Source organism: Triticum aestivum, chromosome 1B (genome assembly GCF_018294505.1).
Source record: "Triticum aestivum cultivar Chinese Spring chromosome 1B, IWGSC CS RefSeq v2.1, whole genome shotgun sequence".
In the NCBI taxonomy this organism is placed as follows: domain Eukaryota; kingdom Viridiplantae; phylum Streptophyta; class Magnoliopsida; order Poales; family Poaceae; genus Triticum; species Triticum aestivum.
This window is the reverse complement of record NC_057795.1, coordinates 386,915,773-386,987,861: the sequence shown is the minus strand read 5'-3', so window position 1 is coordinate 386,987,861 and position 72,089 is coordinate 386,915,773. Positions and strand designations below refer to the sequence as shown.

The following is a 72,089-nucleotide window of genomic DNA, read 5'->3' as shown; positions in this document are numbered from 1 at the left end:
GAAACTTCAACCAGATAAGATCGAACCCAAATCGGAGAAATGTGTCTTCATAGGATACCCAAAATAGACTATTGGGTACATCTTCAATCACAAATCTAAAGGCAAGACTTTTGTTGCTAAATTCGGATCCTTTCTAGAGAAGGAGTTTCTCTCGAAAGAAGTGAGTGGGAGGAAAGTAGAACTTGACGAGGTAACTGTACCTGCTCCCTTATTGGAAAATAGTTCATCACAGAAACCGGTTCCTGTGACGACTACACCAATCAGTGAGGAAGCTAATGATATTGATCATGAAACTTCAGATCAAGTTACTACCGAACCTCATAGGTCAACCAGAGTAAGATCTGCACCAGAGTGGTACGGTAATCCTATTCTGGAAGTCATGTTACTTGACCATGGCGAACCTACGAACTATGAGGAAGCGATGATGAGCCCAGATTCCGCAAAATGGCTTGAGGCCATGAAATCTGAGATGGGATCCATGTATGAGAACAAAGTATGGACTTTGGTTGACTTGCCCGATGATCGGTAAGCCATCGAGAATAAATGGATCTTCAAGAAGAAGACTGATGCTGATGGTAATGTAACTGTCTACAAAGCTCGACTTGTTGCGAAAGGTTTTCGACAAGTTCAAGGAGTTGACTACGATGAGACTTTCTCACCCGTAGCGATGCTTAAGTCTGTCCAAATCATGTTAGCAATTGCCGCATTTTATGATTATGAAATATGGCAAATGGATGTCAAAACTGCATTCCTGAATGGATTTCTGGAAGAAGAGTTGTATATGATGCAACCAGAAGGTTTTGTCGATCCAAAAGGTGCTAACAAAGTGTGCAAGCTCCAGCAATCCATTTATGGACTGGTGCAAGCCTCTCGGAGTTGGAATAAACGCTTTGATAGTGTGATCAAAGCATATGGTTTTATACAGACTTTTGGAGAAGCCTATATTTACAAGAAAGTGAGTGGGGGCTCTGTAGCATTTCTGATATTATATGTAGACGGCATATGGTTAATTGGAAATGATATAGAACTTCTGGATAGCATAAAAGGATACTTGAATAAAAGTTTTTCAATGAAAGACCTCGGTGAAGCTGCTTACATATTAGGCATCAAGATCTATAGAGATGGATCAAGACGCTTAATTGGACTTCCACAAAGCACATACCTTGATAAAGTTTTGAAAAAGTTCAAAATGGATCAAGCAAAGAAAGGTTCTTGCCTGTATTACAAGGTGTGAAGTTGAGTCAGACTCAATGCCCGACCACATAAGATGTTAGAGAGAAAATGAAAGATGTTCCCTATGCTTCAGCCATAGGCTCTATCATGTATGCAATGCTGTGTACCAGACCTGATGTATGCTTAGCAATAAGTTTCGCAGGGAGGTACCAAAGTAATCCAGGAGTGGATCACTGGACAGCGGTCAAGAATATCCTGAAATACCTGAAAAGGACTAAGGATATGTTTCTTGTTTTTGGAGGTGACAAAGAGCTAGTCGTGAATGGTTACGTCGATGCAAGCTTTGACACTAATCCGGACGATTCTAAATCGCAAACCGGATACGTGTTTATATTGAACGGTGGAGCTGTCAGTTGGTGCAGTTCTAAACAAAGCATCATGGCGGGATCTACATGCGAAGCGGAGTACATAGCTGCTTCGGAAGCAGCAAATGAAGGAGTCTGGATGAAGGAGTTCATTTCCGGTCTAGGTGTCTGAGGGAGTCCTGGACTAGGGGGTGTCCGGATAGCCAAACTATCACGCCGGACTCCAAGACTACGAAGATACAAGATTGAAGACTTCGTCCCGTGTCCGGATGGGACTTTCCTTGGCGTGGAAGGCAAGCTTGGCGATACGGATATGTAGATCTCCTACCATTGTAACCGACTCTGTGTAACCCTAGCCCTCTCCGGTGTCTATATAAACCGGATGGCTTTAGTCCGTAGGACGAACAACAATCATACCATAGGCTAGCTTCTAGGGTTTAGCCTCCTTGATCTCGTGGTAGATCTACTCTTGTAACACACATCATCAATATTAATCAAGCAGGACGTAGGGATTTACCACCATCAAGAGGGCCTGAACCTGGGTAAAACATCGTGTCCCTTGTCTCCTGTTACCATCCGCCTAGACGCACAGTTCGGGACCCCCTACCCGAGATCCGCCGGTTTTGACACCGACATTGGTGCTTTCATTGAGAGTTCCTCTGTGTCGTCACCGATAGGCTCGATGGCCTCTTCGATCATCAACAACGACGCAGTCCAGGGTGAGACCTTCCTCCCCGGACAGATCTTCGTATTCGGCGGCTTTGCACTGCGGGCCAATTCACTTGGCCATCTGGAGCAGATCGAAAGCTACGCCCCTGGCCGTCAGGTCAGATTTGGAAGTTTGAACTTCACGGCTGACATCCGCGGGGACTTGATCTTCGATGGGTTCGGGCCACAGCCAAGCGCGCCGCACTGTCACGATGGGCATGATTTAGCTCTGCAGCCGGACAGTACCCTGGAGGCCGCACTCGAGTCCGCTCCGATCTTCAATTCGGAGCCGGCTGCGCAGATCGAGGACGGATGGCTAGACACCGCCTCGGGGGCTGCAACCTCTACGGCGATAGAGCCGAACACTGACCTTGTCCCTCATGAAGCTCGTGACTCCGAGGTGCCGGACTCCTTGCCGGACTCCGAACCTCCCGCGCCCCCTCCAATCGAATCCGATTGGGCGCCGGTCATGGAGTTCACCGCAGCGGACATCTTTCAACACTCACCTTTTGGCGACATCTTGAGTTCGCTAAAGTATCTCTCGTTATCAGGAGAACCCTGGCCGGACTGCGGTCAGGACGGTTGGGATGCGGACGACGAAGAAATTCAAAGCCCACCCACCACCCACTTAGTAGCCACTGTCGACGATCTAACCGACATGCTAGACTACGACTCCGAAGACATCGACGGTATGGACGACGATGCCGGAGACGACCAAGAACCAGCGCCTACCGGGCACTGGAAAGCCACCTCATCATATGACATATACATGGTGGATATCCCAAAGGATGGGAATGGCGAAGCAACAGCGGAGGATGACCCCTCCAAGAAACAGCCCAAGCGCCGGCGTCAGCGGCGCCGCTCTAAATCCCGCCACAGCAAGAATGAAGATTCCGGCACCGGAGATAATAACACACCGGACAGTGCCGAAGACAACCCACTCCAGCAAGATTCAGCGCAGGAGGACGGAGACGCCAGCCCTCATGAGAGAGCGGCAGAAGAAGAGGTAGAGGATTATATGCCTCCCTCCGGAGACGAGGCAAGCCTCGACGATGACGAATTCGTCGTGCCTGAGGATCCCGTCGAACAAGAGCGTTTTAAACGCAGGCTTATGGCCACGGCAAACAGCCTCAAGAAAAAGCAGCAACAGCTTAGAGCTGATCAAGATCTGCTAGCCGACAGATGGACTGAAGTCCTCGCGGCCGAAGAGCATGAGCTCGAACGCCCCTCCAAAAGTTACCCTAAACGCAAGCTGCTCCCCCGATTAGAGGAGGAGGCGTATGAACCTGCATCACCAGCAGACAATACGGCTGACCGACCACCCCGTGGTCGCGACAGAGAGGCCCCTAGGCCCTTCACTAGAACCGTACCCCGGCATCGCTCGAAGAGCACAAAGCCACAGGGGAACGCTCCGGACTTGCGAGATATATTGGAGGATAAGGCAAGACAATCAAGATCGATCTATGGATCGCGTGGGCGCCCCATGATACGTGACGACAACCGTCGCGCCGGACACAGTAAGTCCGGCCGGGCCGAACAAAATAGACAAAGCTCTTTCGAGCTCCGTCGTGATATCGCCCAGTACAGAGGCGCCGCACACCCACTATGCTTCACAGACGAAGTAATGGATCATCAAATCCCCGAAGGGTTTAAACCCGTGAACATTGAATCCTACGATGGCACAACAGACCCCGCGGTTTGGATCGAAGACTATCTCCTTCATATCCACATGGCCCGCGGTGATGATCTTCACGCCATCAAATATCTCCCACTCAAACTTAAAGGACCAGCCCGGCATTGGCTTAACAGCTTGCCAGCAGAGTCAATCGGGAGTTGGGAAGACCTGGAAGCCGCATTCCTCGATAACTTCCAAGGCACGTATGTGCGACCACCAGACGCCGATGACCTAAGCCACATAATTCAGCAGCCAGACGAATCGGCCAGACAATTCTGGACACGGTTCTTAACCAAGAAGAACCAAATCGTCGACTGTCCGGATGCAGAGGCCCTAGCGGCCTTCAAGCACAACATCCGCGACGAGTGGCTTGCCCGGCACCTAGGACAGGAAAAGCCGAAATCCATGGCAGCCCTCACATCACTCATGACCCGCTTCTGCGCGGGTGAGGACAGCTGGCTAGCACGCAGCAATAACCTCAGCAAAAATTCTGGCAGTCCGGATTTCAAGGACCGTAATGGCAGGTCGCGTCGCAACAAAAACAAACGCCGCATTAACGGCGATAACAGTGAAGATACGGCAGTCAATGCCGGATTCAGAGGCTCTAAACCCGGTCAGCGGAAAAAGCCATTCAAAAGAACTACTCCGGGTCCGTCCAATTTGGACCGAATACTCGACCGCTCGTGCCAGATACACGGCACCCCCGAAAAGCCAGCCAACCACACCAACAGGGACTGTTGGGTATTCAAGCAGGCAGGCAAGTTAATTGCCGAAAACAATGACAAGGGGCTGCACAGCGATGACGAGGAAGAGACCCGACCGCCGAACAATAGAGGACAGAAGGGTTTCCCCCCACAGGTGCGGACGGTGAACATGATATACGCAACGCACATACCCAAAAGGGAGCGGAAGCGTGCACTCAGGGATGTATACGCGATGGAGCCAGTTGCCCCGAAGTTCAATCCATGGTCCTCCTGCCCGATCACTTTTGACCGAAGGGACCACCCCACCAGCATCCGCCATGGCGGATTCGCCGCATTGGTTCTAGACCCAATCGTCGATGGATTTCACCTCACCAGAGTCCTGATGGACGGCGGCAGCAGCCTGAACCTGCTTTATCAGGACACAGTGCGCAAAATGGGCATAGACCCCTCAAGGATTAAACCTACCAAGACGACCTTTAAAGGCGTCATACCAGGTGTAGAAGCCAATTGTACAGGCTCAGTTACACTGGAAGTGGTCTTCGGATCCCCGGATAACTTCCGAAGCGAGGAGTTAATCTTCGACATAGTTCCGTTCCGCAGCGGCTATCATGCTCTGCTCGGACGTACCGCGTTCGCAAAGTTCAACGCGGTGCCGCACTACGCATACCTCAAGCTCAAGATGCCAGGCCCTCGAGGAGTCATCACGGTCAACGGAAACACTGAACGCTCTCTCCGAACGGAGGAACATACAGCGGCTCTCGCGGCAGAAGTACAGTGCAGCCTCTTAAGGCAATTCTCGAGTCCGGCCGTTAAGCGACCGGACACGGCTAAACGCGCCCGGAGTAACATACAACAAGACCACCTGGCACGTTCCGAGCACGCGTAGCAGTGCGGCCCCAACCCCAGCCCCTGCAAAACGTCAAGACAGGTCCTTCGCGTACACCATTACGCTCTGAAGATACCATGGGCATGGGGAGAGGGGCACGACCACGATAGGCCCAGAATACGGCTTAACCACACCAGGGGCTCTCAAGTGTGTCGTTCTTTTTTTCTTTTCTTTTTATTTTTACCCACAGGACTCCGTTCGTCAGAGGCCCTGTCCGGCAGTAGACCTGCCGAACTCACGATGCAACAGCCAGGGAAGGAGAAAGGCTACAACGAATATCCAGGTGGTCTCCATTACGAGCATTAAATCTGTTTTATGCACCATTCCGCAGCCTACCCCTGGAGGGGGACATGTTTAACAGTCCCATCCCTTGCTTATCGCACCATTTGTATCGTTCTGCACTTACAGCAGTTTTTCTTGAATAAGTAATGCAGCACCTTTTTGCTTCCAATTGCATTTCTCTCTTATACATATGTTCATTTGTGACATGTCGCATCCGTACGTTTTGGTACGGCTAAATACACCAGGGGCTTATGTTTCCCGCATCATGGTGTGATAAGTCCGAACACTTTCACAAGTGCGGCACCCCGAACTTATAGCATTATATGCATCGGCTCCGAATCATGTCTTGGGTCAATAGTTGGGTTTGCCCGGCTCCCATGTTTTGGTACCTTACGTTCCGTTGTATCGGCTAAGGTAGCACTGGGAGAACCACTGCGATTGCGCCCCGGTTGAGCTGGGCGAGCGCCTCAGTGGAGAAAGCTAAAACTGACCGTCATGATGAGGCGAGAGCTGGTCGCTGTTCGAGAGGTTTTTTGCGAGTCCTTAAAGACTTATGCCGCTTAGAGCGAGGAGCCGACTTTGTCCGGCCCAGGCGTGGATAGCGCCCCAAATTCGGCCTTCCGAAGACTAGGGGCTTCGCCGAAATTTAAAATTATAGAATTCTATGGCTAAGTGAGAGTGTTCAAGCATTATAAGTCCGGTTGCCTTGTTCGTTGTGTTGAGCGCCTCCCTAGATGGACCCAAATATGGGAACAAGAGTGCTCAAATTTATCCCGAACACCCCAGCACTCGTGGCATGGGGGCTGAAGCCGACGACTTGCCATCTCTCAGATTTGATAAACAGCCGCACAGAAGGTAATATTTTAAATTAAAATGCGTTGCTTAGCGCAAATGAACTAAGTTTTCAGCGCACAGGATAACAAAATGCGAGTCTACTCAAATATTACATCTTTGGAGCACTCACCCGCAATAGTGCGGGCGCCCTTCAGCACACTCTTATAATACATCTCGGGCGTGCGATGCTCCTTGCCCTGCGGTGGCGGGTCCGTCACGAGCTTCTGGGCATCCATCTTGCCCCAGTGCACCTTTGCGCGGGCAAGGGCCCGACGGGCACCTTCAATACAGGCGGAGTGCTTGATGACTTCAACCCACGGGCACGCATCCACCAGCCGCCGCACCAGGCCGAAGTAGCTCCCAGGCATGGCCTCCTTAGGCCACAGCCGAACTATGAGGCCCTTCATGGCCTGTTCGGCCGCCTTGTGGAGCTCGACCAGCTGCTTCAGCTGGTCGCTAAGGGGCACCGGATGTCCGGCCTCAGCATACTGAGACCAGAAGACCTTCTCCGTCGAGCTCCCCTCCTCGGCCCGGTAGAACGCGGCAGCATCGGACACGCTGCGAGGAAGATCTGCGAACGCTCCTGGAGAGCTCCGAATTCGGGTAAGCAACAGGTAATTAACACTCACATGCTTACTTTGCATGAAAAATGCCTTACCCGCTGCTATTTTCTTCAACGCCTCGATTTCCTGGAGGGCCTTGTAGGCTTCGGCCTTAGCGGCTTTGGCACTCTCAAGAGCCGTTGCAAGCTCAGACTCTCGAGTCTTCGAGTCACGCTCCAGGCTCTCATGTTTTTTCACGAGATCCTGGAGCTCTTGCTGTACCTCCGCCACCCGCGCCTCCTGCTTCTCTCGCTCGGTGCGCTCCGCGGCCGCATTGCGTTCGGCCGCGGCCACCGCCTCTTTCAGGGTCGCCACCTCGTTAGTGGCCCCTGCAATACCCACGTTATCCTTGTCATTCTTTTTGCAACCAAAATCCTTTTCTGTAAGGTACAATTTTAATAAGGTGTTACTCACCTTCCTTGTCCTCGAGCTGCTTCTTGGCACGGCCGAGCTCGTTCTCGGACCGCTCGAGGCTTTCCTTCAAAGTATTGACCTCCGCAGTCAGTGCGGCAGAGGTCAGCAGCGCAGCCTGCAATCCCATATTGACATATTTTTTATGACTCCTGCGTATATCTTCTTAGATCCTCAGTCCGGCTTTTCTTTCCGAACACCGAACCGAGCATCAGGGGCTACTGTCTATGCGGTACTATTTTACATATATCAAAATTCTTACCTCAAAGCCTGTTAGAAGGCTGCTGCAGGCTTCGGTCAGCCCGCTCTTGGCGAGCTGCACCTTCTGAATCACCGCACTCATAACAGTGCGGTGTTCCTCTTCGATGGAGGCGCCATTGAGCGCCTCCAGCAAGCTATCCGGCGCCTCCGGTTGGACGGAGGCTGCCGGTGTCACGGTCTTGCCCTTCTTACGAAGGGGCCGCCCGCCGGACTCCGGAGCCACTATGGGATCCGGAGCCGAGTCCGGTGCAAAGTCCGGGAGGTTGTCCTGCGACACCTCCGGGGCCTCCTCCTCCTGGCGGGTCCCTTCCCGGGATCCCACCTCGGCATCGTCCGTGTCACGGGGGGTGGAGGCGGTCGGAAGAGAATCCATATCCGACGCACCTAAGGACCCGCTCGACGAAGCGGGAAGATCGTCCTTGGGCGGACTGCAGGGTTGTATGCGGCATTAGAAAGACATTGTGTGGCAAAAAAGAAAAACCATGAAGTTATTCGGGAGTCCGGATACTCACGATCTCGCCAGGGGCTTGGCCCTTGGAGGCCAGTCCTCGTCGTCGTCACTGGCGTTGGCAGAGCAGTCCGGGGGAAGAGTTTTTCCCTTCTTGGACCCTTCGGCCTCCCTCGTTGGGGAGGCCTTCCTTTTCTTCTCTCCCCCCACTGGGGGAGAGGCTTTCTTCTTCTCCTCCTCACCTTGGTGAGAGGAGTCGGCCTCGGAGTCGTCATCCGATAGCACCTGAAAACGGGAACTCTTCCGAGTCCCCGTGGCCTTCTTCTTGGCCTTCTTCTCCGGCACCACGTGGGGTGCCGGAGCCAGCAGCCCCGTTAGGCGGGCGTCCGCTGGGTCCTCTGGCAATGGGGCCGGACAGATAGTCCGCTCGGCCTTCGCCAGCCAGCCTGTCAAAGGAAAGGGAGTTTAGATCCCGCATAGAGTCAAACTATGGAAAACAAGCGTCCCGTAAAGGACAAAATCGCTTACCTCGTCAGCCGGACGCTGCGAGCTGAATCCGCGATCTTCGGTAGCGGATGCGGGAGCCTCGGCGCCCTTGAACAGCACCTTCCAGACATCTTCGTACGTAGTGTCGAAGAGCCCGCTCAAAGTCTGGTGCTGCGCCGGATCGAACTCCCACATGTTGAAGCCCCGTCGTTGGCACGGGAGGATCCGGCGGATGAGCATGACCTGGACCATGTTGACAAGCTTGAGCTTCTTGTCCACCAGCTTTTGGACGCAGGCTTGGAGTCCGGTCAGCTCCTCCGAATCACCCCAAGTCCGGCCGCTCTCTTTCCAGGAGGTGAGCCGTGTGGGGATGCCAGATCTGAATTCGGGGGCCGCTGCCCATTCAGGGTCACGCGGCTCGGTGATGTAGAACCACCCCGATTGCCACCCCTTGATGGTTTCCACGAAAGTGCCCTCAAGCCAAGTAACGTTGGACATCCTGCCCACCATGGCGCCTCCGCACTCCGCTTGGCTGCCCTTCACAACCTTCGGCTTGACACTGAAGGTCTTGAGCCACAAGCCGAAGTGGGGCTGGATGCAGAGGAAGGCCTCACACACGACGATAAACGCCGAGATGTTGAGGATGAAATTCGGGGCCAGATCATGGAAATCCAGGCCGTAGTAGAACATGAGCCCCCGGACAAAGGGATGGAGTGGGAAGCCCAGTCCGCGGAGGAAATGGGTAAGAAATACTACCCTCTCATGGGGCCTGGGGGTGGGGATGAGCTCTCCCTCGTCGGGGAGCTGATGCACGATGTTGCTGGACAGATATCCGGCGCTGCGCAGCTTCTGGATGTGCCCCTCCGTAACGGAGGAGGCCATCCACTTGCCTCCCGCTCCGGACATAGTTGGAGGAGGTTGAGGTGAGATGTGCGGACTTGGGCGCTGGAGCTCGAGTTCGCAGAGATGGATAAGCCAAGGAGGAAGAAGGCGCAGGTAAAAGGGTTGGATCTTTATCCCCTTATATGGGCGGACGAAAACATGCGTCCCCACCGGCCTGATAAAACTCGCTTATCCCCCAAGTGCCGCAATCAATGGCGCGGTTGGGTTACCCACGTCCGTATTGATGGAATCCCGAAATAAGGGGAACATGATCTCTGCTTCGACAAGACGTGCCAAGGAAACCGCTTCGCTAAACGCGCTGAGGTGGTACAATAAAAACAATTCGAGTAAAGGCTTGGTAGTGGTGTGACGACACGCCACGAAATACGTCAGCAGATTGAACTTGTGTAAATATTATTCTCTCTACGGTGGTATGTGGAATTATTTTGCAGAGCCGGACACTATCCTGGTGTTCACAATCTTCTATAAATTATTCGGAGGAGGAACCCGCCTTGCAATGCCGAAGACAATATGCGCGCCGGACTCGTCGTCATTGAAGCCTGGTTCAGGGGCTACTGAGGGAGTCCTGGACTAGGGGGTGTCCGGATAGCCGAACTATCATCATCGGCCGGACTCCAAGACTATGAAGATACAAGATTGAAGACTTCGTCCCGTGTCCGGATGGGACTTTCCTTGGCGTGGAAGGCAAGCTTGGCGATACGGATATGTAGATCTCCTACCATTGTAACCGACTCTGTGTAACCCTAGCCCTCTCCGGTGTCTATATAAACCGGATGGCTTTAGTCCGTAGGACGAACAACAATCATACCATAGGCTAGCTTCTAGGGTTTAGCCTCCTTGATCTCGTGGTAGATCTACTCTTGTAACACACATCATCAATATTAATCAAGCAGGACGTAGGGTTTTACCTCCATCAAGAGGGCCGGACCTGGGTAAAACATCGTGTCCCTTGTCTCCTGTTACCATCCGCCTAGACGCACAGTTTGGGACCCCCTACCCGAGATCCGCCGGTTTTGACACCGACAGTGTCATACCTAGTGCATCGGGACCAATGAAGATCTTCTGTGACAATACTGGTGCAATTGCCTTGGCAAAGGAATCCAGATTGCACAAGAGGACCAAGCACATCAAGAGACGCTTCAATTCCATCCGGGACCAAGTCCAGGTGGGAGACATAGAGATTTGCATGATACATACGGATCTGAATGTTGCAGACCCATTGACTAAGCCTCTTCCACGAGCAAAACATGATCAGCACCAAGGCTCCATGGGTGTTAGAATCATTACTGTGTAATCTAGATTATTGACTCTAGTGCAAGTGGGAGACTGAAGGAAATATGCCCTAGAGGTAATAATAAAGTTATTATTTATTTCCTTATATCATGATAAATGTTTATTATTCAAGCTAGAATTGTATTAACCGGAAACATAATACATGTGTGAATACATAGACAAACATAATGTCACTAGTATGCCTCTACTTGACTAGCTCATTAATCAAAGATGGTTATGTTTCCTAACCATAGACATGAGTTGTCATTTGATTAACGGGATCACATCATTAGTAGAATGATGTAATTGACATGACCCATTCCGTTAGCTTAGCACTTGATCATTTAGTATGTTGCTATTGCTTTCTTCATGACTTATACATGTTCCTACAACTATGAGATTATGCAACTCTCGTTTACCGGAGGAACACTTTGTGTGCTACCAAATGTCACAAAATAACTCGGTGATTATAAAGGAGCTCTACAGGTGTCTCCAAAGGTACATGTTGAGTTGGCATATTTCGATATTAGGTTTTGTCATTCCGATTGTCGGAGAGGTATCTCTGGGCCCTCTCGGTAATGCACATTACTATAAGCCTTGCAAGCAATGTAGCTAATGAGTTAGTTATGGGATGATGCATTACATAACAAGTAAAGAGACTTGCCGGTAACGAGATTGAACTAGGTATTGAGATACCGACGATCAAATCTCGGGCAAGTAACATACCGATGACAAAGGAAACAACGTATGTTGTTATGCGGTTTGACCGATAAAGATCTTCGAAGAATATGTAGGAGCCAATACGAGCATCCAGGTTCCGCTATTGGTTATTGACCAGAAACGTGTCTCGGTCATGTATACATAGTTCTCGAACCCGTAGGGTCCGCACGCTTAAGGTTTCGATGACAGTTATATTTTGAGTTTATGAGTTTTGATGTACCAAAGGTTGTTCGGAGTCCCGGATGTTTTTATGGACATGACGAGGAGTCTCGAAATGGTCGAAACATGAAGATTGATATATTGGAAGCCTATATTTGGATATCGGAAGTGTTCCAGGTGAAATCGAGATTTTACCGGAGTACCGAGGGGTTACCGGAACCCCCCGGGGGCTTAATGGGCCATAGTGGGCCTTAGTGGAGAAGAGGAGAGGCGGCCAGGGCTGGGCCGCGCACCCCTCCTCCCCCTAGTCCGAATAGGACAAGGAGAGGAGGGCGGCGCCCCCCCCCCCCTTTCCTTCCTCTCTCTCCCTCCTCTTTCCCCCCTTCTCCAAGTCCAACAAGGAAAGGAGAGAGTCCTACTCCCGGTGGGAGTAGGACTCCCCATGGCGCGCCTCCTCCCTGGCCGGCCGCCCCCTCCCCCCATGATCCTTTATATACTGGGGCAGGGGGGCACCTCTAGACACAACAATTGATCTCTTGATCTCTTAGCCGTGTGCGGTGGCCCCCTCCAGCATAGTCCTCCTTGATAATATTGTAGCGGTGCTTAGGCAAAGCCCTGCGATGGTAGAACATCAAGATCGTCACCATGTCATCGTGCTGACGGAACTCTCCCTCGACACTTGGCTGGATCAGAGTTCGAGGGACATCATCGAGCTGAACGTGTGCTAGAACTCGGAGGTGCCGTAGTTTCGGTGCTTGATCGGTCGAGCCGTGAAGACGTACGACTACATCAACCGCGTTGTGCTAACGCTTCTGCTTTCGGTCTACGAGGGTACATGGACACACTCTCCCCTCTCATTGCTATGCATCACCATGATCTTGCGTGTGCGTAGGAATTTTTTTGAAATTACTACGTTCCCCAACATGGTGTTCATACTTTTTCATTGTACTATCCATGCTAGTTTATTTTTTTTTCTTGCTTTCTTCTTGTGTGTTTGAAAAACCTTGAGAAAAACCAAAAAATTAGTTGTAGCTTTTAGCTAGTTTACTTTCCATGCTTGCAGTAGTAATACTAAAAGAAAACCTAAAAATATTTCTTGTTCTTCTTTTGCTTGTTGGGAGCTTTCCCGTGTAAATAGGTTTATTTTTCTTTGAATTTCTTTTCTTTTCTTTGGGGGTCGAGAGGAAAAGACCACGATGAAAATGTTGAGTGGCTCTCATATGCATTATTGTTGATCTAACCAAGAGCCCATATTACCTTGTCTTCTCCTTTGTATTAAATGCTTGCAGATTCCAGCTTAGTCCAATGCACGTGCACTATTATTATTATCCCCACCGTTCGGTCGTGCAAGTGAAAGGCAATAATGGCGATATATGATGAAATGATTGAGATGGGAGAAGCTGGTATGAACTCGACCTATCTTGTTTTTGTAAATATGATTAGTTCTTTGTTCCTGATTCAGCCTATTATGGATGAAACATGTTTGCAATGACAATTAGATATTATAGTTATTCATGCCATGCTTAATTAGCTAGGAGTTTATAATGGTTTACCTTGCGTGCCAACATGATATTAAAATGGTTGTAATGTGGTATGATAGGGTGGTATCCTCCTTTGAATGATTCGAGTGGCTTGACTTGGCACATGTTCACGCATGTAGTTGAAACAAAATCAACATAGCCTCCACGATATTTATGTTCATGGTGATTTATATCCTACTCATGCTTGCACTCATTGTTGGTTAATCTTAATGCATGTTCATGACTGTTGTTGCTCTCTAGTTGGTCGCTTCCCTGTCTCTTTCTAGCCTTCACTTGTACTAAGCGGGAATACTACTTGTGCATCCACTTCCATAAACCCCAAAGTTATTCCATATGAGTCCACCATACCTTCCTGTTGGGGAACACGGTAATTTCAAAAAAAATCCTACGATCACGCAAGACCTATCTAGGTGATGCATAGAAACGAGAGGGGAGAGTGTGTCCACGTACCCTCGTAGAACGAAAGCGGAAGCGTTTCAATAACGCGGTTGATGTAGTCGAACTTCTTTGCGATCCAGCCGATCAAGTACCAAACGTACGACACCTCCGCTTCAGCACACGTTCATCTCGATGACGTCCCTCGTGCTCTTGATCCAGTTGAGGATGAGGGTGAGTTTCGTCAGCACGACAGCGTGGCGATGGTGATGATGATGCTACCGGCGCAGGGCTTTTCCCAAGCACTACGATGGTATAATCGAGGTGTGTAACTGTGGAGGGGGGCACGGCACACGGTTAAGAGAAACTTGTGTGTTCTAGGGTGCCCCCTGCTACGTATAGAAAGGAGCAAGGGGGAGGCCGGCCAGCCCTAGGGGGCACGCCCAAGAGGAGGAGTCCTACCAGGACTTCCTAGTCCTAGTAGGATTCCACTTCAAGGAAGAGGGGGAAGGAAAGGAGAGGGAGAGGGAGTAGGAAAGGGGGGTGCCGCCCCCCTTCTCTTGTCCAATTCAGACTCCAAGGGGGGCATGCGGCCTGCCCTAGCTTCCCTCATCTCTCTCCACTAAGGCCCATGGTGGCCCATTAGTTCCCCCGGGGGGTTCCGGTAACCCCTCCGACACTCCGGTTTTACCCAAAACTTCCCGAACTCTTCCCGTGTCCGAATAACATGGTCCAATATATCAATCTTTATGTCTCGACCATTTTGAGACTCCTCGTCACGTCTGTGATCTCATTCGGGACTCCGAACAAACTTCGGTCATAAAAAACACATAACTCATGATACATATCATCATCGAACGTTAAGCGTGCGGATCCTACGGATTCGAGAACTATGTATACATGAACGAGACACATCTCCGGTCAATAACCAATAGCGGAACCTGGATGCTCATATTGGCTCCTACATATTCTACGAAGATCTTTATTAGTCAAACCGCATAATAACATACGTTGTTTCCTTCTTCATTGGTATGTTACTTGCCCAAGATTTGATCGTCGGTATCATCATACCTAGTTCAATCTCGTTACCGGCAAGTCTCTTTACTCGTTCCGTAGTACTTCATCCCGCAACTAACTCATTAGTCACAATGCTTGCAAGGCTTATAGTGATGAGCATTACCGAGAGGGCCCAGAGATACCTCTTTCAAACACGGAGTGACAAATCCTAATCTCGATCTATGCCAACCCAACAAACACCTTTGGAGACACCTGTAGAGCATCTTTATAATCACCCATTTACGTTGTGACATTTGATAGCACACAAAGTGTTCCTCCAGTATCCAGGAGTTACATAATCTCATAGTCTGAGGAACATGTATAAGTCATGAAGAAAGCAGTAGCAATGAAACTGTAATGATCATAATGCTAAGCTAACGAATGGGTCATGTCCATCACATCATTCTCCTAATGATGTGATCCCGTTCATCAAATGACAACACGTGTCTATGGTTAGGAAACATAACCATCTTTGATTAACGAGCTAGTCTAGTAGAGGCATACTAGGGACACTTTGTTTTGTCTATGTATTCACACATGTACTAAGTTTCCGGTTAATACAATTCTAGCATGAATAATAAACATTTATCATGAAATAAGGAAATAAATAATAACTTTATTATTGCCTCTAGGGCATATTTCCTTCAGTCTCTCACTTGCACTAGAATCAATAATCTAGATTACAAAGTAATGATTCTAACACCCATGGAGTTTTGGTGTTGATCATGTTTTGCTCGTGGAAGAGGCTTAGTCAACGGTTCTGCAACATTCAGATCTGAATGTGTCTTGCAAATCTCTATGTCCCCCTCTGACACTTGATGATGGATGGAATTGAAGTGTCTCTTGATGTGCTTGGTTCTCTTGTGAAATCTGGATTCCTTTGCCAAGGCAATTACACCAGTATTGTCACAAAAGATTTTCATTGGACCCGATGCACTAGGTATGACACCTAGATCGGATATGAACTCCTTCATCCAGACTCCTTCATTTGCTACTTCCGAAGTAGCTATGTACTCCGCTTCACACGTAGATCCTGCCACGACGCTTTTCTTGGAACTTCACCAACTGACAGCTCCACCATTTAATAAAAATACGTATCCGAGTTGTGACTTAGAGTCATCCGGATCAGTGTCAAAGCTTGCATCGATGTAACCGTTTACGACGAGCTCTTTGTCACCTCCATAAATGAGAAACATATCCTTAGTCCTTTTCAGGTATGTCAGGATGTTCTTGACCGATGTCCAGGGCTCCACTCCGGGATTACTTTGGTACCTCTCTGCTATGCTTATAGCAAGGCACACATCAGGTCTGGTACATAACATTGCATACATGATAGAACCTATGGCTGAAGCATAGGGAATGACTTTCAATTTCTCCCTATCTTCTGAAGTGGTCGAGCATTGAGTCTAACTCAACTTCACACCTTGTAACACAGGCAAGAACCCTTTCTTTGACTGATTCATTTTGAACTTCTTCAAAAATTTATCAAGGTATGTGCTTTGTGAAAGTCCAATTAAGCGTTTTGATCTATCTCTATAGATCTTGATGCCCAATATGTAAGCAGCTTCACCGATGTCTTTCATTGAAAAACTCTTATTCAAGTATCCCTTTATGCTATCCAGAACTTCTATATCATTTCCAATTAACAATATGTCATCCACATATAATATCAGAAATGCTACGGAGCTCCCACTCACTTTCTTGTAAATACATGCTCCTCCAAAAGTCCGTATAAAACCATATGCGTTGATCACACTATCAAAGAATTTATTCCAACTCCGAGAGGCTTGCACTAGTACATATGCACACTTTGTTAGCACCCTTTGGATCGACAAAACCTTATGGTTGCATCATATACAAATCTTTTTCTAGAAATCCATTCAGGAATGCAGTTTTGACATCCATCTGCCAAATTTCATAATCATAAAATGCGGCAATTGCTAACATGATTCGGTCAGACTTAAGCATCACTACGGGTGAGAAAGTCTCATCATAGTCAACTCCTTGAACTTGTCGAAAACCTTTCGCAACAAGTTGAGCTTTGTAGACAGTAACATTACCGTCAACGTCGGTCTTCTTCTTGAAGATCCATATTTTCTATGGCTTGCCGATCATCGGGCAAGTCCACCAAAGTCCACACTTTGTTCTCATACATGGATCCCATCACAGATTTCATGGCTTTGTAGGTTCACCAGGGTATAGTAACATGACTTCCAGAACTGGATTACGGTACCACTCTGGCGTGGATCTCACTCTGGAAGACCTACGAGGTTCGGTAGTAACTTGATCTGAAGTTTCATGATCATCATCATTAGCTTCCTCACTAATTGGTGTAGGAATCACTGGAGCTGATTTCTATGATGAACTACTTTCCAATAAGGGAGAAGGTACAATTACCTCATCAAGTTCTACTTTCCTCCCACTCACTTCTTTTGAGAGAAACTCCTTCTCTAGAAAGGATCCGTTCTTAGCAACAAAGATTTTGCCTTCAGATCTGTGATAGAAGGTGTACCCAACAGTTTCCTTTGGGTATCCTATGAAGACGCACTTCTCCGATTTGGGTTCGAGATTATCAGGTTGAAGCTTTTTCACATAAGCATCGCAGCCCCAAACTTTAAGAAACGACAACTTTGGTTTCTTGCCAAACCATAGTTCATAAGGCATCGTCTCAACGGATTTTGATGGTGCCCTATTTAAAGTGAATGGAGTCGTCTCTAAATCATAACCCCAAAACGATAGTGGTAAATCAGTAAGAGACATCATAGACTGCACCATATCCAATAAAGTACGGTTATGACGTTCGACACACCATTTTGCTGTGGTGTTCCAGGTGGCGTAAGTTGTGAAACTATTCCACATTGTTTCAAATGAAGACCAAAATTGTAACTCAAATATTCTCCTCCACGATCAGATCGTAGAAAATTTATTTTCTTGTTGTGATGATTTTCCACTTCACTATGAAATTCTTTGAACTTTTCAAATGTTCCAGAGTTATGTTTCATTAAGTAGATATAACCATATCTGCTCAAATCATTTGTGAAGGTAAGAAAATAATGATATCCGCCACGAGCCTCAACACTCATTGGACTGCATACATCAGTATGTATTATTTCCAATAAGTCAGTAGCTCATTCCATTTTTCTGGAGAACGGAGTTTTAGTCATCTTGCCCATGAGGCACGGTTCGCAAGCGCCAAGTGATTCATAATCAAGTGATTCCAAAAGTTCATCATCATGGAGTTTCTTCATGCACTTTACACCAATATGACCCAAACAACAGTGCCACAAATAAGTTGCACTATCAATATCAACTTTGCATCTTTTGGCATCAATATTATGAACATGTGTATCATCACGATCGAGATTCAACAAAAATAGACCACTCAGCAAGGGTGCATGACCATAAAAGATATTACTCATATAAATAGAACAACCATTATTCTCTGATTTAAATGAATAACCATCTCGCATCAAACAAGATCCAGATATAATGTTCGTGCTCAACACTGGCACCAAATAACAATTATTCAGGTCTAAAACTAATCCCGAAGGTAGATGTAGAGGTAGCGTGCCGACGACGATCACATCGACCTTGGAACCATTTCCCACGCGCATCGTCACCTCGTCCTTAGCCAATCTTCATTTAATCTGCAGCCCCTGTTTCAAGTTGCAAATATGAGAAACAGAACCATTATCAAATATCCAGGCGCTACTACGAGCATTAGTAAGGTACATATCAATAACATGTATATCAAATATACCTTTCACTTTTACCATCCTTATTATCCGCCAAATACTTGGGGCAGTTCGGCTTCCAGTGACCAGTCCCTTTGTAGTGAAGCACTCAGTTTCAGGCTTAGGTCTAGACTTGGGTTTCTTCTCCTGAGCAGCAACTTTCTTGCCGTTCTTTTTGAAGTCCCCCTTCTTCCCTTTGCCCCTTTTCTTGAAACTAGTGGTCTTGTTAACCATCAACACTTGATGCTCCTTTTTGATTTCCACCTCCGCAGCCTTTAGCATTGCGAAGAGCTCGGGAATTGTCTTGTTCATCCCTTGCATATTATAGTTCATCACGAAGCCTTTATAGCTTGGTGGCAGTGATTGAAGAACTCTGTCAATGACACTATCATCAGGAAGATTAACTCCTAGCTGAGTCAAGTGGTTATGGTACTGATGACCTACAAGTATAGGGGATCTATCGTAGTCCTTTCGATAAGTAAGAGTGTCGAACCCAATAAGGAGTAGAAGGAAATGATAAGCGGTTTTCAGCAAGGTATTCTCTGCAACTACTGAAATAAGTGGTAACAGATAGTTTTGTGATAAGATAAATTGTAACGAGCAACAAGTAACAAAAGTAAATAAAGTGCAGCAAGGTGGCCCAATCCTTTTTGTAGAAAAGGACAAGCCTGGACAAACTCTTATAATAGGAAAAGCGCTCCCGAGGACACATGGGAATATCGTCAAGCTAGTTTTCATCACGCTCATATGATTCGCGTTCGGTACTTTGATAATTTGATATGTGGGTGGACCGGTGCTTGGGTGATGTTCTTACTTGAACAAGCATCCCACTTATGATTAACCTCTATTGCAAGCATCCGCAACTACAACAAAAGTATTAAGGTAAACCTAACCATAGCATGAAACATATGGATCCAAATCAGCCCCTTACGAAGCAACGCATAAACTAGGGTTTAAGCTTCTGTCACTCTAGCAACCCATCATCTACTTATTACTTCCCAATGCCTTCCTCTAGGCCCAAATAATGGTGAAGTGTTATGTAGTCGACGTTCACATAACACCACTAGAGGTTAGACAACATACATCTTATCAAAATATCGAACGAATACCAAATTCACATGACTACTAATAGCAAGACTTCTCCCTTGTCCTCAGGAACAAACGTAACTACTCACAAAGCATATTCATGTTCATAATCAGAGGGGTAATAATGTGCATAAAGGATCTGAACATATGATCTTCCACCAAATAAACCAACTAGCATCAACTACAAGGAGTAATCAACACTACTAGCAACCTACTAGCACCAATCCCGGACTTGGAGACAAGAATTGGATACAAGAGATGAACTAGGGTTTGGAGATGAGATGGTGCTGGTGAAGATGTTGATGGAGATTGCCCTCTCCCGATGAGAGGAGCGTTGGTGATGACGATGGTGATGATTTCCCCCTCCCGGAGGGAAGTGTCCCCGGCAGAACAGCTCTGCCGGAGCCCTAGATTGGTTCCGCCAAGGTTCCGCCTCGTGGCGGCGGAGTCTCGTCCCGAAAGGTTGCCTTCTATTTTTTTCTCATCGAAAGACTTCATATAGGAGAAGATGGGCGTCGGAGAGCCACCAGGGGGCCCACGAGGTAGGGGGCGCGCCCAGGGGGGCGCCCCACCCTCGTGAGCAGGGTGTGGGCCCCCTGGCCTTCATCTTTGGCGACGATTTTTCTTTATTTATTTTAAGATATTCCGTGGAGTTTCAGGACTTTTGGAGTTGCACAGAATAGGCCTCCAATATTTGCTCCTTTTCTAGCCCAGAATTCCAGCTGCCGGCATTCTCCCTCCTCATGTAAACCTTGTAAAATAAGAGAGAATAGCCATAAGTATTGTGACATAACGTGAAATAACAGCCCATAATGCAATAAATATTGTCATAAAAGCATGATGCAAAATGGACGTATCAACTCCCCCAAGCTTAGACCTCGCTTGTCCTCAAGTGAAAAGCCGATAACAATAAATATGTCCTCATGTTTAAAGGTAGAGGCGTCGATAAAAATAAAATACGGACATGAAGGCATCATGATTAATTCTAGAACAGCAACATAAATAGATTTTGTCATATGATTACTCATGTTCAAATGATGATCTTTTCACAAAGCCAAAGTATGAATCAGAAACCTTATTGAGCACCAACAAATTATAACCTCAGTCATTGAAGCAATTGCAATTTATCATAACATCGGAAAGAGTCTATATCAGAGCTTAAAAGCAAGTCCACATACTCAACTATCACTTAGTCCTTCATAATTGCTAACACTCATGCAATACTTGTGGTTACGGAGTTTTAATCGGACACAGAGAAAGATAGGGGCTTATAGTTTTGCCCCACAACCTTTTACCTCAAGGGTAATGTCAACAATAATAATTCATGCTCCCCTACATCCAATTAGATATATATATCATGTTCTTTCCAACATGCTGAGCTTGCCAAAGGATAAAATGAAAAAGGAAAGGTGAAGATCACCGTGACTCTTGCATAAGGTAGAGGATAATAATAAAAGATAGGCCCTTCGCAGAGGGAAGCAGAGGTTGTCATGCGCGTTTAGGGTTGATGCACAAAATCTTAATGCAAAAGAACGTCACTTTATATTGCCCCTTGTATGTGGACCTTTATTATGCAGTCCGTCGCTTTTATTGCGTCCACAACAAGTTCGTACAAAGTTTATTTTCTCCGCACTAATAAGTCATGCATATTTAGAGAGCAATTTTTATTGCTTGCACCGATGACAACTTACTTGAAGGATCTTACTCAATCCATAGGTAGATATGGTGGACTCTCATGGCAAAACTGGTTTAAGGGTATTTGGAAGCACAAGTAGTATTTCTACTTGGTGCTAAGAATTTGGCTAGCATGAGGGGGAAAGGCAAGCTCAACACGGTAGAGGATCCATGACAACATACTTTATCTCAGATGTAAGAAAACATAACTCATTATGTTGTCTTCCTTGTCCAACCTCAACTCTTTAGCATGTCATATTTTAATGAGTGCTCCCAATCATAAAAGATGTCAATGATAATATATCTATATGTGAAACCTCTCTTTCCTTATTACTTCCTATTAATTGCAACGATGACCAAAGCTATATTTGCCAACTCCCAACAACTTTAATCATCATACTCTTTCTATGTGAAGTCATTACTTTCACTAAGATCAATATGAACTCTTTGATTCTTTTTATTCTTTTTCTTCTAATCACCCAAGATCATGGCAAAATACTCAAGCCCTTGACTCAACACTAATCTTTATTATATAGCTCACGGACTCGATTACAAAGAAGGATCATAAAGCAAAACTCAAAACTAGATCATGCCATGACTTTATTCTACTAAATCAAGATACTACTAAAAGGATCGAACTAAGAAAAACGGTAAAGATAGGAGTTGTGATGGTGATACGATACCAGGGCACCTCCCCCAAGCTTGGCAGTTGCCAAGGGGAGTGCCCATACCCATGTGATTATGTCTCCTTCTTTGTTGTTGGCGGTGGAGGTGTTGTTGATGATGCAAGCTTGTCGTCCACCTTCCATGGCATAGGCTCACCATCATAGAAGGATGATCGAGTCTCCGGAATCCTCAAATCTGCAGCCAAACTCATCCTTTTGAATCTATATTCATACTCACAGTTTTGGTTTTGCAGATCATAGATTTGGGCTTGGAGGTGCTCGATCTTCTCATGTAGCTTGAAGATGGCCTCCTCGGTCTTCTTGGCATCCGGCTCGTAGTTGTTGGTGAACTCCGCGAGCATCTTGTGGGTAGCGTTGATTCCACGCTCCACCATCCCCTGGCACTTGAAAACTTGTTGCTCCATTGCTTCGAGCCTCGACTCCACGCTTCCGGTTCCCTTTGGTCCCTCAACATCGCGGATGTGCAGCAACCCATCACGCATCTCAATGGTTTGAGGGTGTCGCAGCACCTCCGCGAGGTAAGGGTTGATCACCTTCTCGAAGAACTTGTCCTTGGAAGCACTTGGGGTCGTCATGATGATCTAGACCTGTCAGAAAAACAGCTCGAAACAAGAACAGGGGAGATTTGCGTGATACGAGAGTCAAAACCTTCGGGAGTATATATAATGAATTTTTATCGACCAAAATATGTATCGTGCAAGGAAACGGAGTCCGGAGGGCACACGAGGTGCTCACGAGGTAGGGGGTGCGCCCAGGGGTAGGGCGCGCCCTCCACCCTCGTGGAGGCCTCGTGTCCTCCCCGGACTGCTACTTATTTTTCTATTTTTCTAAATATTCCAAAACGGAGAAATATTGCCTTAAAAATTGTTTTGGAGTCGGTTTACTTACCGTACCACATACCTATTCCTTTTCGGAGTCTGGAACGTTCTGGAAAGTGTCCTTTATGTATTCCTCCGGGGTTACGGTTTCAATAATATTAGTTTCAACATTTATAGGATTACCTGAGATATAGTGTTTGATCCTTTGACCGTTTACCACCTTCGGATTTGTGCCTTCGAAGTTGTTGATTTTTATGGCACCGGAACGATAGACCTCCTCGATAACGTAGGGACCTTCCCATTTAGAGAGAAGTTTTCCTGCAAAAAATCTTAAACGAGAGTTGTATAGCAATACATAATCACCTACATTAAACTCACGCTTTTGTATCCTTTTGTCATGCCATCTTTTAACCTTTTCTTTAAACAACTTGGCATTTTCATAAGCTTGGGTTCTCCATTCATCAAGTGAGCTAATATCAAATAACCTCTTCTCACCGGCAAGTTTGAAATCATAGTTGAGCTCTTTAATAGCCCAATATGCCTTATGTTCTAGTTCGAGAGGTAAGTGACAAGCTTTTCCATAAACCATTTTATACGGAGACATACCCATAGGATTTTATATGCAGTTCTATAGGCCCATAATGCATCATTCAGTTTCTTGGACCAATTCTTTCTAGACCTATTGACAGTCTTTTGCAAAATTAATTTGAGCTCTCTATTGCTCAATTCTACCTGACCACTAGACTGCGGGTGATATGGAGATGCAATTCTATGATTAACGTCATATTTAGCAAGCATCTTACGGAAAGCACCATGAATAAAGTGTGAACCACCATCAGTCATTAAATATCTAGGGACTCCAAACCTCGGAAAAATAACTTCCTTAAGCATTTTAATAGAAGTGTTATGATCAGCACTACTAGTTGGAATAGCTTCTACCCACTTAGTAACGTAATCAACAGCAACTAAAATATGATGTATATCCATTAGAGGCAGGAAAAGGTCCCATATAATCAAAGCCCCAAACATCAAATGGTTCAATAACAAGTGAATAATTCATAGGCATTTCTTGACGTCTACTAATATTACCAATTCTTTGACATTCGTCGCAAGACAAAACAAACTTACGGGCATCCTTGAAGAGAGTAGGCCAATAAAAACCGGATTGCAATACCTTATGTGCAGTTCTATCTCCAGCGTGGTGTCCTCCATAAGCTTCGGAGTGACACTTGCGTAGGATCTGTTCCTGTTCATGCTCAGGTACACAACGTCTAATAACACCATCTACTCCTTCTTTATAAAGATGTGGGTCATCCCAAAAGTAATGTCGCAAGTCATAGAAAAACTTTTTCTTTTGTTGGTATGTGAAGCTAGGTGGTATAAATTTAGCAACAATATAATTAGCATAATCAGCATACCATGGAGTGCTACGAGAAGTGCTTATGACATTTAATTGTTCATCAGGAAAGCTATCATCAATAGGTAGTGGGTCATCAAGAACATTCTCTAACCTAGATAAGTTGTCTGCAACGGGGTTCTCAGCTCCTTTTCTATCAACAATATGTAAATCAAATTCTTGCAGCAGGAGAACCCATCTAATAAGTCTAGGTTTTGCATCTTTCTTTTCCATAAGATATTTAATAGCAGCATGATCAGTGTGAATAGTTACTTTAGAATCAACAATATAGGGTCTGAATTTATCACAAGCAAATACAACTGCTAAAAGTTCCTTTTCGGTAGTAGCATAATTTCTTTGAGCATTGTCTAGAGTCTTACTAGCATAATGGATAACATTTAATTTCTTATCAACTCTTTGCCCTAGAACAGCACCTACAGCATAATCACTAGCATCACACATAATTTCAAAGGGTAAATTCCAATCAGGTGGCTGAACAACAGGTGCAGAGACTAATGCTTTCTTAAGTATTTCAAATGCTTCTACACAATCATCATCAAAGACAAATGGTACATCTTTTTGTAATAAATTAGTCAGAGGCCGAGAGATTTTTGAGAAGTCCTTAATGAACCTCCTATAAAATCCGGCGTGACCAAGGAAACTTCTTATACCTTTGATGTCCTTGGGACATGGCATCTTTTCAATAGCATCAACCTTGGCTTTATCAACTTCAATACCTCTTTCAGAAACTTTGTGCCCCAAGACAATACCTTCATTAACCATAAAGTGGCACTTTTCCCAATTCAAGACAAGATTAGTTTCTTCACATCTCTGCAAAACTCGAGCAAGATTGCTCAAGCAATCATCAAAAGAGGAACCATAGACGGAAAAGTCGTCCATGAAAACCTCACAAATTTTCTCGCAAAAGTCAGAGAATATAGCCATCATGCATCTTTGAAAGGTAGCAGGTGCATTACATAAACCGAAAGGCATACGTCTATAAGCAAAAGTACCAAAAGGGCATGTAAAAGTAGTCTTTGATTGATCTTTAGCCGACACAGGTATTTGAGAGAAACCAGAATAACCATCTAGAAAGCAATAATGTGTATGTTTGCATAATCTTTCTAGCATTTGATCAATAAAAGGTAAGGGGTAATGATCTTTCTTAGTAGCCTTATTTAATTTGCGGAAATCAATTACCATCCTATAACCTGTGATAATTCTTTGCGGAATCAATTCATCTTTATCATTAGGGACAACAGTAATACCTCCCTTCTTAGGGACACAATGGACAGGACTTACCCACTGACTATCAGCAACGGGATAAATTATACCTGCCTCCAGAAGCTTGAGTATTTCCTTTCTTACCACTTCTTTCATTTTAGGATTCAAACGTCGTTGAGGATCACAAACTGGTTTGGCATCGCTTCCAAATTTATTTTATGTTGACATAGAGTGGGACTGATGCCCTTAAGATCATCCAGAGTATATCCAATAGCGGCACGGTGCTTCTTCAGAGTTTTCAATAATCTTTCTTCTTCATGCTCTGAAAGGTTAGCGCTAATAATGACAGGATATATTTTCTTTTCATCAAGATAAGCATATTTAAGATTATCAGGCAACAGTTTAAGCTCAAACACGGGATCACCCTTGGGTGGAGGAGGATCCCCTAGGATTTCAACAGGCAAATTGTGTTGCAGAATAGGTTCCTGTTTAAAGAATACTTCATCTATTTCCCTTCTTTCATTCATGAACATATCATTTCCATGGTCTAGCAAATAGTGTTCTAAAGGATCACTAGGAGGTACGGCAATAGAAGCAAGACCAATAATTTCATACTTACTAGGCAATTCTTCCTCACGATGTTGTTTACTAAATTTAGAGAAATTAAACTCATGAACCATATCATCCAAGCCAATAGTAACAACATTCTTTTCGCAATCTATCTTAGCATTAACAGTATTCAAGAAGGGTCTACCAAATATAATGGGACAAAAGTTGTCTTGCGGAGAACCAAGAACAAGAAAATCAGCGGGATATTTGGTTTTTCCACACAAGACTTCAACATCTCTAACAATTCCCATTGCAGATACAGTATCTCTATTGGCAAGTTTAATTGTAACATCAATATATTCTAACTCAGCGGGTGCAATTTCATGCATAATTTCTTTGTATAAGTCAATGGGTATAACACTAGCACTAGCACCCATATCACACAAGCCATGATAACAATGATCTCCTATTTTAACAGAAATAACAGGCACGCCTACCACAGGTCTATGTTTATCTCTAGCACAAGGTTTAGCAATTCTGGCAGTTTCACCCCAGAATTGAATAACATGCCCATCTATATTATCAGACAAGAGATCTTTAACAATAGCAATATTAGGTTCTACTTTGACTTGCTCAGGAGGTGTATAAGTTCTAGTATTGCTTTTATGAACAACAGTTAAAGCTTTATCATGATCCTTCATTCTAACAGGGAAAGGTGGTTTCTCAACATAAGAAGTGGGAACAATAGGATCATTATAAGTGACAATCTTTTCTTCAACTTTAATAGGTGCAGCTACTTTTACTTCTATGGGAGGATGATATTTAAACCACTTCTCCTTGGGGAGATCAACATAAGTAGCAAAAGATTCACAGAAAGAAGCTACTATCTCAGAGTCAATTCCATATTTAGTGCTAAACTTACGGAAAATTTCGGTATCCATAAAATATTTAACACAATCAAACTTAGGTGTCATACCTGACTTCTTACCTTCGTCGAGGTCCAGATCTTCAGAGTGGCATTTAATTCTATCCAATAAATTCCATCTAAATTCAATAGTCTTCATCATAAAAGAGCCAGCACAAGAAGTATCGAGCATGGTGCGATTGTTATCAGAAAGCCGAGCATAAAACTTTGCATAATTATTTCTCTTGGGAGCTCATGATTGGGGCATGAATATAACATTGATTTAAGCCTCCCCCAAGCTTGAGCGATGCTTTCTCCTTCGCGAGGCCAAAAATAATATATATAATTGCGATCACGATGAACAAGATGCATAGGGTAATACTTTTGATGAAATTCCAATTTCAATCTTTTATAGTTCCATGATCTCATATCATCACATAGCCTATACCATGTCAATGCGTCTCCCTTCAAAGATAAAGGGAAAGCCTTCTTCTTAACAACATCATCGGGTATACCTGCAAGCTTAAATAGTCCACAAACATCATCCACATAGCGTAGATGTTCATCAGGATGCTTTGTTCCATCTCCTGTAAAAGTGTTAGCTAGCAGTTTTCCCATCAAACCCGAAGGAATCTCAAAAGGAGTTTCATTTTCAATAGGTTCAGTAGGTTGAGTAGGTTGAGGAGCAACTCTTTGCTCTACTGGACGGGGTGAAGATACCCCGAACAAGCCCCTCAGACAATTACTTTCCATAGTAACAAGTGACAGAAAATTTCAGCACACTAAATAAATTTTTCCTTACCAAATTCCACCTACCAAAGGCGCTTCACTCCCCGGCAACGGCGCCAGAAAAGAGTCTTGATGACCCACAAGTATAGGGGATCTATCGTAGTCCTTTCGATAAGTAAGAGTGTCGAACCCAACGAGGAGCAGAAGGAAATGATAAGCGGTTTTCAGCAAGGTATTCTCTGCAAGTACTGAAATAAGTGGTAACAGATAGTTTTGTGATAAGATAAATTGTAACGAGCAACAAGTAACAAAAGTAAATAAAGTGCAGCAAGGTGGCCCAATCCTTTTTGTAGCAAAGGACAAGCCTGGACAAACTCTTATAATAGGAAAAGCGCTCCCGAGGACACATGGGAATATCGTCAAGCTAGTTTTCATCACGCTCATATGATTCGCGTTCGGTACTTTGATAATTTGATATGTGGGTGGACCGGTGCTTGGGTGCTGTTCTTACTTGAACAAGCATCCCACTTATGATTAACCTCTATTGCAAGCATCCGCAACTACAACAAAAGTATTAAGGTAAACCTAACCATAGCATGAAACATATGGATCCAAATCAGCCCCTTACGAAGCAACGCATAAACTAGGGTTTAAGCTTCTGTCACTCTAGCAACCCATCATCTACTTATTACTTCCCAATGCCTTCCTCTAGGCCCAAATAATGGTGAAGTGTTATGTAGTCGACGTTCACATAACACCACTAGAGGCTAGACAACATACATCTTATCAAAATATCGAACGAATACCAAATTCACATGACTACTAATAGCAAGACTTCTCCCTTGTCCTCAGGAACAAACGTAACTACTCACAAAGCATATTCATGTTCATAATCAGAGGGGTAATAATGTGCATAAAGGATCTGAACATATGATCTTCCACCAAATAAACCAACTAGCATCAACTACAAGGAGTAATCAACACTACTAGCAACCTACTAGCACCAATCCCGGACTTGGAGACAAGAATTGGATACAAGAGATGAACTAGGGTTTGGAGATGAGATGGTGCTGGTGAAGATGTTGATGGAGATTGCCCTCTCCCGATGAGAGGAGCGTTGGTGATGACGATGGTGATGATTTCCCCCTCCCGGAGGGAAGTGTCCCCGGCAGAACAGCTCTGCCGGAGCCCTAGATTGGTTCCGCCTCGTGGCGGCGGAGTCTCGCCCCGAAAGGTTGTCTTCTATTTTTTTCTCATCGAAAGACTTCATATAGGAGAAGATGGGCGTCGGAGAGCCACCGGGGGGCCCACGAGGTAGGGGGCGCGCCCTCCACCCTCGTGAGCAGGGTGTGGGCCCCCTGGCCTTCATCTTTGGCGACGATTTTTCTTTATTTATTTTAAGATATTCCGTGGAGTTGCAGGACTTTTGGAGTTGCGCAGAATAGGCCTCCAATATTTGCTCCTTTTCCAGCCCAGAATTCCAGCTTCCGGCATTCTCCCTCCTCATGTAAACCTTGTAAAATAAGAGAGAATAGCCGTAAGTATTGTGACATAACGTGAAATAACAGCCCATAATGCAATAAATATTGTCATAAAAGCATGATGCAAAATGGACGTATCAGGTACCCAGACATTCTTAGTATGTGTTCATTGACAGAACTATTCTCCTCCATTTTGCAACTATAGAACTTGTTGGAGACTGCATATCTCTCAACTCGGGCATTTGCTTGAAATATTAACTTCAACTCTTGGAACATCTCATATGCTCCATTACGCTCAAAACGTCTTTGAAGTCCCGATTCTAAGCCGTAAAGCATGGCGCACTGAACTATCAAGTAGTCATCAGCTTTGCTCTGCCAGAAGTTCTTAACGTCATCAGTAGCATCTGCAGCAGGCTGGCACCCAGCGGTTCTTTCAGGTCGTAATTCTTCTGTGCAACAATGAGGATAATCTGTTTAGTTGCTGCCATCATCTTTCAACTTAGCTTTCTCTAGGAACGCATTAAAATTCAAAGGAACGGTAGCACGGGGCATTGATCTACAATAACATAGACATGCAAAATAACTATTAGGAGTAAGTTCATGATAAATTAAAGTTCAATCAATCATATTACTTAAGAACTCCCACTTAGATAGACATCCCTCTAGTCATCTAAATGATCACGCGATCCAAATCAACTAAACCATGTCCGATCATCACATGAGATGGAGTAGTTTTCAATGGTGAACATCACTATGTTGATCATATGTACTATATGATTCACGTTCGACCTTTCGGTCTCACTGTTCTGAGGCCATATCTGCATATGCTAGGCTCGTCAAGTTTAACCCAAGTATTCTGCGTGTGCAAAATTGGCTTGCACCCGTTGTATGTGAACGTAGAGCTTATCACACCCGATCATCATGTGGTGTCTCGGCACGACAAACTGTAGCAACGGTGCATACTCAGGGAGAACACTTATACCTTGAAATTTAGTAAGGGATCATCTTATAATGCTACTGCCGTACTAAGCAAAATAAGATGCATAAAAGATAAACATCACATGCAATCAAAATATGTGACATGATATGGCCATCACCATCTTATGATTATGATCTCCATCACCGAAGCATCATCATGATATCCATCGTCACCGGCACGACACCTTGTTCTCCATCGTAGCATCATTGTCGTCTCGCCAACTATTGTTACTACAATTATCGCTACCGCTTAGTGATAAAGTAAAACAATTACATGGCGATTGCATTGCATACAATAAAGCGACAACCATATGGCTCCCGCCAGTTGCCGATAACTCTGTTTACAAAACATGATCATCTCATACAACAATTTATATTACATCATGCCTTGACCATATCACATCACAGCAAGCCCTGCAAAAACAAGTTAGACGTCCTCTACTTTGTTGTTGCAAGTTTTACGTGGCTACTACGGGCTTTTAGCAAGAACCGTTCTTACCTACGCATCAAAACCACAATGATTTTTCATCAAGTGTGTTGTTTTAACCTTCAACAAGGACCGGCCGTAGTCAAACTCGATTCAACTAAAGTTAGAGAAACAGACACCTGCTAGCCACCTATGTGCAAAAGCACGTCGGTAGAGCCAGTCTCATGAACGCGGTCATGTAATGCCGGTCCGGGCCTCTTCATCCAACAATATTGCCGAATCAAAGTAAGACATTGATGTTAAGCAGTATGACTATTATCGCCCACAACTCTTTGTGTTCTACTCGTGCATATAACATCTACGCATAGACCTGACTCGGATGCCACTATTGGGGAACGCGGTAATTTAAAAAAAAATCCTACAATCACGCAAGATCTATCTAGGTGATGCATAGCAACGAGAGGGGAGAGTCTGTCCACGTACCCTCATAGACTGAAAGCGGAAGCGTTTCAATAACGCGGTTGATGTAGTCGAACTTCTTCACGATCCAACCGATCAAGTACCAAACGTATGGCACCTCCACGTTCAGCACATGTTCAGCTCGATGGCGTCCCTCGTGCTCTTGATCCAGTTGAGGACGAGGGTGAGTTTTGTCAGCATGACGGCGTGGTGACGGTGATGATGATGCTACCGGCGCAGGGCTTAGCCTAAGCACTACGATGGTATGATCGAGGTGTGTAACTGTGGAGGGGGGGAATCGCACACAGTTAAGAGAAACTTGTGTGTTCTAGGGTGCCCCCTGCCCCCATATATAAAGGAGCAAGGGGGAGGCCGGCCGACCCCAAGGGGCGCGCCCAAGAGGAGGAGTCCTACTAGGACTTCCTAGTCCTAGTAGGATTCCACTTCAAGGAAGAGGGGGAAGGAAAGGAGAGGGAGAGGGAGTAGGAAAGGGGGGCCACCCCCTTCCCTTGTCCAATTCGGACTCCAAGGGGGGGGGCGTGTGGCCTGCCCTGACTGCCCTCCTCTCTCTCCACTAAGGCCCATGGTGGCACATTAGTTCCCCGGGGGGTCCGGTAACCCCTCTTGCACTTCGGTTTTACCCGAAACATCCCGGAACTCTTCTGGTGTCTGAATAATATGGTCCAATATATCAATCTTTATGTCTCGACCATTTTGAAACTCCTTGTCATGTCAGTGATCTCATCCGAGACTCCGAACAAACTTTGGTCATCAAAAACACATAACTCATAATACATATCATCATCGAACGTTAAGCGTGCGGACCCTACGGGTTCGAGAACTATGTAGACTTGACCGAGACACATCTCCGGTCAATAACCAATAGCAGAACCTGGATGCTCATATTGGCTCCTACATATTCTACGAAGATCTTTATCGGTCAAACCGCATAACAACATATGTTGTTCCCTTTGTTATTGGTATGTTACTTGCCCGAGATTCGATCATCGGTATCATCATACCTAGTTCAATCACATTACCGGCACGTCTCTTTACTCGTTCCGTAGTACTTCATCCCACAACTAACTCATTAGTCACAATGCTTGCAAGACTTATAGTGATGAGCATTACCGAGAGGGCCCAAAGATACATCTCCGAAACAAGGAGTGACAAATCCTGATATCGATCTATGTTGACCCAACAAACACCTTCGGAGACACCTGTAGAGCATATTTATAATCACCCATTTATGTTGTGACGTTTGATAGCACACAAAGTGTTTGGTATCCGGGAGTTGCATAATCTCATAGTCTGAGGAACATGTATAAGTCATGAAGAAAGCAGTAGCAATGAAACTGTAATGATCATAATGCTAAGCTAACGGATGGGACATGTCCATCACATAATTATCCTAATGATGTGATCCCGTTCATCAAATGACAACACATGTCTATGGTTAGGAAACATAACCATTTTTTATTAATGAGCTAGTCTAGTAGAAGCATACCAGGGACACTTTGTTTTGTCTATTGTATTCACACATGTACTAAGTTTCCGGTTAATACAATTCTAGCATGAATAATAAAAATTTATCATGAAATAAGGAAATAAATAATAACTTTATTATTGCCTCTAGGGCATATTTCCTTCACTTCCTATATACGGTATTTACCTGCCGTTCCAAGTAAATTTGTATGTGCCAAACTCTAAACCTTCAAATGAAATTCTGTTTTGTATGCTCGAATAGCTCATGTATCAACTAGGGTTGTCTATATCTTCCATGCTGGGTGAGTTATTCTCGCGATGAGTGGACTCCGCTCATCATTCACAAGAAAATGGCTGGTAGCCGGGATGCCCAGTCCCATGCTCAAATCAAATCAAAATAATTGCAAAAAAACTCCCCCAGGATTGTTGTTAGTTGGACGGTACCCATTGTTTCGGGCCAGCCATGGAATGTGCTCGTTGGTGGTGGGGGAGTATAAACTTTACCATTCTGTTTGGGAAACACCTATAATGTATGTAGCATGGAAGATATCGAGATCTCTTGGTTGTTATGTTGACAATGAAAGTATGCCGCTCAAAATATTATTTATCTTTGTTTCAAAACTCGGGCTCTGGCACCTCTACAAATCCATGCTTCCCTCTGTGAAGGGCCTATCTATTTACTTTTATGTTGAGTCATCATCCTCTTATTAAAAAGCACCAGTTGGAGAGCACCGCTATCATTTGTATGCATTGCTATTAATTTACATTGAGTATGACTGGATCTCTTTTGCCATGAATTGCAATGTCTAGTCAGTCCTTGATCTTCAGGGGTGCTCTACATTTATGTTTTGCGGTCTCAGAAAGGGCTAGCAAGATACCATCTTGTTATATCATATTATGATTGTTTTGAGAAAGTGTTGTCATCCGAGATTTGTTATTATTGCTTGCTAGTTGATTATGCCATTGATATGAGTAAATGTGAGACCTAAGTGTTATTGTGAGTGTGGCTAGTTCATAATCCTTGTTGAAAACTTGAATGCTGACTTTACATATTTGCAACAACAAGATCAAACAGAGTTTGTAAAAGTTTTTCTTTATCACTTTCAGTTTGTCAACTAAATTGCTTGAGGACAAGCAAAGGTTTAAGCTTGGGGGATTTGATACGTCTCCAATGTATCTACTTTTCCAAACACTTTTGCCCTTGTTTTGGACTCTAACTTGCATGATTTGAATGGAACTAACCCGGACTGACACTGTTTTCAGCAGAATTGCCATGGTGTTGTTTCTGTGCAGAAATAAAAGTTCTCAAAATGACCTGAAAATCCACGGAGTCACGTTTTGGAATTAATAAAAAATATTGGCGAAAGAATCAACAAAGGGGGCCCGCACCTTGTCCACGAGGGTGTAGGGCCCGCCCACCCCCCTGGGGCACGCCCCCTGCCTCGTGGGTCCATTGGACCTCCACTGACCTCAACTCCAACTCTATATATTCACTTTCGGGGAGAAAAAAAATCAGAGAAAAGGATTCATCACGTTTTATGATACGGAGCCACCGCCAAGCCCTAATCTTCCTCGGGGGGGGGGGGGGGCTGATCTGGAGTCCATTCGGGGCTCCGGAGAGGGGAATTCGTCGCCATCGCCATCATCAACCATCCTCCATCACCAATTTCATGATGCTCGCCACCGTGCGTGAGTAATCCCATCGTAGGCTTGCTAGACGGTGATGGGTTGGATGAGATTTACCATGTAATGGAGTTAGTTTTGTTAGGGTTTGATCCCTAGTATCCATTATGTTCTAAGATTGATGTTGCTATGACTTTGCCATGCTTAATGCTTGTCACTAGGGCCCGAGTGCCATGATTTCAGATCTGAACCTATTATGTTTTCATGAATATATGTGAGTTCTTGATCCTATCTTGCAAGTTATAGTTACCTACTTCGTGTTATGATCAGGCAAACCCCGTAGTGACAATAGTCACGACACTCCCCGGTGATGACGTAGTTTGAGGAGTTCATGTATTCACTAAGTGATAATGCTTTGGTCTGGTACTCTATTAAAAGGAGGCCTTAATATCCCTTAGTTTCCAATAGGACCCCGCTGCCACGGGAGGGTAGGACAAAAGATGTCATGCAAGTTCTTTTCCATAAGCATGTATGACTATATTAGGAATACATGCCTACATTACATTGATGAACTAGAGCTAGTTCTGTGTCACCCTATGTTATAACTGTTGCATGATGAATTGCATCTGACGTAATTATCCATCACTGATCCATTGCCTACGAGCTTTTCACATATTGATCTTTGCTATGTTACTTCTCTGTTGCCACTATTATGATTACTATAAAACTGCTACTGTTACTATTGCCATCATTACCGCTCCTTCCATACTACTTTGCTACTAAATACTTTGCTGTAGATATTAAGTCTTTCAGGTGCGGTTGAATTGACAACTCAGCTGCTAATACTTGAGATTGGCTCCCCTTGTGTTGAATCAATAAATTTGGGTTCAATACTCTACCCTCGAAAACTGTTGCGATCCCCTATACTTGTGGGTTATTAGAGAGGAAGCCATCTAGCTACCAACTACGGACCCGTAGGTTTACAAAGAACTACTCACGCATCATCGGAGAGACACCAATGGACATGATGAACCCCTCCGAGATGGTGTATAGATTGGATCTATTGTTTATGGACTCTGCGGCGGCTGGAATTGATTTCCGTCGACTCCCCTAGGGTTTTTGGAATATTGGGGTATTTATAGAGCAAAGAGGCGGTGCGGGAGGCCAACGGGGAGGGCACAACCCACAAGGCCGCGTCTGGCCCCCCAGGCGCGCCCTGGTGGGTTGTGCTCCCCTCGGAGCTCCCCTCAGGTGCGTTCCTGCTCCATTGGATGTCTTCTGGCCCAAAAAAATCCACAAAAAGTTTCACTGCGTTTGGACTCCGTTTGGTATTGATTTCCTGCAATGTAAAACATGCAGAAAATAGCAACTGGCATTGGGCACTATGTCAATAGATTAGTACCAAAAAATGATATAAAATGATTGTAAAACATCCAAGAATGGTAATATAACAACATGGAACAATCAAAAATTATAGATATGTTGGAGACGTATCAGCATCCCCAAGCTTAATTCCTGCTCGTCCTCGAGTAGGTAAATGATAAAAACAGAATTTTTGATGTGGAATGATGCCTAACATGTTCATCACATTTCTTTTCTTTGTAGCATGGACATTTGGACTTTTATATGGTTCAAAGCAATAGTCTAGTTTTGACATGAAGACTTTAATGCTCAAGCATACCAACAAGCAACCATGTCTTTCAAAATATCAACACTAAAGCAAGTTATCCCTAGCCCATTATGCCCAACCATTGATCCATTCATGAAACACACTCGAATATTAGCTATACCCAATGCTCAAATACGATCATAGTGCCCCTTAGTTGGGGCTTTATGAGAGAAGATGAAGAATCAAATTAAAAAAATGCATAAAGTAAAAGAAAGGCCCTTCGCAGAGGGAAGTAGGGATTTGTAGAGGTGCCAGATCTCAAAGTGAAAATTGAGAGATAAAAACATTTTGGGAGGCATACTTTTCCCACCAACGAAAATGACTTAGAGCTCCCAACACTTTCCATGCTAGATACATCATAGGCGGTTCCCAAACAGAAAACAAAGTTTATTCCTTTTTCCACCATTACTTTCACTTTCCATGGCTTGTCCGTATCCACTGGTGCCCTCCATACCAACACTTTCCAAGGAATTTATTATTTGACAACATAAAGTAAATTCATTTTACATTTTGGGACTGGGCATCCCTAATACCTTTGTCGTACTCTCGTGCAATGACAAGTGAATAAAATCTAATCATGAGAATAACACATCTAGCATGGAAATATATTGGCCACCCCTTGCTGCCTCGCGAGCGGTAGAGCACACAAAAGAGAAATTTATTTTGAAAATTATAGATGACACATGCAAATTTGTTTAGAACGACACGAAAATACCGCATATAGGTAGGTATAGTGGGCTCATATGGCAGAACCGGTTTAAAGGGTTTTGGATGCACAAGTAGTGATCATACTTAGTGCAAAATGAAGGCTAGCAAAAGATTGAGAAGCGACCAACCAAGAAACGAAAAATCTCGTACCCAAGCATTAAGCATAAGTAACACCGAATAATGCACCACAAGTAGGATATAAATTTCATTGCATAACTATTGACTTTCGTGCTTGCATAGGGAATCACAAACCTTAACACCAATATTCTTACTAAAGCACACTTACTCATCGACATGACTCACATATCGTATTGTCATATCTCAAAACCATTACTAAGAATCAAGTTTATTTTGTCCAATGATCTTCATGAAAGTTTTTATTATATCCTCCTTGGATATCTATCACTTTGGGACTACTTTTATATGTTGCTTTTGATAAGCTCAAACAAATATAAGTGAAGAACATGAACATAATTTTTTTATTTCTCTCAAAATAATCTAAGTGAAGCAAAAGAGAATTTCTAAAAAAAATACTAACTCCCAAATAAATCTAAGTGAAGCATGAGAGCATTTCTTCAAAAAATAACAAAGCACATTGTGTTCAAAAAGATATAAGTGAAGCACTAGAGCAATTCCAAGGCTCTAAAAATTTAAGTGAATCATAGGAGCAATCATAGCATAATTTTTGGCTCCCTCAAAAAGGTGTATCCAGCAAGTATTCAAGACTTAAAATACAAAGCAAAACAAGCAAAGACTCATATCACACAAGACGCTCCAAGCAAAACTCATAATATGTGACAAATAAAAATATAGTTTCGAGTAAAATACCGATGGTTGTTAAAAGAAAGAGGGGATGCCACTCGGGGGCATCCCCAAGCTTAGTTGCTTGCTACTTTTTGAATATTATCTTGGGGTGCCTCGGGCATCCCCAAGCTTAGCCTTTTGCTAATCCTTATTCCTTCATCCATTGTAAGGTCATCCAAAAGTTGAAAACTTCAATCACACAAAACTCAACAAAACCTTCGTGAGATCCGTTAGTATAAGAAAGCAAACCACTACTATAAGTACTGTTGCAAACCTATTCATATTTTATTTTTGTATTATATCTATTGTATTCCAACTTTTCTATGGCCAAAACTCATCAAATAAAACCATAGAATTATCAAAACAAGCACACAACGCAAAGAAAATATAATCTGTCAAAAACAGAACAGTCTGTAGCAATCTGACTACTTCAAATACTTCAATAACTCCAAAAATTCTAAAAAATTAGGACAACGTGAATAATTTTTTATTAATCTTATGCAAAAATAATCAACTCAAAAGCACTCTTCTGATAAAAATGAAAAATAATTCCATGAGCGCAAAAGTTTCTGTTTTTTAGCAAGATCAAATCAACTCTCACCCAAATCATCCCAAAGGCTTTGCTTGGCACAAACACTAATTTAAACCACAAAAACACATCTAACCAGAGGCATAATTGTGTATTTTATTGAAAACAGCAAGAAAACCAAAAGGCAAAGATACAAGTTGGGTTGCCTCCCAACGAGCGCTATCATTTTACGCCCCTAGCTAGGCATAGCACGTAGGATCTAAGTCTTGTCATCCTTACCCTCTAATTATTTGTAAATAAAACATGAAACACATTATCCATGGAAACCTTAGCACTATCAAGTTACTTTTTATCATAACTCCTTTGATTTCCGACAGTGATCCAAGAATAGTGTTGATTAGCATCATTAAAAACTTGTTGGATCATATCTCAAACGAGGACTTGCTTTTAAGATTCTCATCAAAGATTTGGTTATCTCCAAGCAAATGTCTCAAAGCATAATCACTATTATAAAGAATTTCATCAACCACGGGTTTTTAACGATTCATGCCATAAAAAATCAAAGATTTCCCTAGCTTCCCGTATTATGTAGTCAAATTCATTCATCAGAACAAGAGTGGCTAGCTTTTTAGCTTTATGATTCTTTATAACAGGCAACTCATAGAACAATCTTTGCAAGGTAGGATGAGTACGGATAATCTAGTTTCAAGTTTCAGAACAAGTGCCGAAATAGCTTCCGCATAAGATTTAGTCCTTTTAAGTATAGGAACATCATCAAGACTTAGTTTTCCCACACAACTAACAAATTCTTGGATATGTTCTTTTTCCATAAAATTCCCTAGCCCCAAGACAAAAGTTTTGGCAGCCAGCCGTACGCTCCATTTTAGGAGTTAGGCCATCATTTGTTTCTGCCATACCAAAATCACTCATGGTGACTTCACAACAAGATTGCACACAAAAACAGATCCAATGAGAAAACGGCGAACAAAAAAGAGGGCGAATAAAACGACGAATTTTTGTGAAGTGAGGGAGAGGAAAACAAGAGAGAAATGGCAAATAATATAAATTGCAAGGAGATGAGATTTGTGATTAGTAACCTGGTTGATATTGAAGATCCTCCCCAGCAACGGCGCCAGAAATTCCTTTTGATGTCTGCTAGAACTACGTCGGTATTTCCCCAAAGAGGAAGGGATGATGCAGTATAGCGACGGTAGGTATTTCCCTCAGTGATGAGACCAAGATTATCGAATCAGTAGGAGAACCTCCTAACACCACATAAACAGCACCTGCACATAAATAACAAATACTCGCAACCTGACGTGTTAAAGGGGTTGTCAATCCCTTTCGGGTACGGCGCCTCAAGTAGGCAAGACAACGTCAGATAGTTTTGGTAGATAGGATAAATAGATCGCGAAATAAATAAATTACAGCAAGGTATTTTTGTATTTTTGGTTTAATAGATCTAAAAATAATAGCAAAGGAAAATATATCGCAAAGGCAAATATGATGAAAAGAGACTCGGAGGCCGTAGGTTTCACTAGTGGCTTCTCTCGAGAAAAATAACAAATGGTGGGAAAACAATTACTGTTGGGCAATTGATATAATTTCAAATAATCATGACGGTATCCAGGCAATGATCATTATATAGGCATCACGTCCAAGATTAGTAGACCGACTCCTGCCTGCATCTACTACTATTACTCCACACATCGACCGCTATCCAGCATGCATCTAGTGTATTAAGTTCATGGAAAAATGGAGCAATGCAATAAAAACAATGACATGATGTAGACAAGATCTATTTATGTAGAAATAGACCCCATCTTGTTATCCTTAATAGCAACAATACATACGTGTTGTTCCCTTTCTATCACTGGGATCAAGCACCGTAAGATCGAACCCATCACAAAGCACCTCTTCCCATTGCAAGATAAATAGATCAAGTTGGCCAAACAAAACTCAAATATCGGAGAAGAAGTACGAGGCTATAATCAATCATGCATATAAGAGATCAAAGAAGACTCAAATAACTTTCATGGATAAAAACATAGATCTGATCATAAACTCAAAGTTCATCGGATCTCAACAAACACACCGCAAAAAGACTTACATCATATGGATCTTCAAGAGACCATTGTATTGATAATCAAGAGAGAGAGAGAGGAAGCCATCTAGCTACTAATTACGAACCATAGCTCTACAAAGAACTACTCACGCATCATCAAAAAGGCACCAATGGACATGATGAACCCCTCTAAGATGGTGTCTAGATTGGATCTGGTGTTTCTGGACTCTGCAGCGGCTGGAATTGATTTTCGTCGACTCCTCTGGGTTTTTTGGAATATTGGGGTATTTATAGAGCAAAGAGGCGATGTGGGAGGCCAAAGAGGAGCGCACAACCCACTGGGGCGCGCCTGGCCCCCCAGGCACGCCCTGGTGGGTTGTGCTCCCCTCGGAGCTCCGCTCAGGTGCGTTCCTGGCCAAAAAAAATCCACAAAAAGTTTCACTATGTATGAACTTCGTTTGGCATTGATTTCCTGCGATGTAAAAAACATACAGAAAACAGCAACCGACACTGGACACTATGTCAATAGGTTAGTAACAAAAAATGATATAAAATGACTGTAAAACATACAAGAATGATAATATAACAACATGAAACAATAAAAAAATTATAGATACGTTGGAGACGTATCAGGTCCCGTTGTCAGTGACTAATTAGTGTGGGGGTTATCACTAATGGGGGGTTAGCCCCTAATTAAACTGGGCCGGGCCCACTAGGCAGTGGCTCAGCCGACAGTGGCCTCGGTTGGGCGCACCCGCACCAGGGAGGCCTCATCCAGGGGCGGCGATGCGCTTGGTGGCGCACACGACGGTTGAGAGCAGCGACGAGCATCGCTGCTGGCGCGGACGCGCGCTCACGCGCGACCTGAGGTGAGGGAGGGTGTAACACCCCCAGTGTCATGCTACAGTGATCTCATGCTAATGATGCATTTTCATCATGTTTGCTAAGCCAAATTGCCATACGATAAAAATCAAAGTCAAATTCAAAATTCAAATTGCAAGTGAAATTTAAAGCTTCACAAACATAGTTGCAAAAAATTTCATCATTTAGCAAATATTCCATAACAATTATTGGTTAAGGAAAACAGCATCACCTATTTGCTTAATTGGGCTCTAGCAATTAAAACAACACCAAATCAACCTATTCAAATACTTTTCCATTTATGCAAAATTGAAACAACTTCAAATAATGCTCAAACTTTTTGTGGCAGTGCAAAATAATGCAATATAAATTAAGTGACAAGTCCCATATTTTTGAGATGTCATTTGATGGCTAAATAAAATACAAAACAATAACTAAACTGAAAGACCAAAAAAGAAAAAAGAGAAGACCTAAAACCTACTGCACACCTGGGTTTCACCACAGTTTTGCATTATTTTGAGCTACCAAATGGATTTTATTTAATATGATAATTGGCACATAAATACTAGGATGTGTATTGAGTTAGCCCACACGTTACTATTTATTTTGAAATGGTTAACGATTTATTTAAGTTGAATCGGCTCAATTTAATGTTGCTGGTTCACTTTATATTTTTTAGAGATTAATTGGAGTGTCAAATGGTGTTGGTTTATTCATGACAACTAGTCAGTGAATATTTGCAAGCCAACAAACATTTTAGTTTTACCGTTTGAACAAATATGTATGTTTGACTTCAAATTAATGAAACAGTACACGTCTTGGACCGTTCCCCTCTCCCCCGTCTACAGTAGAGAGAGGAGAATCTTTGGGCGATCCCGTCTTCCCCACCTCGCCGGCGTCGATTTCGACGGATCCCTCAGCCTCCGCCGGCCGCTCCTCCGACGGATCCCTCGGTCCCCGAATCACGTCTGTATATAGCGTAGGGGTAGGTAGGGCTTCAGCCGGCGGCGCTAGGGAGGTGGAGGTGCCGGCGATGGTGTGTTTGCGGTCGATCTGCTTTTCCTCCGGCGTTAGCGCTCTCTGGAGCTCGAGCGTGCGCGGATTGACTTCCTCGAGCTCTTCGTTCTTCGGTGCGTCGAGCTCGTCGTTCCCCATCTGGTGCCGGTGTGACGGGGGCGCCGTTTTGAAGATCCTGAAGGAAAGGTTGCGATTCACCAAGATGGCCTCGCCGCCCGTGGTGCAGGGTGGAGGTGTCATGCCGAGGAGCGTCGACTTCCTTGTCGCCGAGGGGAGCCTCCGAGTCCAAGAGTGCGGAGGGATGGCGGCGGGGTTCGTCGGCGCAACGTTCTGCTCTGTGGAAGACGAAGCCAGAGTTCAGCAAGGGCCTACTTGTAATTTCTTTGTTTTCCTAGACTTTTCTGTAAGAATCTTGGTGTAATGCAATTCAGTCCTTCTGCGCAAAAAAAAAAGACTTCAAATTAATGAAATGACTTTGAATTTTCATCAAGTGGCAACTTGGCTAAGCAAAAGCTGATGACATGGCATCATTAACATGAGATTACTGTAACACGATTATTGGGGCGTTACACCAACCAGAAGGTATGACTTATTTATCCCCTATTTTACTCGTTCATGTGCTAGCCATATACTCTGTGTTCATTGATGTTTCGTTTCTATGTACTGTATGTGCTCATATGCTTAGGTTTAGGTATGAGCTTCATACTATGATTGCCATGTTCATTATCTACCTGTGATTAGATTAATCAAAAAAGTTCTAATATTTCGACAATTGTCTAGGAAGGTTTGTTTGTTCAATTGAATAACCAAAGAGGAATTCAGGTTGTTAGGCAAAAAGAGATTTAAAATCATGACAAATAGCATGATTCGCCCCTGCGTGGGCATAAAAGGCTAGATTCGGAGAGAGGGGAGGAGAGGGACGTATGTGCAAAAATATAAAGGAGCGGTGCCAATCAGCTCGCACGAGAATCCTAATCCACTTGAAAATCCTTCTTTTCTCTTGCGTTGAGAAGAAACCAAGAAGCGAAAATCGGCACCGTTCCCGTCGCCGCCTCGTCGCCTCCGTCGCCCGTCTTCCTTTTCCGCCGATTCGTGCCCAGCCGCGCCCACCACCACCACTCTCCTTCCCACTGGCTAGGGTTTTCGGTTTCTAGAACCTCACGCCCACCCGCCCGCCCGCTCCATGCAAGCCCCGCCGCTCGCCGCGCTCGCCGGAGGCGCCTGGGCCTCCCATCGACCTGCCATATTAGCGGCGCCGGCGAGCCTCCGCCGTCCTAGGCGCGGCGCCCTCCGGCTGCCCGCGTGGAGAGCGGCCGGAGGCGGCCGGGCCCCGCGGCTCCCGGCCAAGGGCGCCGTGCTCGCCTCCGACACGGGGGCGGACGAGGAGGTCGCCGGGCCATCGCCCCTGCTCGACGTGCGCAGCGAGCAAGGTCTGCTGCTGCTCTCGAATGCATTTTTGACTCGCACATTTGTTAAGTCTCGTAGAGGAGTGATCCCAGAAATCTCATCTCATCTCGTTCTTTTTCATTCATATGAAACCATCAGTTGCATGTGGTGTGCAGAGTTCGTTCTACGCGTCAGGAAGGAAGTGGAGAGAGGGAAGTTGCGTCCGGATGTTGCTGACAACTTTGAAAACCTGTACTACAATTACAAGAATGCGGTGAATATACTTCCTGTTTCCTGTCTGGTACAGGTAGATCCTTATTCACTCACTCATGACGTATATTCTGTGATTGCTTTGGCGTCTTCAGGTCCTACAAAATGGGGATCCAAATGCATATCAGATCATGCTTTCCAACATGATGGATTTATTTGACCGCGTTCTGCTGGATGAAGAGGTCCTATTTCTATGCCCATTACCTTCCCAATTCGCTCTCACATTTTCTCTTTGTTCCAAGATGCACTTTTACACCAGTCTTCATGTTCTTTTGCAGAATCCATTTACGTTTCAGCCTTATCACAAGGCCATCAGAGAACCGTTTGACTATTACACTTTCGGTCAGAACTACATTAGGCCACTGGTAGATTTTAGGTAATGAAGAATCTGATCTGAGCACATATAAGAGGCCCTGTTTGGTTCATATAGTGTCATACGAAGTTTGCTGTACTTCTCATGGACATCTTCTGTGTAAACAGGAATAGTGATACATTATGTGTCAAAAAAAGGAATAGTGATACATTATGCCTCATCAGACTCATTTGTTACAATATGTTACTGCTTTCACAGGATGCATATTAATTGTATTGCACATCTACTGTCACAGACCCTTACTTTTTTTTGTCATTCATGTCCCTTCACAGTCTATTGGACAAATACATATTTAATATTCATGAATTATGATAAAAATTCTGGATGCTGTACACATATTTCCATTGTGCTGAGGAATTTATTTTGAAGATGATAATAAATCTGTGCTTTATATTATAATGCACAGTATCTGACCTGCAATCTCCAGTTCCTGGAAGATGTATCTGCCTATTCTATCGCAAGTATTTATTTTATTTTTAACTAACATTAGTCATAATATATTTTCCGTCAACAGAACAGTGGTATTTCTTAACATACTCTAGTTTATTTTAATTACCATCATGTGGCAGGAGAGTTCCTACATTCATATGTATCCAAAATTGATCTTTGACCTATCAAACATGGTTTCCTTATGCTCAGGAACTCTTATGTCGGTAACATTTCTGTATTCAGTGATATGGAGAAGCAGCTTCGGCAGGTGAACTTGTCTAACCTTCGTCATATTTTCTCATGTTGGGCGTCAAACCTTTTTAGTGTTCTAGTAAATGCAAACCATCATGATTTTTTAAGAAGAAAAGCAGAAACGCTATTCTGAATCAGAAAATGGTTACCAGACTCCAAAGGTCACAAAATGGTCGAGAGAGATGTTGCTTACTTGGTGAAATAGAGCAATGTAATCAAGTTTCCATATAGATGGCATCATCACCTGATCCTTAAATTCTAGCAGAGAAGGCGTTTTAGTGCATCTTACCACATGGCACCCCCCAGGGCCATATATTTATGTATCTAACTTATGTTACTCTTTCAATTCACAATGTTAAATATTATTTACTGAACATGCATAAGCAAAATATTTTCTGATTTTTTATGTCATTGCAGGGTCATAATATTGTTCTGATGTCTAATCATCAGACAGAAGCGGATCCAGCAGTTATTGCCTTGTCACTTGAAAGAAGCAATCCGTGGATTAGCGAGAACATAGTAAGGGAACTCTCTGAACAAACTACCATTTTCTTGTGAATCATCATAAGCTAACCGCATTGGTATCAAAAACCCCATTTGCTATAGGTTTATGTTGCTGGGGATAGGGTTCTTACAGATCCTCTTTGCAAGCCATTTAGCATGGGAAGGTCAGTTTGTATAATAATGCTAAATTGTTGTTTCTGCTTTCTTCTAATCCTGTTACCGGAAAGCATCAGGCACCTAAACATTTTCTCATAACAGAAACCTCCTTTGTGTGTACTCAAAAAAGCATATGAATGATTTTCCTGAGCTAATTGAGATGAAGAGGAGGGCAAACACTCGAAGTCTCAAGGAAATGGCTTTGCTTTTACGGTACTATTTCCTTACAATAGGTGGTTATTTTCATCCTTTCTTCCTGTCAGTAGCTAGCCTAATTGATGTGTATGTTTAACCACTAGTACAAGTTAGTGACAGTGAACTCACTTTTAGTGTAAAACGTGATATGAGTTTTGGTTTAAATCTAGTGCTGGTGCAGTGAAGATTGTTCAATTGCGCTCAAAGGCAAATAGAGTTAAGGAGATAACCACATGGGTACATAAGCAATATTGACTTCATGCTCACCATCATGGAACTGGCTTTGTTCTCTTTTAAGGGAAGACATGCTAGACTAGGATCACTTTCTGCATCAGAGGATAATGCTTATCTTTTATGATAATATGTAGTGGGGGTTCACATATAATTTGGATAGCTCCAAGTGGCGGTAGAGACCGTCCTGACCCTTTGACTGGAGAATGGCACCCGGTATGTTCTCTTCCCTGCTAGTCTATATGGTTTGGCTATCTTATCATGTTACAGAGGTTGCTGTGTATGCTTATGCACAATTTTCTTTCAATCCAATAACATTGTTATGACAAAGGAAATGGGAGGGTACTATGAAAGAACTGCAACAAAGAGATTGATTTTGTTTTAGTTCCCCTTACCTTGACCTGTCTGCTACTTACAAAAACAAGGGCAGGCGCCATTTGATGCATCTGCAGTGGATAATATGAGGAGGCTTCTGGAGCATTCTGGCGTTCCTGGACACATATATCCATTATCATTGCTATGTTATGAGATTATGCCTCCACCACAACAGGTATGGTTACTTGCCATATCTCGCCGGTTCAAATATTTTTACTCTTTTGAATTTTTGTTTTTATTTGAACAGATTGAGAAAGAGATTGGTGAGCAAAGGGTGATATCCTTCCATGGTGTAGGCTTGTCAGTAGCTGAAGAAATAAAGTATGGGGATGTTACTGCTCAATCTCGGAATGCTGATGAGGTTTGTATACTTTCATGTTTCATTTCTGTATATCTATTGATATTCCTGCTCTAGTTTTTGTGAAGTGCTAGGCCTATTATCGATAGGACCATTCTGTATTGGTAGAACCATTCAATATTGGAAAAACTTTTGGCGCCTGCAAATAGCTGGCTATATTGATACATTTGGGCTAGTTTGTAGGCTGCACATTCTGTTTTCCTTTTTCTTGTTTGCTGAGGCAGGGCATCGTTGCGGAGCCTCTAAACAATGTTCAGGTAGAAGAGTAATGTTAGATTAGCTTCTGTCGCTGTGATTGCCTTTGTACTGAGAACTACTGCTTACATCTAAACTCGGTAATGAGCCATTGTCAAAATTCATATATATATATATATATATATATATATATATATATATATATATATATAGGACAAATGTTTCCTACAAGCAGTGGTAGTTACCACCACTTGCGTTTTGTATGTTGTATGTAGTATCAATCGAAACCGAGAGTATGTACGTGTAGTATGTAGTATATAACAATGATTAGATAGTATATATATACTAATTTTTAGGTAGTATGTACCATGTTTTGAGTATGCTCTTTTTTACGTACAAATATGTACGTATTTTACAAATATAACAAAAACTATGGGCTCGTATGCAATTTTTCATATAACTTGATTTGAAATATCTTAGATATAGTATATGAGTATATTTAAAATAATAAAATAATATATATAGTACCACATGGTAGTATATGAGATGTGGGGTAACTACCACCGGGTGGTAGGATGGATTTTCCCTATATATATATATATATATATATATATATATATATATAGAAAGAGGATTTTCTATCGTAGCTTACCCCAGAAATAGTTATCAGAACCGTTGGAGCTGCATCAAGATTCGGATCGCTGGGTGGTCCGGGTCCTTTTCCATTGCCTTTTGCTGATTTTTGGATGGTGCAGCCTGTCCCACGAGCTGCCACTTTGTGCAGGTGGTACTGACCAAAACCTGCGACGCGTGGTCCCCAGGCAACCTTTAGACCAAGTCGTCGCTCGCAGCCGTGTAGAATAGAGAGGTTCCACACCATACAAAATGAGTACGTACCGGTTCCTCCCGTTTTAACCTCACGTTACACCGTTCTGTGTCAACTAGAGGTCGTGCTTTTTTTAACGCAAGCTGGAGGTCGTGCTAATCCTGCGGTTCAGACATGCTACTCTACGGGTCCTAGCTATATAGCAGCAGAAGCGCACAGGAACCTACCGGAACTGGATGTAGGCATCTTATCTTACTATAAGCAATAAGTAAATAATATTGCCATGTCTGCCCCCACCCCCCAGCCTTCGCTCTCTCCAATGTGTACGTATGTGTCATATAATGAAACATTTTTTCTTGAATAAACATATACATGGAGCATGATCAATTGTTCAAAGCTCCCTGAGATGCATGTACGGCCTAACTTAATTCATGTGCGGCCAGCTTAATTCATACGGCTATGGGCACCCAAGTGTATCAGGGTTTGTAGGCCAAAAATAAGATTTATTACGACTAATTGGAGCCGTTTAAAAAACTTAAACATTCTATTAGTCTGCTTTCAGCCCTGAAAAACGAGACGACCCTGATCATTAGGAACGAGTGGTTAGCTATATCAAAAACAACGCGGTGACACTGGGCATGTGTAAGAATGTTTCTTTTTTTAAACAAGGCAAAAGATTGCCATTTTCATTGATTAAGAAGAAGATAATTACCCGGGTTTGCATCGTTTGGATCCCCTTGTTCCCCGCTTTCGTTGCATTGATTCTTTGGGTTTGCATCGTTCGGATCCCCTCGGTTCCTCGCTTCAGTTGCATCGGTTCTTCGGGCTTGCATCGTTCGGATCCCCTCGACTCCTCACTTTCGTTGCATCGGTTCTTCGGGTTTGCATCATTCGGATTCCCTCGTTCCTTGCTTTCGTTGCATCGATTCTTCGGGTTTGCGTTGTTCGGATCCCCTCGGTACCTCGCTTCAGCTGCATCGGTTCTTCGGGTTTGCATCATTCGGATCCCCTCGGTTCCCCGCTTTCGTTGCATCGGTTCTTCAGGTTTGCATCGTTCGGATCCCCTCAGTTCCTCGCTTCCTTGCATCGGTTCTTCGGATTTGCATCGTTCGGATCCCCTCGACTCCTCACTTTCGTTGCATCGGTTCTTCGGGTTTGCATCGTTCGGATCCCCTCGGTTCCCCGCTTTCGTTGCATCGGTTCTTCGGGTTTACATCGTTCGGATCCCCTCGGTTCCTTGCTTCCATTGCATCGGTTCTTCGGATCCCCTCGGTCCCTCACTTCCGTTGCATCGGTTCTTCTTTCATTTGCATCGGTTCCATGGTAGTGATCGAGCGGTTCAACCATTTGTTTGTCTTTCGATCTGCTGGTTTTCACAAACATCTGGTTCGTGCATTGGTATGATAGGTGTTCGGTTCCGTCGTCCCCTTGACCGGGTCTTCACGTTTTCGTCGTTCAGTTCTGCGGTGCAAACAAACACGACCATCGGATTATACCACAATCCTTATCCCACGTTCTGAATATACACGGCTAACCAACGCCATTGGCATGCAAACATGTACTCCCTCGGTTCCAAAATAAGTTTTTTTAGAGATTTCAATATGGACTACATACGGTTGTATATAGACATACTTTAGAGGGTAGATTCACTTATTTTGCTCCGTATATAGTCCATATTGAAATCTCTAAACTGACTTATATTTAGGAACAAAGGGAGTATCATATATCATCCTAGAGGAGTAGAACACAACATTAGTACTGCAGAGACGGCCAGCAGCAACAATGCATAATACGGAGTGATTAAGAAGTCGACACTTAATCACGGTTGGCTCAAAGAGGCACGCGCACCATTCATGCAATCTTGGCGAGGAGCAAAAACAAGCTCAGGTTGCGGCTGTGTAACACTGGGATATACATATTGCCATCGCCTCCCCCAGCTTGGTATTCTTCCTCATACAAACGGATCCAACGCGTGCCTCACAGCCTCAGCAGTCAGCACAAGTAAAAAAAGAAAAGACGTGCCACAGTAGATCTTACCATGCGATTCACCCATTTCCAATGATGGGTGTGTGTCTGTGTGAATCCAATGCCCATCGTCAACACACATATACCTAAAAAACATAAAAAAAATCACATGACTCCCGGCTCGTACGTACGCAGAGGCCGTTTTCCCTGTTTGCAAAGAGGTTCCACTCCTGTGGAGAGGGGCGCGCACAAAGGATCTGTACGGCCTATAGATGTCTGGCATGTTCAGCCGGACCACACGCCCATAGGCCCACATGCGCATCATTCCTCTGGCATCCAGCGCGTAGAAAATCTGCTAAATCGTCCACCCTTTTTCTCCTGTCCAGTCCAGCACGAATCACAGAGCATGGGGTTGCGGCTGAGATAGCTATTTCTGCAGCAAGCTATGGTAGACACAATTTTGCCTATATGGTGGAAGTGTCTGAATATGTACGCTATTCATCAGTGGTAGGCCCTTCCATTTGGAAGTCTTCTTAGAGTGAATAGGCACAAAGCCTTAAGTCATGAACGATTGGCCTGCTCTTGTTTTTGTTTGATGGGTGGGAATCAAGTTATTGTTGCATTATTGCATAATTAGGTATTTGTTTCCACTGGTTTTTCTTCCGATTCTACATCACCAACTCTATCAATCTCCCTTGGGACTGGTGGATGGATTTCCATGTTGCAACGCGAATGTTGGTAATCTTGTGAATTTTAACTCCCGCTAGCCATTCGTTTCTAGTCTGAAAATCTTGGTAAATAGAATCTGCAATTGGTGGCTTGTGCGTCCCGTGTTGCATGCGTCTGCAAAGGTTTATGATATATCATGAGCATGTGCAAAAATAGGATCATTGGCGACCTGTTCAGGACAAAAAAGAACCATGTGAATAGTAACATGGTACTATTCACTTTTTTTTGTGCACGTTATAAGTAGTCATATTTTTAGTGAAATTTATAAATTTCTTTTCCATACAGGGCATGGGATATATACCATAGCCTTTATACATGATTATTTTTCTTTTCTTTTGAAAACTCAAAAGGGCTGTGTGCATTGTGGGTTCCTCATCCATCTGGTGGATAAAGATCTGCATTCCTGAAAATATCGTCCTGAAAATTATTGCACAGAACACTTAGCGTAGTGCTTACAATTTCTTTAAGTTACTTTCAGCTTTTGCTCACTTATATTTTTTGTTGGACCTTGTGTTTCTTTGTTTAGTGTTTTTTCTTTGTTCCGGTGGGAAGAATGTTAAGTTGAATTATTAAATACAGGCAAGGGGGATATTCTCAGAGGCTCTGTACAATTCAGTTGTTGATCAATATAATGTCCTCAAGTCTGCTATCTTTAGAGACCGTGGAGCAGTTTCGTCAAACCCTGCCATCTCACTCTCGCAACCATGGCGATGATAAGCTTTCTCAGGTTTGTTCTATGCTGACCTGATCACCATTCGCTTCTCCCTCCATCCGGAATTACTTGTCGCTCAAACGGAATGTATCTAGACGTGCTAGATACATCCATTTCAGCGACAACTAATTCCGGACGGAGGTAGTATTTGTTTGTTACATTAAACGCACACATGCATTTATCCCAGTGCGACATTTGCCAGTTTGGTAATTTGACATACGTGAGTTTGGGTTGGTGCAAAGTGCAATTTTACATGGACTTTTTGTGTACGTAGATTCCGTTGCTTTATGTTTATGCTAGTCGATCAGCAAAGGAAGTGGAGCTCATAAATGCTGTAGCAGTCTTGCATGAGAAATCAGAAGACCGTTGGTACCATGCAAGAAAATTGTGATTTCATATTTTGTATGATGCATCTGATCTAGTTAGCGAACCCTGCAAAAGATAAATGATTGTAGTAATGTATTGAACATAATAGCCATAGGAGTAACCGTTTCCATTCCTCATGTATTGCCCCATCCCCCATGTGTTGTTCCATTCCAAAGATGGTTTTCTTAGCTTAGAATAAGTTAATTTGATGGATTGCATTTGTACAGCAAATAATTTGCGGCTCCTTCAATTTTCAGGCCTGAATTTCTCATTTCTTTTCGACAGAGCAGATGAACTGCTATAGTGCAATGTTGCGGGTTTTTGCTGGGAAGGCCTTAAACTTTGATGTCGTCACAGTTAGGATGAGGCTGCGACAGCGGCCCTGCAGACCCTGTAAGTTGTTGAAGTGGCGTGAAGGAAAAACCGTGTGATATGCTGCTACACCGTGTTCATGTAGTGACAAGAACTCTGCGGCTGTTGTCAGTCTAATCCTAAATAGCACGGCGGAACCCGGCAGCAGATGATGCATGTGTTCATCTTTTGTGAAGAGCTACTGCTGTATGAGGTGGCTATCATCTGGGCCAGATTGGTCCAGCAAATATAGATTTGGTCCCTAGATCCTGGCAGGCAGTCGGCTCGATTTTCTTTTTGTGCTAAAAGTTAACTCGTCTTATTTTTTGATTTGTTTCGTGTACATATTAATTCTTTTGCTCCAAAATTTGGAGACACATGACATGATATATACATACAGAGCCCAATATGTGTCGCCTTCCTATTTGTCTTGGCCCCTGTTGAACTTGTGTGGATGTAACCTGTGTTTTATCTGGAGGCGTCGGTCTCTCTCGTCTGAATTTATTTACTGAAGCATTTGGATTTGGACGGCGACAGTAGGAAGATATAAATAGGAGTGGAGGAAAGATGTGAGCGCGTTGAAATTTATAGGTCCAGAGCAGAGCACGCGGTCGCAGGCAGGCAGGGCTCTGAAGATGCGACAAGCCAACACAACTGGAGTCTGAATCCTCCTCCTGATCCTGAAAGAAGGAAGATTGATTAGGCGAGCATGGTTGATTTTCTCTTGCAACAAAGCTCGATTTCCTTCCTCAGGGAATTCTGGCTGATCTTACAGTTGAGTTTGATAAATCAGCTGATGACACGATTACCAGGATTATGAAGACTATCATATCAGTAGATAATGAAGGATAATCAAATGATGACCACACAATGATAACAATTGCTGCTCTAACAGCGTACGTGACCTTTGCCCGTCCAACTGGGTTTGCACCATTCCTTCCACCCACAGGAAGGCGAAAAGTAGAAGAGGGAAAACAGCAATCTCAAAAAAAAGAAAAAGTAGTAGAAGAGGGAAAAAGGAGAAGTGGGGACGGAAGGAGCTCCAAGGTGATGTAATCCATTCCATCCTGAGACCTGAAATCCATCCATCACGCCCTTGGCCTTGGCAGCCGCAGCAGACGACTCGCCTACTCTGCGCCTGCCTGAGCTGGGGCAGAAGGAGGAGGAGGAGGGAGCCGCCGTCGGATTGGGAACAAGGTGAGCCCCGACCCCGATCTCTGTCACCGCCGTCATCGCTCTTCGCTTCGGGCTGGTGATTTCTCCACCCTCCTCAGCCTGCCTGCCTACTCTTCTTCTTGCGCTTCCTTGCTACTAACACTGCTTCTGCCGCCGCCGCCGCCCCCAATCCCCATATCCAACTCAAAATTGTCCATCGTATGTATACTGCTCGTCTAAACGCGATCAAACCATCATCGTCCCCCGATTTCCGTTTCTTTTCTTGCCAACTTGCGATGTGTTCCCTTCCCTTGTAAATCAATCGTACAAAAAAAACTAAATACATAAATAAAGAGTACTACCTGTCCTGTCAGTCAACTTGTGTAGCAATCCATCTACGCGATACTTTACCAGTTCAGTTCAATCTCCACGGCCAAGAAATGGCCCTGCAAGTTGCGTCGCCCCCCTTTTATTTCTGGGCACCAAACAAGCAAGAAACCCTAGCTGTAGCATCACAAGGACCGGTTCTAGTTTCTGTCAGATACGCTCACGAACTTCCCACCCGCAATCTACTACTGGCAGCTGTTCATGTTCTGGGCTGCTTGGATCCCCCTTGGCTGATAGTGAATTGCAATTTTGGGCTCGATTCTTCTTTGCTATGTTATCTTGTCCTCGTCTCCTAACGTAGCACTTTACTTGCCTGCAGAATCACGCCAGGTATCGACTGACTGCCGGATCACTGTAACAAGATGAGCGACAATCTCATGGACAAAGTTAACGCCTTGGGCGAGCGCCTCAAGATCAGTGGCGCGGAAGTTAGCCGCAAGATGTCCACCGGCGTCACTAGCATGAGTTTCAAGATGAAGGAGTTTTTCCAAGGCCAGAACATGGCCGACAAGATTGTTGACGAAGCCACCTTGGAGACCATGGACGGCCCTGATTGGGCTACCAATCTTGAGATATGCGATATGGCCAACACCGAGAGGGTCAACAGCGTCGAGCTCATCCGCGCCATAAAGAGGCGAATCATGCTGAAGAGCCCGAGGGTGCAGTATCTGGCTCTTGTCCTCCTCGAGACCATTGTCAAAAACTGCGAGAAGGCCTTCTCCGAGATTGCTGCGGAGCGGGTCCTTGATGAAATGGTGAAGCTTATTGATGACCCACAGACTATAGTCAACAACAGAAACAAGGCGCTCATGCTTATTGAAGCATGGGGAGAGTCAGGAGAGGAACTCCGCTACCTTCCCGTGTATGAAGAAACTTACAAGGTACTTATTGATGATCATCATACACGGAATGCTCTCTGGTTAAACTAGCTGATTTAATCGGAACACAGTGCTTTACTGCTGATCTGCCAAGAATCTGAGAAAGCTTATTTAGTTCCTTTTGAACTTTGGTTAATTGTGGATAACTAGACATTAAGTTACTTATGTTAATTGGGGGGATAATTAGGATGCATTTTCATGAACATTCCTTTAGTGCAGTTTACACACTGCATCCGTAGCACAATGTTGTGCCTGAAACTTATATCATTGCTTCTGGCCAACTAGCACTGTTAAACATGTGGGTTTCAGTTAACATTTGGTTTTCGTTGCAGAGCTTAAGATCTAGGGGAATTCGCTTCCCTGGCCGCGATGATGAGAGCCTTGCGCCAATATTTACTCCTCCCCGTTCAGTACCTGCAGCTGAACCATATTCTGATGCAGCACAGGACGGGTACCAAGAAATTCCAGATGAAAGTTTTGCTCCAGTTCGTGCTGCCCCTTCTGTACAAGTCGACGATGCTTTTGAGGTGGCTCGTAATAGCGTTGAACTTCTTTCCACAGTGCTATCATCATCTCCACAAAAAGAGGCTCTAGAGGTTAGTCTTTTCTTTTGCCGGTCAAATAGAGACTCCAGCTTAGGTGAGTAGTTCATGTCATTCAGCGTGGAATCTGTGATGTAGGCAATGTGCAGTTTGTGACGTAGGCATCTCAAAAGGCAGGGTTGAGTTTTGTTATCTTCATACATGAATATATGTTAAGGAAATTATATATTGGTTGCTAGCATTTGTTACATTTAGTGGTCTTTCTAGTATACTGCAACAATGGCCCTGGCCAATCAACCTGTTATCCCTTATTACCTCATCACAGTCTCGGTGCAGAGAGTATCTGAAAGTAAGTAGTTAACTGACAGTTTGTTAAGAACTTCATTCTACTCCCTCTGTAAAGAAATATGAGAGCGTTTAGATCACTAAAGTAGTGATCTAAGCTCTCTTATATTTCTTACGGAGGGAGTATTATTTTTATCTGTTTATTCAGATCTAATTCAATATTATACTAGTACAATGCTATCATCAACTCCGTATCCTGATTGTCTACTGCACCTCACATACATGCAGGATGACTTGACTACCACCCTGGTCCAGCAATGCCAACAGTGTCAATACACAATCCAGAGAATCGTCGAGACTGCAGGTGATAACGAGGCTCAACTCTTTGAGGCACTGAGCATCCACGATGAACTCCAGAAAGTTCTGTCCAAGTACGAAGACCTCAAGGAACCCATCGTCGCAGAGCCTGAGCCAGAACCAGCAATGATTCCAGTCACGGTGGAGCCTGAGGAATCCCCACGCGCTGTTGGCAAAGACACCCCCGCGAGGAAATCAGCTGGGTCCGGTGGCCGCTCTAGCGGCGGGGATGACTTGCTTCAGGATCTCGACGACATGATCTTCGGTAAGAAAGCCGGCACCTCCTCCCAGCAGGAAAGAACTCCCCGGAAGGAGCAGAAGGACGACTTCATCGGCTTATGATCAACGGGTATATATATCTGTCCGGCTGAAACTTGTCATAAAGGTGTTGCGTGCTCAGTGCATTTCCAAACTATGATACAGGTTTGTGCTTGCGCGTCTATCTTCTCCTGTATCCCGGGGATTGCTGTACAGTGGTAGATGTCTGACGTGGCAGTGAGTTTCATGTGGCACTCCTTTTCTTTCTATGATTGTTATGCGGGCCAAATTATTGGAATGCTGGGGCTGCTCTCATGGATCGCATGGGTAAGTATATAAGTTTGTACAGCGTCCAGTGGTACAAAGACGGGGTCTGCTCGTTCATCACAATTTTCGAAATCTGGAGTATATATGTTGTCACCAAGTTATTTTGAAGACTGAAAGAATTCAGCGACGCACGAAGGCACTGGAGGGTACCTTCCACTAAACAAAAAGCTGGAGGGTACCTACCACCAAACAAAAAACTGGAGGGTACCTTCCCTAAAAAAAGGAAAAAAAAGGAGGTACCTCTTCGCGGGTGATCTCCAGCGGTCACTCAAGAGCGCACCTTGCGACATGCGGTGGTGTGTCCAGCCGCCGCCATGTGTCGCACGCCGGACGCACCCACAGAAGCTTTTTTTTGTACGTGTTTTAGGTTCTTTCTTTTTGTTTTTTTGATTTTGCATGGTCTTTTTTAGGTTTTTGCCTTTTTTTAACCTTAGTGAAGCACACCATGTGGAAACATAGACATGCTTCACGGTGAAGAACAGTGCAGTTGTGTTTTACGGAAAAGCATGTGCTTTTCACAAGTGTACTTATTGAAAAGTGAAGTGCGGTTGTACTTCTTAAAAGTGGACAACACAGTTCACGAAAAAGAAAAACAGTGCTTGGCATGAAGCACATATGTGCTTTCGAAAAATGAAAAGCGCAATTGTGCTTTTTGCTTCCCACACTTGTGTTTTCAAAAAGTGAAAAGTACAACACTCCTCGTGAAGCACAATTGTAATTGTGCTTCTCGCCAAAGCATAGTTGTGTTTTTCGAAAAGTGAAAAGTGAAAAGTGAAAAGCACAATTATACTTAAAAAACATAGTTGTGCTTCATCTAGTTGTGCTTCTCGCGGTCCCAAAACATAAATGTGCTTTCACAAAAAGGAAAAAAAAGCACAATTGTACTTTAGGTTTCTTTTTTCCTGGGTTTCCTTTTGTCAGTCTTCAATCTTTTTTTTGTGGTTTTTGTTTTTCCTGTTTTTTTTATTTCTGGTTTTTCCAGAAAAAAAATCATTCAAACCTATTAATATGGGATTTACTATCAAAGATCTTGACGCAAGAAACGCAACAATGAATGGTTCATGATTTGGCCGCACATTTAAGACATAAAACATTTTGGAAGAACGAATCAACGAAAAAAGTACAAAAATCCCTGGTTGCGACAAGGTCACACATGCATTGAGCCACTTGTCATCACAAGAGAAGGTGAGAGTTACCTTTGCAAGGGGTACCCTCTAAGTTGTGATTTTGGGTCATCATAGTCGCCTACTAAGAGCATACAACCGGACCACTCAAACCCTCCCTATGCATTCGGGCCAACGACCCGGTCACTTTTTTCCCACCCAACCAGACCCCTCAAACCAGCCCTATATGTCCGGCACCCACCATACCCACCCCATATGTGGGGCAGATATGGGGACGCCCAAACACGTCCGCCACGTTGGACTGGCGGCAGGGGCTCGCGCCAAAACCCATCGTTTGAACGGGCGCCTCCTCCGGTTTTGGTGAAGACATGTCGGCGCTCCGGCGCGCCGCCCGAGGGACCAAATCCGGCTATTTAAGCCAGATGGTGAGGCAACCCTAGCCAGCTAGCCCCATCCCCATTACCACCCCTCTCGCCCGCACCACCGTTGCCCCTCCTCTCAATCTTTCACTTTCAATCCGACCTCACCATGCGTCGTACGAAGAGAAACGACATTAACAAAATATTTCTCAGGGGAGGGGGTGGGGTGGGGGATTGTTGGGAAACGTAGTAGAAAACAAAAGGTCCGCGCCTACGCACACCCAAGATCAAAATGAAGATGCATAATGGGTTGGGATCAAGATCGTTACCGTCACCGAGTTGCAGCGGAAAAAGAACGTATCGTTGTAGATCGTACTTGGAGTCCCTCGAACCATTGATGAACAATTAGAACCTTTACAATCTGGCAGCGCTTTGCCGTCCAGAGTTAACTGTCACCGGAGAATTAGAGGGAGGAGATTAGAACCACACAGAGCTTCTAATTATGAGGACAAGAGGATTAGCCTATCTCTAATTAGTCAACTAGGACCAACTAGAATTAGAACTAGAAGAACTAGAGGAGGCTCCAAAACTTGTGTGTCAAAAGGGTGGAAATCCTCTAGTATATATAGGTTGGAGGGGAGAGGAGGGGCGCTACAAGGGAAGGGAAAGTCCCTCCCCTTTGGCCGGCCAAGGGAGGAGGAGTTGGACTCCTCCCCCACTCCAATTCGGCCTCCTTAGGGAAGAGAGGCGCCTCCCCACTTGGGCCTTTGTGGCCCAAATTGCCTTCTACCTCTTGGCCTTCTAAGGCCCACTGAAATTTAATTAAATATAAAATAGTTCTAAATACTTTCATATATATCGGTAATACCCGGTATTACCCGATATTCACCAAAACCCTTCAGGTGACCCCCAAACGCTTCCGGGTCCTCTCGGAACTATTCTGAATAGTAATGAAACAATTCCAAAAATATATTCTCATCACTCCTATCCTACTAACACTCAAAAGATTGTGATTTTCTTAAGATGTGACCCCGTAGGTTCCGTAACTTATAGATATGAACAAACCCCTTTGTTTAATGACCGATAGCGGAACCATGGACGTCCATATCGGTCCTATGAGCACACGAATGATATTTGAGTGAACCTTTGGTTATTATGTGATGTTCCCTTTGCTTTGCGATACTTCACAAAACCCGAGATGCATCATTATCCTCCTGAGTCATCACTATGCTCACTATACCGATATCCTCGTTACTGGTTTTATTCTTCTTTCTCGTTATTGTGTTCCGGCATCCCCGTGATGTACTCACTTGTGTCTGGCCAGACCATGATGGGTGATGTCACACCGAGAGGGCCCTAAGAATATATCTCCATCGTCAGAGGAGCAAATCCCACACTCCAGCTATCCGACCACTTGTCAAACATTCTGATTCTGTAAGTTGTCGTTATGATCACCGTGTTACAAGTGATGTTTGAGCAACCCCAAAGCCCATCGTACGGTAAGAAGTGACCACGATACTCTCATAATCTAAGGAGCAAAATCACACGTTAACACTCCATGTAATTATAGTTGATTACAAAACGATATTAACCCAATTCATAACAGACAAAATTGGTGTCACGACTCACGACTAGGCTCCGGTGGAGTCTCACCGGTGATGAACTACAACTCCAAATTGAGATCGGAGAGAGAGAAGAGGAGCTGAGGCAGGAGACAGAAGCGAGAGGGGATAAGCTAGATAGAATGAGTCGTTCAGTTTGAATTACAAGTTTTTCGATGTCGTTCTCTCCGTTGTTCCTATGTTTATAGCACGTAGGTTACATGACCCCTCTACTCCGGCCTGCTGGCCCACTAATCTTCTAATGCGGCCGTCTTGGCCCGTGCCTCACTTGAATCTTCCCGCCGCTTCTTTACGCCTTCGTCACGTCCTCTTTATGCTTCCCTTGCCGCACACGCGCCCTTGTCATCACCAGGGTACTGACAATACCTCCCCCTGAAGAACTAGCATGTCCCCATGCTGGTGCATCTGGAAACGATCCTTAAGCACCCGATAATCTTCCCAAGTAGCTGAAGACGCAGGAATTGTTGTCCATTTGACCAATATCTGAAGATGGTATGCAATCCCTTTTTTCACTAGCCGGCGATCCAAAATCTCTTCAGGTTGTACTCCTGGTACTGACAGATGAAGGGGAACAGGCATCATAGTGAACACTGGAGTATGATCCGACACGTGAGCCTTGAGCTAGGAGACATGGAACACAGGGTGAACCATACTGCCGCGCGGCAACTCTAGTCAGTAAGTTGCATGGCTGATCTTATCCAAAACTTTGAATGGTCCAAAAATATTTGAGAGAAAGTTTTGGACAGGGATGATTGACCACTGATGACTGGGCATAGGGCTGTAGGCGCAGATACACTGTCTCCCCCATAGCAAACTGACGATCAGATCTTTTTCTATCAGCAAAATGCTTGTATTTGCACTGAGCTCTGGCCAATGATCTTTTAGCAATGTTGTATGCTCAGTCTGAGAGGCCAACCAGGTCAGTACACCAGGGTTCATGGAAGTAGAATGACCTGCTAATTTCCCCACATTTGGGTCCTGCCCATATAATGCTTTGTAAGGGTACAACCCAGGGAAGAGTGGTACGTGGAATTATACCAGAATTCTGCCTGAGGGAGCCAGGCCTCCCATTGAGCTAGAGAGGCATGAACTGCACAACACAAATACATCTCAAGGCACTGGTTCACTCGCTCTATTTGGCCATCAGTTTGGGGGTGATATGCTGTACTCATCTGAAGTTCAGTGCCCCAAACTCTAAACAACTCTTTCTAGAATGCACTTGTAAAGATTTTATCTTTGTCGGAAACAATGGACAAAGGCAGTCCATCGAGCTTGACAATGTTACCGAGGAATACTTTGGCAACTGATGCTGCTGTAAACGGGTGCTTCAATGGCAGAAAATGACTGACTTTAGTGAAGCGATCCACAACCACAAGGATAACCTTAAACCCCTCTGATTTAGGCAGTCCTTCAATAAAGTCCATGCTAATAGCCTGCCAGGGGCGATCTAGCAAAGGAAGAGGTTGCAGTAGTCCAGGTGTTTTGCACAGTTCATGTTTAGCTTGCTGACAAGTGTTGCGCTGCTTCACAAATTTTTCCACATCTGTTGTAGCGACCCGACCTCAAATGGTCAAGTCTATGTGCTTAAGTGTCATCCCTGGATCGGTATGCTGACACACACAGTACTCGAGGATTTATAACAGAGGTAAATCACATGTATAAAGTAACGTAAATACAATTAGCTCAATCCAAATAGCGGAAGTAACAATAAGGTTGTGGATTCCCATCAACACCAACGGCAAAGTTGAGTGTAGAAATCATAACCCTAACGTATCACTTACTCGTCGTAAGATTCCTGCAACATGAGACGTTGCAGCCACAAAGGGTCAGTACATTGAATGTATTGGCAAATTCACACCATAGAGCAATGATGAATAATAGCTATCAATACATGCATATATGGCTGGTGGAAAGCTCTATGGTTACAGTTTTGCATAAAGCCAATTTTTCCCTACTGCAAAGGAATTTATTTTATTTAACTACAAAGTTGGTTGAAAAATTATTGAGAAGGTTCCTCCAACTCAATCCCAAATTAACAATCATCAACCCAAAAAATTCATTTAAGTAATGTGCTGAGATCAACATGATAATCCAAGAACCAGATACTCAAGATGTCCATAACAGGGGACACGGCTAATCATGATTAGTTTGTACACTCTGCAGAGGTTTGCACACTTTTCCCCACAAGACTCGATCGCCTCAATTGGATTTCTCGCACTACATGATGTTTGAGAAATGGATGACCAAGACACAGTCTTTTAGAAGCATTAACTCTCTACTGCGGGTAGACAGTACCACCTACAACCCACCACATCTGCTAGTCTACCTCTTCAAGAGCTCACGCAACTTAATCAACTATGCTAGAGCCCATAATAGCTTGTGGCTGCACACGGAAGTTTCTAGCATGGATAATCTTATGATCCCTTTGAGCCTGGGTGGCGGTCCATAGGAAAATCACACGGTACCTCGGGATTTCTAGAAAAACAGACAGCATTGGGTACTCCAGGTGCCTCAATCCACCCAGATGTGTATTAAAGTTGCCACCTTAAGTTAACCATTAATTAACAAAACTCACATCTATCATGGATACACTCACCCAATCCACGTCTATGAGCATAGCATAGCAGTATAAGCATAACGTAGAAGTAACTCCCAAAGGTTTGATAACGAACAGGGCAATAGGTTCTACCTCATCATCTACTTCCCAAACCCACATGTTATTTAGATCCTAACCATGCAACGTTTGAGGGTTGAAACTAATGCATAAAACTGGGTATGAAAAGTATGATCAAAGTGTGAAATTGCCTATACTATTGATGAATATGATTCACACTCATAACTCTTGATAGTTCTACTTGTCACACTCCAGTCAATCTATCGTGAGCAAGCAATAGTAACCACACATAAGCAATCACTCAAAAGATCAGAAAGAACAAAGAAAAAAACCCGGAAAACTTTGAAACCAAGCAAATAACTCTTGCAACAGGAAACAATTTCTAACAGTACCAAAATTGAGTGAATTTGGCCTTATCAAAAGGTTTAGGTCAAGAGCTTTAATTTGCAAAAAGGATCACTCAAATCGGAGTTATGAAACTCAAGTTACAGACAAAACAAGATCGAATACTAATCTGCACTAAATTCAAATTTTAAATTGTCAAAAACATGTTCAATTTGATTATCTGAATAGAGGGGATCATAACAAAGAAGTGGGCGTTGGTTTCGTTGGATTTGGATGAACGAACAAAAAGTTGTGAGTGTTTGAACTCCAGGGGCTAATCTATGAAGAAACTAATTACATGCGGGTCCCTGGCCAAAAATAACAGAAACAGAAAAGACTAAAAAGCAAACGTTCGTTCCCGGACGCTAACGAACGAATTTGTTCGGTGTGAAGGGTTAAACAGCGAACGTTCACCGAATAGGACTAACTATAAAGAAAACCGATCTAAAAAATACAAAACCAAACTAACAAATAAAACCGGGTGGTTTTATCGGTTTTACCGGCTCGGGCGAATAAACCGGCGGAGGCGGTGGTTCCCGGTGAAGTGCGGCGGCGAGGCAGAGCGACGCGGCGGCGGCGGCTCGATTTCGAGCGGGGAGACGACTCCGGTCGTCGGGGAAGGCGACGAAAGGCACGAGAGGCGGCAGCGTGGAGCGGCGGGTGCGCTGGTGGCGCCGGCGGCAGTCGACGGCCGCGGTGGAGTGCGGGGCAGGACAGCGGAGCTGCGGCGGCGGTGGCAAGATTCGACGGCGGCTGCTGGGGAGAAAAAGGGGGTCGGGACCCCGGGCGGCGCAATAAGTAGGGGGGGAGAGCGGCCTCGGGAGGCATGGAGGAGGGGGCACAGCGACGAGGGGACTCCGGGTGGAGTACGGCGGCGAGCGGCGGCGTGCCCAGGGCGGTCTCCGTCCTGGGGTCGGTGCCGATGGCAGCTGGGCTGGGCCGGGGCCTGGCAGGAGCTGGGCCGTCGGCAGAAGAGAGATTTTTATTTTAAAAAACATTTTTAGAGACAACCAAAAAAATAAATAAACCCTCAAAATAAAAACAACTATAGGCATATAATATATCAAAATTTTTTAAAAAATATTTTCTATAACATGAACATTATTCTAACGTCAAATAAAATTCGAAAAAATTCAAATAACTCAAACAGTGCTACTGCTACAATAAAACCCAATAAAAATCATTTTAAAAATACCAAAATGATTTCAAATTTATTTCTCTCCAATTTTCTACGGTAGGGAATCATTTTACCCTATTTTCCATATATCTTATTTTTGGATAAAAATAATGTGACGCCCCAAGACCGACGCTCCAGATGCCGCCCAGTTATTTTGTTATCGCCGTGTGTTTCTTTTGTGCTTGCTCTTTTATTTTTGCATTGCATCATGTCATCATGCCAGCATGCCATTTAATTTTTTAAAACCTCTACTAAATAATTTGCATAGATATTTTGATCTATTTAAATCGAGGGAATTCACATGGTGATTTCTCTTTACAACATATAAAAGTCTCTCAATATTGTTAGGGAGCTATAATAAAATGTTCCATTGATTTGGAATCACCAAAAACAAACTTGCATTTTAATCTCTTGCGTTCCCAACTATCCTAATCCTTGATCCTTCTCCTTTTATTCCAAATCAAGTGGTGGCGCTTCGAAATTATGTCAAGTAGCCACATTCCAAGTTTGAGCTCGACTCGAATTTATTTGATCCTTCAAATAAATTCAAACCCTTTTCCTTTTTTTCTCCCTGTCCAACCAACTCTCCTTCTCTTTCATTTCTTTTCTCTATTTGCCATTAGCCCACAAACCAAGCCGGCCCAGCCATCCATTAGCCCAGCCAACCCACCTAAACCTATAACCCTAGCCGATCGAGAGCCCTAGCCCCGATCGATCCCCTCCTCTCGATCTCTCCCTCTCATTGCTCACTCCGCCGCCAGCCACTCGTCTCGATCGGGATCGTCCTTGATCCCCTTTCCCTTCCACTCGTCTCCCTCCTCGCGCCAGGGAGAGGAGCTCCCTCGTCCCCACCGTCCTTCAGCTCATCGCTGCCGGGTGCCTCCTTCTCCTCCCCGTAGCTCCTCCGCCGTGGCCACGCCTTCGCCAAGTGCCAGCGCAGCCTCGCCGCATCCTGCCGTTCTCTGTCGTTGCCGGACCCGCACCGTCCTCTGCTTCCTCTACAGCAACCAGGGCCACCTCGCCCACGCGTCTCCTCCACCAGCAGCCTGCAACGCCTGAGGGGAGCCGAGCACCTCCCTGTCCCCATGGTGGCTGCTTCCCCTGCCCGAGCTTCCCTGCAGCCGGCGTCCAAGTCCCGCGCCCCCATGACCTCGCTGCATCTCGCGCTGCTGCTCTGCCTCGCCACCCTCCTTCCACGCCCAAGCTCCACCCGCGACCCGTATGCTGTCCTCCCCTGCCTTCGTTGCTGATCTTGAGAGCCACGACTGCGGCTTGTCCTCTGCCGCTGGTTTCGTGCACCTCCGCTGCCGGTGGCAAGGATGCCAAGACCCGAGGCCTTTTGGTGTTGCTTTGTTTTGGAATGCCAAGTACCTCGACGCCGAAGACCCGTGTACAACTACTGTTTCCTGCCTAGAATGACTACCGTCGACATGCATTTTGCCAAGTACAACTACCGACGAACCCGGAAGGACTTGGATGCATCAAGTTCCTCTCCAAAACGTGAACGACTACTTCCACGACGTCCGTGAACCACTACTTCCACTACCGTCGCGAGAACGACTACTTCCACTACGGCCCGTGTACCACTACGTCCTTCGTCGTACTCGACCCGCTCCGAAATGCACGCTTCGAAGGTATAAACCCGAGACGACGCCCGCGAACGAATGCATGTGTGTTGTATGAGATGCTCGTGTTTGCACCGTGTCCGAGAGAGGTCTTTGCACGTTCCTCGTTTGCCATGCCGCCGTCCCGTGGGAACTCGGAATCCGGGAGCACCCCACCATCCTTGCATGACACGCTCACGCCCACTTCTTTTGCACCGGTATCTCCGTGAGCTACCAGAAACGATATGTTGTTGTGACATCATTTTTGGATTCGTTGACATGGCACCCATTTCGTTCCGCCATGGTGACCAAATGCTTCATAACATGCTCATGTCAACATTTTCATAAAATTGCTTAAAACTTGCATATGTCATCCACATCATGATAACAACAATTAAAATGTTTAAAATTGTTGTTTGCGTTAAATTGCTAAATAACATGTGGGGATTTACTGGAATTGTTGTTTGTTGTTCTGGCCTCATTTAAACTTGCCTAAATAGTTAGTTTACTTATGCTCCACCCCTTGCCATGTTTAATAACATTTAATAATGTTGGGTACACAAATGAGAGGGAACTAAATAATTGTTGTGGTGTTCCGTCAATATGCAACTTGTTGCATATTGAGCTCCACTTAACTTGTAGTATTGTTTGTTGCACTTTGCCATGTCATACCTCATTAAACCGGACATGCATCATACTTGTTTGTGCATCATGCTATGTTTATGTGATGGTTGTTTACCATGTTGTTTGATTCTTTCCGGTTTGCTTCTCTCGTTAGCTTCGGTTTTGTTCCGGAGTAGTGAGGATTCGTTCGACTACGTTGGCTCGTCTACTTCTTGGACTCGTTCTTCTTCCTTGCGGGATCTCAGGCAAGATGACCATTACCCTCGATATCACTTCTATCCTTGCTTGCTAGTTGCTTTGTTCTATCGCTATGCTGCGTTACCTATCACTTGTTTACCATGCCTCCCAAGTTGCCATGTCAGCCTCTAACCTTTTCACCCTTCCTAGCATACCGTTGTTTGGCTATGTTACCGCTTTGCTCAGCCCCTCTTATAGCGTTGTTAGTTGCAGGTGAAGTTGAAGATTGCTCCATGTTGGACAGGATTATGTTGGGATATCACAATATCTCTTATTTAATTAATGCACCTATATACTTGGAAAAGGGTGGAAGGCTCGACCTTATGCCTGGTGTTTTGTTCCACTCTTGCCGCCCTAGTTTCCGTCATACCGGTGTTATGTTCCTTGATTTTGCGTTCCTTACGCGGTTGGGTGATTTATGGGACCCCCTTGACAGTTTGCTTTGAATAAAACTCCTCCAGCAAGGCCCAACCTTGGTTTTAACATTTGCCACCTAAGCCTTTTTCCCTTGGGTTCTGCAGACTCAAGGGTCATCTTTATTTTTACCCCCCGGGACAGTGCTCCTCCGGGTGCTGGTCCAAACCGAGCGATGTCCGGCGCCCCCTGGGCAATCAGGGTCTATGCCAACCCGACGTTTGGCTCATCCGGTGTGCCCTGAGAACGAGATACGTGCGACTCCTATCGGGATTTGTCGGCACATCGGGCGGCTTTGCCGGTCTTGTTTTACCATTGTCGAAATGTCTTGTAAACCGGGATTCCGAGACTGATCGGGTCTTCCTGGGAGAAGGAATATCCTTTGTTGACCGTGAGAGCTTGTGATGGGCTACGTTGGGACACCCCTGCAGGGTATAAACTTTAGAGAGCTGTGCCCATGGTTATGTGGCAAATGGGAATTTGTTAATACCAGGTTGTAGAGAACTTGACACTTGACTTATTTAAAAAGAATCAACCATGTGTGTAGCCGTGATGGTCTCTTTTCGGCGGAGTCCGGGAAGTGAACACGGTCTTTGTGTTATGATTGTGCGTAAGCAGTTTCAGGATCACTTCTTGATCACTTCTAGCTTCACGACCGTTCCGTTGCTTCTCTTCTCGCTCTTATTTGCGTATGTTAGCCACCATATTTGATTAGTGCTTGCTGCAACTCCACCTCATTACCACTTCCTACCCTTAAGCTTAAATAGTCTTGATCTCACGGGTTTTGAGATTGCTGAGTCCTCATGACTCACCAGATACTATCACTACAGTTGCAGGTGCCGATGATACCAGTGTAGGTGATGCAACCGAGCTCAGATGGGAGCGCAACGAAGACCTTGGTCGTTGCTATGTATCGTTTCATGTTGATCAGTATTGGAGCCCAATTGGGACGATCGGGGATCTAGCAGTTGGGTTATCTTCTTTTCTTTTGGCTTCGTCCATAGTCGGACTATGTGTGTGCTCTGAATGATGTATGAATTATATGTTCATTGTGTGAAGTGGCGATTGTAAGCCAACTCTTTATCCCTTTCTTGTTCATTACATGGGATTGTGTGAAGATGACTCTTCTTGCGACAAAACCACAATGCGGTTATGCCTCTAAGTCGTGCTTCGACACGTGGGAGATATAGTCGCATCGAGGGTGTTACAAATAATTTGAGTAAAACCCAAATAATCCCAAATTGAAAATAATTTTCAAAGAGACTTTAAATTGGATTTCTTTGAAACTCCCAACTCATATTTCATATGTTTTGAAGAAGTCATTTTATCTTCTCTCATGAAAATCATTGAGTTGCATGAAGTTTATGAGTTGGAAATATTTCCGAATGAAATTCAAATCTTTTCAAAACCCCTTTTCATTTATTTAAATGGAAGAAGCCATATTATCTTCACTCCAGGGTTTGTATTTGAAAAGGATTAGAATTCATGGAGATCCTAAATGCAGAAATGAAAGTTTGGGAAAGTCCTTTTATTCCCTCTCATTTAACTTTCAAAAGTTTCAAATTTCACTCAATCAATCACACAACAATCAAACAAACAATCAATCTATCTATTTATTATAACATTCCAAAATTTAGAATTCTGGGATGTTACAAACCTACCACCCTTAAAATGAATCTCGTCCTCGAGATTCGGAGAGGCTAGCAATAAATAGGTTAGGGTCGGGGTCTTCTCAAAATCCATCGATCGTCTCCGGAGGTCTGGGGTGCTACCACCCTTAGAAGCATGGTTACGGTTCTATCAAAACTCATATACTCCATCCTTATTGTTGGCAGTGTCGATCTTCTTAGATCTTCAGGATAATTCCTTATCTGGGCTCTTCCGGTGGTGGCATAACCTTTACCACAATACTTATATCCTTTCATCTTGGTACGGTTATTCCGAGCCTGGGTATTCTTAGGTGACGGGTCGGGTGCCAATACTAAACAACTATCGATATCTCATGGTGGTCAACAATTTATGGTTTCTCCTGCAGGAAATGGGTCTGGGCTTCATTCTCATCGTATAACCTACGATTGGCAACAACTGCCTTGTAAAAGGGAAAACATCATACCATTCTAAGTTTCAAACAAGGTTTTGATCGTCGTCGCTCTAATATAGGTAAGTCACTCAGATTTACCACCCCACATAACAAGACGAATAATAAGAGTAAGTCGGTATGGTGATCAATCCATCCCGCACCCAAATCATTATCTTGTATATGGTTTAGCGAATCTCGCATTCTAACTCTCGGTCATCCTCACAAGCATTGCGGAATTTCTCTTATCGACGAACCAAGTTCGGATAAATCCATTGATTCTGCAAGCCAAACAAACATCTATCGTTTCTTCACAACTCCCAGGTTTGCGTAAACTCCTATAAGATCGTAAGGCGTATCCTCTTCCAGGGTTTTTCCTTCAGCAAGAGTGTGCTTGCTTCTTGGCAGGTCCTGGTGCATGTGGGTTATGGCCCATCTCATCACTTGTAAACCTTGAACTCATCATCGGGGCAACTAATCATTATTCCAACATCCAGCTTTCTAGCATTCTTAAATCCATCCAATGGTACTGTCTTCCTTCCTTCCTTCTATTGGTATCACACTAAGACGTGATTACTCAAACTCACCATGGAGTTACACTTGCTCCATATTACCAACATTATACCTCCATATCCATTAGCACTTCACCCCCTCGTATTCTTGGGGTGTCCCAGATATCGAGACAAAACTCATACTTATTTTTGTCCAAAGTCCACTTCGTGGAATATCCTTATCTTTTCTAAGGGTCAAGGGTTCTCACAGTTACTACCACCCTTGAAATGCACAAACTTATCCATAGACCATATTTCTCATATCCTCGAAATTGGTCAAAATCCTTCTTCATAGAGTAACAACTCATAAGATTCAAATAAGTATCAACGATGCTAACTTTATTGATTCTAAAACTATTACAATCTCCTATATTTCCATTATAGGCCTCAACTCAACACGTTAATACAAAAGAATTGTTCCCACTACTACTATACTTCTCACAGACACAACTAATTACCACAAGTCTCCTTCTCATTGGGACAATCTCTAGCAAAGTTCCCTACTTCATTACAGAAGAAACATATTACTCATGACAAGTCTCTTGGTTTCCTTGTGATTATATAGCCTCCTTGGGTCCTCGGCTTCCTTTTTGGGGAACTGCTGAAGTAGTGCCCTGACTCCTTGCACCTGGAATAGGTGATATGACTCAGGTCCTTCCTGGTATCCAATATACTTCTCTTCCTGGACTTTTCCATTCCAATCAAGGCTTCTATTTCCTATGGGTCATACTCTACTTCCTCTGTCGGGAATTCTACTAGATCCCCATTTGGGAAATTCTGGGAGATGTGTCCTTCTTGTCGACATGAATAGCAAGACTTGGTGCAGGGTTTCATTGGGTTTTCTTCGGGTGTGTCTTCCACCTCTTCCTTCATCACAGGTTCTTCTAAATTTTCCTTGAGGGATCCTTTCATTGCTTCTTTCTTCAGCTGGATGGTTTTTTGTACCATGGGGTAGATGTGACACTGAGCAGGGTAGTGGGTAGTTCCTTCACACAAGAAACAAGTAATCTACCTAGTTGGGCATTCTTCAACTGGGTGACTTCCTTCACAATGAGGGCATTCATCCTTGTGCTCCTTATGGTTGTGTCCTATTTCTCCATAGAGCTTGCATGCACAAGATTTCTTCATATCATTTCCATAAGGCTTCATCTTCTGGAACACAAGCTGACACTTTAGTAGAGTCAACTTAAATTCTTCCCAAGTGGTTACTCCTTGCCATCCATTGATGGTTTGGTACATCCTCCACCAAGTAGCAACACCTCTTTCAAAGCATTGAAGAGCATGCTGGGCCATATCCTTTCCGGCTATAGGGTTATTCTTCATGTGAACCTCCATGTTCTGAATCCATCGGTCCGTCTCCAATTGACTCATCGGTCCAGATAATATGAGCTCATCTCCATTCATCCTCTATTGGGTCCAGGGGTTTTGGGGTGGGATAAGAGAGATAGAGAGGGATGCACACAATACAAACGAAAGTTTTAAAAAGGCATTTTATTTCGTGGATGTCAGAAAAACAACAAACAATGACAGCTCACCAACATCGGATCTAACGTAGGTATATAACAGGGGCTTGGTCTTCTAAAGGTCAATAAATCTTCAAAGTCGCCAAACTCTTCAAGTCTTGTTAATGTCTCTGATGGGCTTCTTCCGATTGTGCTAGTCCTTCTCAAGTTCTTTGGCCAGATCATCTGTGTTGACGCGAAGTCTCTCGTGATGTCCTTTAATATTCTGTAGTTGCATTCCAAACTTCTGGGTTTCAACATCCTTGGCATGGAACATGGTCCTACTGTCCTTTAGTTCCTTATGAATCTCCGGTATCTCGAGGTTTTGCTCCTCTAGCTTGGCTACTTTCAGCTTCTGGGTCCTGAGTTCTTCACGAATTGCCTCCTTGTCAAATATGAATTCCTAAAGGTCCCTCTAAAAATTCTTCATGTAATTCTCCATATCCTGGCGATACACCAGCTAAGGTTAAAACTGCATCCTTTGCTGACAGATGCTCCATCAGCCTTCTACCATCGAATCCTTCCATGCATCTGCATGCTTAACTCCACACGGTGACAATAGCATAAGCGAGCGATAGCATCATGGATATCCGTGTTTATGCCCATGTTTTTGCCATGAGCTATCATTCCATTGTTGATATCGTCATGTCTTGGGGTTTTCTTGACAAAACCTTTGAGTTCTAATGCTCCATGTTCCGGTCTTTCTTCGATACACCTTGATCTCGGGTATTGACAACTTCCTTAGTCTGCCAAGTTCCATAAGGGGTGCCTTCCTAGGTTATACAAATCTGGAAATTCTTCAAAGCCTTCAAATTCCCCTAGTCTTTGGAGTCTTCACTGTTGTAGTTTCCGTCATTGTAGTGCACGGTAAAAATCCTCTTTATTCCAAGGTGGTCTGTGTTATCCGATATCTTGTACTCCTTGGAGTGGTCTCATCAGCCGAATATTCATGTGGTCAAAAGGGGTAAGGGTATATTCTAACTAAAAGGGAATATTTGAATAAGCTTAGAAGAGAAGAGAGGAAATAGATCTTTTGAAAATAAAGTAGTAGAGAAAATCTTTCCTATGGGCTTGCCAGTCTCTAGGGTCACGTCCTACAGTCAACATGTGCTCTGATACCATCTTGTAGCGACCTGACCTCAAACGGTCAAGTCTATGTGCTTAAGTGTCATCCCTGGATCGGTATGCTGACACACACAGTACTCAAGGATTTATAACAGAGGTAAATCACATGTATAAAGTAACGTAAATACAATTACCTCAATCCAAATAGCGGAAGTAACAATAAGGTTGTGGAATCCCATCAACACCAATGGAAAAGTTGAGTATAGAAATCATAACCCTAACGTATCACTTACTCGTTGTAAGATTCCTGCAACATGAGACGTTGCAGCCACAAAGGGTCAGTACATTGAATGTATTGACAAATTCATACCATAGAGAAATGATGAATAATAGCTATCAATACATGCATATATGGCTGGTGGAAAGCTCTATGGTTACAGTTTTGCATAAAGCCAATTTTTCCCTACTACAAAGGAATATATTTTATTTAACTACAAAGTTGGTTGAAAAATTATTGAGAAGGTTCCTCCAACTCAATCCCAAATTAACAATCATCAACCCAAAAAATTCATTTAAGTAATGTGATGAGATCAACATGATAATCCAAGAACCAGATACTCAAGATGTCCATAACCGGGGACACGGCTAATCATGATTAATTTGTACACTCTGCAGAGGTTTGCGCACTTTTCCCCACAAGACTCGATCTCCTCCGTTGGATTTCTCGCACTACATGATGTTTGAGAAACAGATGACCGAGACATAGTCTTTCAGAAGCATTAACTCTCTACTCCGGGTAGACAGTACCACCTACAACCCACTACATCTGCTAGTCTACCTCTTCAAGAGCTCACGCAACTTAATCAACTATGCTAGAGCCCATAATAGCTTGTGGCTGCAGACGGAAGTTTCTAGCATGGATAATCTTATGATCCCTTTGAGCCTGGGTGGCGGTCCATAGGAAAATCACACGGTGCCCCGGGATTTCCAGAAAAACAGACAACATTGGGTACTCCAGGTGCCTCAATCCACCCAGATGTGTATCAAAGTTGCCACCTTAAGTTAACCATTAATTAACAAAACTCACATCTGTCATGGATACACTC

The 72,089-nt window shown here is 44.2% G+C and overlaps 2 protein-coding genes across 8 annotated transcripts; both read left to right on the top strand.

Annotated features, from left to right (window-relative positions):
• The first annotated feature begins 42,738 nt into the window (after positions 1–42,738).
• Positions 42,739–51,864, top strand: LOC123126234 (glycerol-3-phosphate acyltransferase, chloroplastic). 6 transcript variants are annotated; one of them, XR_006461623.1, is made up of 14 exons: positions 42,739–43,197; positions 43,330–43,427; positions 43,519–43,605; positions 43,702–43,799; positions 44,436–44,493; positions 44,895–44,996; positions 45,084–45,145; positions 45,240–45,350; positions 45,701–45,779; positions 45,994–46,113; positions 46,186–46,299; positions 47,276–47,380; positions 50,591–50,738; positions 51,375–51,864. XR_006461623.1 is itself a non-coding variant. In XM_044546623.1 (13 exons), exons 1-12 carry the CDS (start codon positions 42,951–42,953, stop codon positions 50,723–50,725), a joined length of 1,311 nt encoding a protein of 436 aa, XP_044402558.1. In that variant the 5' UTR covers positions 42,741–42,950; the 3' UTR covers positions 50,726–50,738; positions 51,380–51,864. The 6 variants fall into 6 exon arrangements, 4 of the variants coding, with proteins under 4 accessions (XP_044402566.1, XP_044402558.1, XP_044402553.1 ...); XR_006461621.1 differs by having other exon boundaries at positions 51,347–51,864; XM_044546623.1 differs by lacking the exon at positions 47,276–47,380 and having other exon boundaries at positions 42,741–43,197; positions 51,380–51,864.
• Positions 51,865–52,368: 504 nt separating this feature from the next.
• LOC123126217 (TOM1-like protein 1) lies at positions 52,369–55,617 on the top strand. Of its 2 annotated transcripts, none has more exons than XM_044546598.1 (4): positions 52,369–52,637; positions 53,302–53,863; positions 54,193–54,456; positions 54,976–55,569. In XM_044546598.1, the coding sequence occupies exons 2-4, from the start codon at positions 53,345–53,347 to the stop codon at positions 55,384–55,386; spliced, it is 1,194 nt and encodes a 397-aa protein (XP_044402533.1). In that variant the 5' UTR covers positions 52,369–52,637; positions 53,302–53,344; the 3' UTR covers positions 55,387–55,569. The 2 variants fall into 2 exon arrangements, with proteins under 2 accessions (XP_044402533.1, XP_044402540.1); XM_044546605.1 differs by lacking the exon at positions 52,369–52,637 and adding an exon at positions 52,671–52,692 and having other exon boundaries at positions 54,976–55,617.
• The last annotated feature ends 16,472 nt before the right edge of the window (positions 55,618–72,089 follow it).

Coding starts and splice junctions, on each gene's coding strand:
- LOC123126217 (XM_044546605.1), top strand. CDS start 53,345: ATGAGCGACAATCTCATGGACAAAGTTAACGCCTTGGGCGAGCGCCTC. Junction 53,864..54,192: donor TGTATGAAGAAACTTACAAG/GTACTTATTGAT, acceptor TTTTCGTTGCAG/AGCTTAAGATCTAGGGGAAT. Junction 54,457..54,975: donor CACAAAAAGAGGCTCTAGAG/GTTAGTCTTTTC, acceptor ACATACATGCAG/GATGACTTGACTACCACCCT.
- LOC123126234 (XM_044546623.1), top strand. CDS start 42,951: ATGCAAGCCCCGCCGCTCGCCGCGCTCGCCGGAGGCGCCTGGGCCTCC. Junction 43,428..43,518: donor ACTACAATTACAAGAATGCG/GTGAATATACTT, acceptor TGGCGTCTTCAG/GTCCTACAAAATGGGGATCC. Junction 43,800..44,435: donor AGGCCACTGGTAGATTTTAG/GTAATGAAGAAT, acceptor CCTTATGCTCAG/GAACTCTTATGTCGGTAACA.